This window comes from Notechis scutatus, chromosome 15, assembly GCF_049901735.1.
Source record: "Notechis scutatus isolate UNSWTSFEM ecotype Mainland chromosome 15, rNotScu1.2, whole genome shotgun sequence".
Classification (NCBI taxonomy): domain Eukaryota; kingdom Metazoa; phylum Chordata; class Lepidosauria; order Squamata; family Elapidae; genus Notechis; species Notechis scutatus.
In genome coordinates, this window is record NC_142023.1 from 272,891 (window position 1) to 324,662 (window position 51,772).

General features: G+C 46.3%; 1 protein-coding gene across 3 annotated transcripts; it reads right to left on the reverse strand.

Moving 5' to 3' along the window:
• Nucleotides 1-1,936: 1,936 nt before the first annotated feature.
• FAM163B (family with sequence similarity 163 member B) lies at nucleotides 1,937-46,997 on the reverse strand. Of its 3 annotated transcripts, XR_015745383.1 has the most exons (4): nucleotides 46,620-46,997; nucleotides 10,812-10,926; nucleotides 2,392-4,168; nucleotides 1,937-2,354 (listed from the first exon to the last, which is right to left on the reverse strand). XR_015745383.1 is itself a non-coding variant. In XM_026688661.2 (3 exons), the coding sequence occupies exons 2-3, from the start codon at nucleotides 10,902-10,904 to the stop codon at nucleotides 3,782-3,784; spliced, it is 480 nt and encodes a 159-aa protein (XP_026544446.1). In that variant the 5' UTR covers nucleotides 10,905-10,926; nucleotides 46,620-46,997; the 3' UTR covers nucleotides 1,937-3,781. The 3 variants fall into 3 exon arrangements, 2 of the variants coding, with proteins under 2 accessions (XP_026544446.1, XP_026544447.1); XM_026688661.2 differs by having other exon boundaries at nucleotides 1,937-4,168; XM_026688662.2 differs by lacking the exons at nucleotides 1,937-2,354; nucleotides 46,620-46,997 and adding an exon at nucleotides 45,474-45,563 and having other exon boundaries at nucleotides 3,695-4,168.
• Between the last annotated feature and the right edge of the window lie 4,775 nt (nucleotides 46,998-51,772).

Here is a 51,772-nt window from a genome sequence, read left to right on the forward strand (position 1 = left end):
GAATTAACTTCAGCAATTTGAGATGAAAGTGAATACTGTGCCCGACCTAGGGTTTCCCTGAGGTCGGGCCTACCCCGTTTCCCGACGGATCAGCAATGGGTTTTGATACAGGTCCACGAGTCCCCTTCCGAGTGCAGGAATTTGCAAAATGTCCCGAACCCCCGCAATAAAGGCACAAACCTTCCTGAAATCTTCTCGATCGTTCCTGAACTGTTAAACGAGGGCGGAGTGCGCCTATCTCCATCGGCTCCTCTGCTGGAATTCTGGATTGGAAAACCCTCATAGATGGGGTGCGTGAACGAGGAAACACAGGTGGCTCTGCAACGGTCCGTTTACACCCACGATGTTGTAGGCGAGCTTCAATACGTAAGCATTGAGTAATCAATGTGTCCAAAGTTGAAGCACGCTCTGCATGAATTAGTTCATCCTTGATAATGTCGGACAAACCCTCTTGGAATGCTGCCATGTGAGCTGGTTCATTCCAGGTGGAGTCCATACACAACAAGCGAAATTCTGCAACGTATTCTTGCAATGAGTGTTTACCTTGAATAATATCCCTCAATTTTCTGTCCACAGTTTGAGATTTAATTGGATTCTCAAACATAACGTTCATCTGTTGAATAAACCCCTGGAAATCGTCCAGTAATGGACTATCTTGTAAGGGAGTAGCCCATTTGGCAGCCTGCCCGGTTAACAAACTAATAATAAAGCCAATTTTAACTCGATCGGTTGGAAAATCCTCCGGCCTCACAGAAAAATACAATTGGCACTGACCCAAAAATGTTGAAAACATGTCCGTTTGCCCAGAAAATTTATCTGGCATAGCTATCGGAATTTTTCTCACAGGGGTGCAGGGGAACTCCAGCTGCAGCTGAAACAGTTTGAGAATTGGCAACGAACGATAATAATTGTGTTACCTGATTTTGAAGGGATACGTTGCTCTGAAGTAATTGATTTATTTGCATCTGTTGCTGCTCCACCAATTGTTGCATTTGAGTTGAATCCATCGTTGCAAAGATGGTCTGTTGGGTCCGGAACAAAAATGTTATGTCCCACCTTCTAAAATAAACAGTTAAGGCTGAAAGCAGCAGTCCTTGTAAAGAAAGGCAGCAAACAGGAAAATGTTATGTCCCACCTTTTAAAGTAAACAGATAAGGCTGAAAGCCTTGTCAGGAGACGTCTTGTCCTGACATCTACCCAGCAATCATCCAAATTATCATCTTCTTCACCTGAAGATATCATTGGTTCCTCATTATCACCCGTTCCCAGCTGACCACCTAATTGAAGGGTGGAGGAGTTTGAAGGTTCAAGCCGATCTTGCAAATCAAATGCATTCATCTCCTCCTCATCGTTAGAACTTGCTGATTCATATAAGTCCTCCTCGCTGGAGCTGTCATTCAAAAAACCTGTAGCAGATGCCGGAATCACAACAGGTGGCACTTACTGTCTGTATCTGTCTTCAATTCTGTCTCCTCCTCCTCCTCCTCCTCCTCCTCCTCCTCCTCCTCATTATTATTATATTATTATTATTATTATTATTATTATTATTATTATTATTATTATTATTATTATTATTATTATTATTATTAATTGTATTGTGTTTCTAATCAAACTTGGCCAAATAGACTATTCAATTCAATTCAAAAGAAGAGAAGGAATCTGTCTAGAGGAGATGCCAAAGGAAGGGGCTCCATGCTCAGCAGGTGTGGCATCTCAATGCTAAATTCCAGAGGGTGGGAGGGCCAGGTTTGGGGGGGAAAGGTGGGAATTTTAAAAAGAGAAATTGGTGCCCCCATTTCTTAAATCCCCAGTTTTAAAAGAGTCCCCCCCTTTTTCCCCCCTCCCTGCTGGTGTATTCCCCTCCCCCCTTTTCTTAAAGATGTGAAAGAATTTTCTTAAATACCATGAAAGAAACACTTCATTTGGTGACAAGTCAAGATAAGTTTTTTATTATTATTATTATTTTCGGAATCCAGAAGTCCTGTACATGTTTATCACAAGTAAAGGTAAATGAAAATTCATGAAATTGTTTGAATTTATTTCAAATATATATAAAGGGGAAAAATAAATAGGCATACTTATAAGCAACAAATTGTAGCATTTTTAAGAGTGCCACTGAAACCAATACAAATTTTTAAGAATTATACAAAATAGTTTTGTGGAAGCAGCAACTAGTACAGATCACTGAAGACCAACATGAATGCATTTTATTGGATGCAGCCAAAGCAAGACGTGAACATTAATTTCAAATTAGATGGAAAAAAATCCACCTGGGTCAGTGACGCTATTGACTCGTCTCTGAACCCATTTCTGCTGCTTGTAAGATGGCCCTTGGCCTCTTGGGCTCTCATGCCCTGTGCCCGCTTCCAGAGGAGTTTGAAAAGGCTGGACTCAAAGGGCCCAACTCAAACTGTTCTTCCTACAGGTCGCATTTCCATCGTCCCCAGCACGTAACTCGTGAGTGCCAGTTTTACAAGCTTCCTGGATGCAGTCAGATCCCGCAGGGAGGGGAACCATTTTCCTCCGGGCCCTATGGGTCAGTCTCCATCCCACTGCTGCCTCCAGACCCAAAGGCCTGGGGGAGCAGTGGGGTGGACTAGCCGTCTTTATCTCAGGTCTCTAGCCGTCTTTATCTCTGAAGGCTGCCTGTCCTGCTGTCTTTTAAGTCTTATCTCCCTGCTGACACCCCAGACAGACAGACAGACCCCGCTTGCCTGGAAGCAGGTTGAGGGAAACTGCCTTCTCTAACAGGCTGCCACTGTGAATGTCGCTGCACTAAATTTTACTGCTGGGAGCTCCAAGCTGCAGCCTTTTTTGTCCAAAGAAAAGGAATGCCCTGTCCTTGCAGAACTGCCTTGTGCTCTGCATCCCTCTGCGTCTGCCTCCTGGACACTCCAGAGGGGAAGCTGGGATGGGGGACAAAGCCCAAGAGGCCCAGCTCACAGCAGAGTCGCCTCTGGCTTGGCTGGCAAAACCCTCTGGTGAGATAGAGGAAGTCCTGCAGCGGGCAACACCACTGTTCAAAATGGGGAAGTCCTGCCCCCCCTCCCCCCAATGCCAACCGAACACCTTCATGGTCCTCGGCAGCCCTCCTCCCTCACCGAGCAACAAAAAAGAGACTAAAGCTGAGCTCATCTCAGTTGGACATAGTGGACTGACCAGTGCTGACCAGGTGCCTGCTATGTTTCTTCTGTCATTAAAAATACCTCTTTGGCAGCAACCAGGGGAAGGAAGGGCCTCCCTCGAGGTGGGGGGGACACCGGTTGTGAGGCTTTTGTAGAGTGGACCGAATGTACAGTGGGGACACTGCAGAGAAGAGGGAGCTAATTTGGATTTGCATTAAACAATTTGCAAAAACACCTGGCTCTGGCTTAGTTCCAGCCTTCTTCCCCACCCCCACCCATCAGGGAAAGCAGAGGCCACAGCTTGCAGCAGGCTGAAGAGTGGCAAACCAGGTTGCATATTTATACAAAAGGATGTCCTGTATCAAAAACCTCATCTACAGGAAGGAAGGAAGGAAGGAAGGAAGGAAGGAAGGAAGGAAGGAAGGAAGGAAGGAAGGAGGGAGGGAGGGAGGGAGGGAGGGAGGGAGGGAGGGAGGGAAGGAAGGAAGGAAGGAAGGAAGGAAGGAAGGAAGGAAGGAAGGAAGGAAGGAAGGAAGGAAGAGCGGCTTTTACTGGGGTTTAGAAAACAAGACGAGAGAGGAAGAGGTTGGGAAGCAGAAGTGGTCTTCAGCCTTTGGCGAGCCGAGGGGGAGACAGGGCCTCTTCAACCAGGCCAGTCAGACATCCGTGCTGATGCTGCGGCTGCGGGAGAAGGCTTCGCGCATGGCAGAGAGCCGGTTGGGGTTGAGGGCCTGGAGGCCACCACTCAGGCCAATGGGCAGCTCCAAGTCTTCTTGGCTAATGGCCTTGTAGTTGACCAGGTCGCCCCCATTGCGGACCTCCTCTTCGGGCTCCTGCAGGAAGAACGTTGGAGGCTCATACTGGGAGCAGCTGGGGCAGCCAGTCCGGGACTGGGAGGGCTTCTTGTAGGGGGAGCGGTACAAGGAGGGGCCGTTGGTCAGAGCCACGTTACGGTTGCAGTGCAGGGGCGGGATGTGCGAATCCGCAGGGAAGTCGGGCTCATCGCCGTCCTCTTCCGACTCATCCTTCTTGCAACAATAATACTGGAAGAGAGAAACCATTTCCGTGGGCCACCACTCCTTCCCCAGGCCAAGAGATGCTTCTCTGCGGCCCTCCCAGAAACCCTTCCAGGGCAGCTGGTTCACACATGGGGAAGGCAGCCGGTTTGGACTGGCCTTGCCGCAACGGGCAACTCGGCCGCTGGTATTTGCAAACCGCAGTTTCTACCACGTGTGAACTTGGTGCACTCAACTTGGATAAGCAGACTCTGGCTTGGTTTGTAAGAATCCACAATCACACAACGCTGACACTGTGACAGACATTTTAAAGAAGCGCAGCCTATTATAAAACAGAAAGCAAGTTCCATGGGTTGATGGTTCTCCCTATCAGGAAATTCCTCCTTATTTCTAGGTTGAATCTCTCCTGGATCAGTTTCCATCCATTAGTGCTTGTCTGGCCTTCAGGTGCCTTGGAGAATAGCTTGACTCCCTCCTCCTCTCTGTGGCAGCCCCTCAAATATTGGAAGATGCTCTCCTGTCTCCCCTGGTCCTTCTCTTCCCTGGACTAGCCAAGCCCAGTTCCTGCAACTGTTCATCGTATGTTTTAGCCTCCAGTCCCCTCAACATCCTGGTTGCTCTTCTCTCCCTCTTTCCAGAGTTTCAGCATTTTTGTTATAGTGTGGTGACCAAAACTGGATGAGCAGTCAATGAATGAGCAAATGAGGAATATAAGAAAATACACCCCAAGAATCCTCCTTGGGAATGTTCCAACTTGGAACATTTGGGATTTTTTTTTGTGTTTTGCCTTCCTGTTGGGTACCCAGTTCTTCAGTCCTTGGATATTTGGACTTCCCTGCAGTTGATCCTTTGCTCCCCTTCCCACCCAAAAAAACTTTGGTAAACTTCTGCATTATGCGCAGCACATCAGTGGGTTTCCTGTAGTGCTAAACATTTGCTTTGGTTTTTTTTTTCTTAACATTTTTCAAGTCTTTTGTCTCCTGCAGCTTCATTCCTAATTTTCCCCCTTTGGAATTTGCCCATGCTCAGAGACTAAAACATACAATGAACAGTTACAGGAACTGGGCATGACTAGTCTATTGAAGGACCAGGGGAGGCAGGATAGCCGCCTTCCAATATTTGAGGGGTTGCCACAAAGAGGGGGCGGGGGGTCAAGTTATTTTCCAAGGCATCCGAAGGCCAGACAAGGAATAATGGATGGAAACTGATCAAGGAGATTCAGCCTGGAAATAAGGAGGAATTTTCTGACAGTGAGAGCAATCAACCCATGGAAGAGAAGTTGCCTTCAGAAGTTGTGGCAGCTTCATCACTTTTATTTATTTTATTTGTTTATTTATTTTTATTTGTCAATTGCTTACAAAATAATAAGTATAAGTATATAAGAAAAATAAAAAAATATAAAAGAAACAATAGGACAGGGAGGGTAGGCATGTTGGTGCGCTTATGCACGCCCCTACAGGCCTCTTAGGAAAGGGGTGAGGTCAATAGAAGACAGTCTAAGATTAAAGTTTTTGGGGTTTGGGGAAGAAACCATAGTCAGGTAGAGTATTCCAGGCATTGGCTACTCTTGAGACTTGAGACTTTCAAGAAGAGATTGGACTGCCCTCTGTCAGAAACGGTGTAGGGTCTCCTTGCTTGGGCAGGGGGGGTTGGACTAGATGACCTAAAATGTCCCTTCCAACTGTTAATCTGTTATGTAATCTGACTACTTCATGAAAGGCTGTGAGACTCTGACACAGAATAAAAGGGTTGGAAGGGGCCTTGGAGGTCTTCTAGTCCAACCCCCTGCTCAGTCTGGAAGCCCTATACCATTCTGGACAAATGGGTGTAAAGTCTCTTCTTGAAAACCTCCAGTGATGGAGCACCTACAACTTCTGAAACCAATAAACTTGCCATGAAAGAACAAATGCGGTGGTAGGTTTCCAAATGGTTCCCTAGTAGTTCCATATGTGTGCTTTGTGTGCATGCAGAGGGCACAAATACGGAGCTCTGTCACGGCTGGATAGCTGCCTGAAGTGTCCTTAAGCTCAGCTGAGGTGCCGCAATCAGCTGTGCAAGGAAATATAGGATAGGTAACCATGGCTAGGCGGGGCCAGCCAGATGTGGTATTTGCCAGTTCTCTGAATCAATCAAAAATTTTGCTACCGGTAAGCCAGAACCTGTCCGAACTGGCTGAATACCACCTCTGATGCCATGGTCCAAGTGTGTGAACAGATTACCTATCAATTTATATGGGTTGATCTGGCTCCAATCTCAGATTTAAATGCATTCAGGGCAAGGTCCTTGGTGCCCGCCATGCCCCCAGCCACTCCAGTCTTGAAGGCCAAGCCTGGCAAGGCAAGACTCCCAGCAAAGCACCTGAAGAGAGGCTCTCTGGCTTCTGCAGCCAGAGGGCCTCACATTTCATATTTGGGGACCACGTCCCAGGATCCTCCCCATTCTTAAGTTCAACTCTGGGAGATCGAATCTCCTGCAGCATCTCTCTGTGGTGGAGTGAAGGTCCTCTTTACTGCTGGAGGCCTCCCCTGGCCATGGGACAGATCTTGCTGCTTTGGGCATCAACACGATTTCCACATGCTGAGCTTATTGTTCTGATTGCTGGATTCTAAGTTATCATTGCCAGAGGATGTTCCTCGCATACAGTGAATTTCAGGCTGTGTGTCTTGCAGTGGTGGGATTCAAAAATTTTTACTACCGGTTCTGTGGGTGTGACTTGGTGGGCGTGGCAGGGGAAGGATACTGTAAAATCTCCAGTCAGAAATGGGATTTGCCGGTTCTCCGAACTACTCAAAATTTCCGCTACCGGTTCTCCAGAACTGCTCAGAACCTGCTGAATATGCCACCTCTGGTGTCTTGCCTCAGGGCCAAAAAGGCACCGTGGAAGAGAAGGCCCAAGGGGCATCGAATGCTGAGGAGCTGAGGGAGCACTGCAGGCCACGCAGAGGCCTCTCCCAGATTTAAAACAGCCGATTCATTCCAGAGGATAAGGATCCTCTGTTGGAGCAGGACACAGCAAGGCTGCCACAGACCTAGAGCCCCCCCCCTTCCATTCCCCCCAGATGCTTGACAAGAACAGCTGCCTTCCCAGAGCGACTTGGCCCTTCTGTCCTGGTGAATTCTCCTCTCTTCGTCTGGGAGTCGAATATTCTCCACCAACACATTGTTCTTGCTGCCCTCAGATTCAGATTAACAGAGTTGGAAGGGACCCTGTAGGTCATCTAGTCCAACCCCCTGCCCAAGCAGGACACCCCTACACCATTTCTGACAGATGGCAGCCCAGTGTCTTCTTTAAAGCTTCCAGTGGTGAAGCTCCCACAACTTCCGAAGGCAACTTCTATCCCATTGGTTGATCGCTCTCCCTGTCAGAAAAATTCTCCTTATTTCCAAGTTGAAGCTCTCCTTTTTCAATTTCCATCCATTATTCCTTGTCTGGTCTTCGGGTGCCTTGGAAAACAGGTTGACACCCTCCTGTCTCTGTGGCAGCCCCTCAAATATTGGAAGGCTGCTATCATGTCGGATCCTTCTCTTCACTAGACTAGCCATACCCAGTTCCTACAAACTGTTCATCATATGTTTTAGCCCCCAGCTCCCTCATCATCCTGGTTGCTCTTCTCTGCCCTCTTTCTCTGCCCTCTTTTTTTATACTGTGGTGATCAAAACTGCATGCAGTATTCTAGGTGTGGCCTTACTAAGGCTTTGTATTAGTATCTCCCTTGATCTTGATTATATCTCTGTTAATGCAATTTAGGATTGCATTGGCGTTTTTGACTGCTGTTGTACACTGCTGGCTTATATTTAACTGGTTATCCACTAAGACTCCAAGATCCCTCTCACAGTTACTGCTATTGAACCTGGTTTCACCCAATCTATATGTGTACTTTTGGTTTTTCTTGCCTAAGTGTAGGACTTCACTTTTCTCTACGTTGAATTTCATTTTGTTAGATAGGGCCCCGTGTTCAAGTCTGTCAAGATCCATCTGGATCTTGAGCCTATCTTCTTCGGTGTTAGCTGTTCCTGCCTGTTTAGTATCATCTGCAAATTTGGTAAGTTCCCCTTCTATTCCCTCATCTAAGTCGTTAATGAAGATATTGAAGAGTCCTGGGCCTAAGACGGAACCTTGTGGCACCCCAGTGCTTACTTCCCTCCATCTAGACTTAGACCCATTAAGGGCTACTCGTTGAGTACGATTTATTCCACATCCTTCTCCGGGATTTGCTATTAACTGCTGACCGCATTCTGTGGTCTTCCCAGGGATCACACTGGGCCTTCTGTTGTCTTGGCTAAGGTGAGAGCCACTTAAATAGAGCTGGCTTGGGAACCGTCTCTTTTTGATCCCTCGCCTAAGCCGAGCCATCCGGATTGCTCAGCAGGCACAAGCCGCACCTTTGGCCATATGTGATGTTGCCTTCAGCTTCATCCTAAGCTCTGCCTCAGATGTGAGTTGCAAAGGCCACAAAGAAGAGCAAGGATCTGATCTTCCCAACTCATTTGTCCTTCTCTCCGAAAATATCTGGCTCTATGATTCCAGCAGAAGAAACTTAATGCAACAAGTCTGTAGAGATCCTCAGTCCTCCAGGTCATGGTTGTCCCAAGGGTGCTTTTTTCAGGAGGCACCTGGACTTCCTTGGTTTTTTCTTTTGAAGACATTTCACTTCTCATCCAAGAAGCTTCTTCAGCTCTGACTGGATGGTGGGGAAGGGAAGGATTTATATTCTTTTTATATGCTGTCTGCAAGGAATCTAAATCCTTCCCTTCCCCACCATCCTGTCAGAGCTGAAGAAGCTTCTTGGATGAGAAGCTGAACAGAAAAAACCAAGCAAGTCCAGTTGCCTCTTGAAAAAAGTACCTTTGAGTCAATGCAACAAACACATTGAGTGGGCCTTCTTAGCTCCAGATTATATTGGAAAACTCTTCTGCCCAGCTGCAATCTGTTAAGTACAAATGCCCTTTGAACCAAGGTTGACCATTTGGTCTTCTGCTTCCAAGTCTGCCCTCCAGGATTAAGGATTTGGCAATTGTCCTTCCCCCTTCACATCCATCGCCTGAGGAACTTCCCTTTTATTTATTTTATTTTTTATTTATTTTGATTTGTCAATCACGTACAAGATAATAGGTGTAAGTATATACATAGTTATGAATACATGAAATGGGTACGTATAAGAAAAATAAAAGAAACAATAGGACAGGGACGGTAGGCACGTTGGTGCACTTATGCATGCCCCCTACAGACCTCTTAGGAAAGGGGTGAGGTCAACAGTAGACAGTCTAAGGTTTTTGGGGTTTGGAGAAGAAACCATAGAGTCAGGTAGAGTATTCCAGACATTGACCACTCTCTTGCTGAAGTCGTATTTCCTGCAATCAAGTTTGGTGCGGTTAACCTTGAGTTTGTATCTATTGTGTGCTCTTGTGTTGTTATGGTGGAAGCTGAAGTATTCATTGACAGGTAGGACATTGCAATGTATGATTTTATATACCATACTTAGATCAGACCAAAGACGGCGTAATTCAAGGTTTTCTAGGTCTAGAATTTCAAGTCTGGTGGCACAAGGTATTCTACGAGTAGAGGAGTGGAGAACTCTTCTTGTGAAATATTTCTGGACTTTCTCAACTGTGCTAATATCAGATACGTAATGTGGGTTCCAGACTGATGAGCTGTATTCAAGCATAGGTCTAGCAAATGTTTTGTATGCTCTAGTTAGTAGTGTGATATTACCAGAGAAAAAGCTACATAGGATTAGGTTAACAACTCTTAATGCCTTTTTGGCTATGTAGTTACAGTGGGCTCTAGCACTTAGATCATTAGAGATGAGTATTCCAAGGTCCTTGACAGAGTTTGGATCATCAACAAGGTCTTGACTATTCAGCTTGTATTTTATTTTCTGATTATTATTTTTTGCCAATATGTAAGACAGAGCATTTATTTGTTGAAATTTGAAGTTGCCATTTCTTTTGAGTTTTCTGAGCAGCAGGTGAGGGGTCTGGGGCTGCCCCAGCAAAGCTGGCTGTGAAATTCTGGGAATTGAAGTTCACTAGGCTTAAAATCACCAAGGTTGGAGACCCCTGTTCTAAAGGGAGCCCTGCCTTGCACAAGCTCTTCAGCAGCTCCCCCACCTGATTGTGCAAATGGAAGAGGGAGTAGGGAGATGACTTGGGTTGCTCTGCGCAGAAAGGGTTTGATTTTTTTCTGATGTGGTCATTTGGCTGTGAGGGGCAGCAGCCAATGCCAATTTTTCACATTCCTTAGACGGCCAGAAACACTCTAAAGCAACTCTCACCATCAAAATCTTGGCTTTTGGCAATTGCGCAAGACATTTTTGGCAGCTGGCAAGGGAAACCTTCGCTCCTCTGGAAGAGCACACGTGCAGATGGTGAATCAAATCTTATGATGTAATAAATATGTATGAAATCACATTCCTCAGCTCACTCTCTCATGCACACACACACTTCTCTGTGAAGTCCTACACAAACCTGGTCTGGCTTCTGACCATGCAAAATCCTGGCCAAATAAAAACAGGTCTCCCCCAAATCCCAAGAAAAACAATAGAGCACACTTGTAAAACAACAGTCCCTCCCCATCCCAGGCATAGAAGTGTAACAATAACAACAATAAACATAATAAACATAAACATAATAAACATAATAAACATAATACCCTCAAGGAACCCAGTACCTGGAGCCTGCAGTAGCAGAGAACAGCTATAATGCACAGTAATATAACAGTTGCTAATATTCCGCCGGTGATAACCACGGTCCCCGCTGTCATCCGACCTCTTCCCCATCAACACCTGGAAAGGAAAGCAGAAGGGACCTTCAGGGCAGGGAGGTCGAGGGGGGGCACAGGGGATGCAAGAAGGAGGCCTGTGGCTGTCAGCTCACTCCGTCAGACCCAGGCTGCTCCTCCAATCACTGAAATCACATTTCAGCAACCGCCTAAGATGGGGGGGTCATACTCAAGGCCTGGGGATGGATGCAGCCTGCAGGGTGCTTAGATCTGGCCCACGGGGCTGCCCTGGAAACATCAAAGGACACACCTATGGTGCCTCTGCCAGCGAAAATGGAGCTCCGTTTTGGCTGGTAGAGAGTTGCAGGAGGCCATCACAGCCGAAAACGGAGCTTGGGAGCCTGTTTTGCTGGCAAAGTGCTCGGGCCACCACAGGCGCCCCAACACGAGTGACATTGACCCTGGCCCTTCCCACCCCAGCCACCCAAGGTCAAACACAAACCTGATGCAATGAAATCCTCAATGAAATCGAATTTGACATCCCTGGCCCAAGAAAGCTTGCATCCAGTCAGCAAGAGCTCACTTACAATAATGTTTCAGCCATCTTGTGAAAGGTCTCGCAAACCTGCAGGCACTTTGTGTGAAAACTCACTTCTGGGATTGCTTGCAAGAATCTGGGCCAATTCCACAACAGGTCTAGGAACCAGAAACAGTTGGCAGTCCCACATCCCCACGACAGATTCAAACCGTTATCCGTTTCCCTTTCAAACCCAAGCCTGGGAAGTGGCCCTCCTGCATGAAGCCCTTCAGTTCCAACAAAGACAAAGCTGGCAACAAACCAGGTTGCCTTAAAATTGCCAAAGAGGATTCCTTTAGGGCTGAAGTTAAATGAACACCCTTTCAACAGTTATTTTAAAAATTGCTCTTTTGTTATTGCTCTTTTTCAAAATCTATCACACCACTAGATTTTTTTCACTGTGTGAACAAGCACAAAAAGATATTAAGAGTTTGCCAGGATCTGAGTTGAACCTTGCAATGCAGTTACCACGATATAGCTGTCGACACTGAAGCAAACGTGGCTGAAGCCATCATGTGCTGCCTCATAGTTGCCACAAAGCCAGAGAAGGGGAAGGGAGGGAGGAAGTAGATAGCCAGGCTCCAGTCAAAACAAAACACTTTCTTGTGGGAACCAAGGTCACTGAAACAGGTGGCCACTGAAAGTGGAGAAGAGCCTGGCTTCTTGGGAGGGAGTAGTTTGATTCTTTTAATCAGGTGAAAACCACGGGAACTGTTAAGGGTTTTCACCAGCTGTGCCGATATGATGTATCCAATAAACATATCCTTTGAGGAATCTACCTGCCTCGGGTGCATTACTCGGAACACTGACAATAACTATATATTGTGATGGGACTGAAGGGCACCTAGGAAATCTACACAAGATGTGTATTAAAACACAACTGAGACTGAAATTATGTGTTTGCCAAAAAAGGGGGAGGTGTAAAGAGGATGTGCTTGATTTCCCCATTTGATTTAATATATTCTAGCTTTGATTTAATATATTCTAGATTTGATTTTTAAATAAAGCTGCTCTTGAGATGGGCAGCCTTAAAAAAAAATCTTATAAATAAATGATCTATTTCTGAACAGCCTTCTGTTAGATCAAATTATGCCAACTTGATGACGAGCCAGAGCCAATTAACAGCTAAAATCATGACTTTAAACTTTCCAAGAATTATTTGCCATCACTGAGAAACTGGATAGGGCTTTCCATTCTTCCATGGGTCTCTTGGCCAAGCTGACTAGGGGGAAGAGGAAACCTCCCCAATTATTTATTTATTTATTTATTTATTTATTTATTTATTTTTATTTGATTTGCCAATTGTTTACAAGATAATAAGTATAAGTGTATACATAGTTGTGAATACATGAAATGGGTACATATAAGAAAAATAAAAGAATAAGAGAAACAATAGGACAGGGACGGTAGACACGTTGGTGCGCTTATGCACGCCCCCTACAGACCTCTTAGGAAAGGGGTGAGGTCAATAGTCTAAGGTTAAAGTTTTTGGGGTTTGGGGAAGAAACTACAGAGTCGGGTAGAGTATTCCAGACATTGACCACTCTATTGCTGAAGTCGTATTTCCTGCAATCAAGTTTGGTGCGGTTAACTTTGAGTTTGTATCTATTGTGTGCTCTTGTGTTGTTATGGTTGAAGCTGAAGTATTCATTGACAGGTAGGACATTGCAATGTATGATTTTATATACCATGCTTAAATCAGACCGAAGACGGCGTACTTCAAGGTTTTCTAGTTCTAGAATTTCAAGTCTGGTGGCATAAGGTATTCTACAACGAGTAGAGGAGTGGAGAACTCTTCTTGTGAAATATTTCTGGACTTTCTCAATTGTGCTAATATCAGATACGTAATGTGGGTTCCAGACTGATGAACTGTATTCGAGTATTGGTCTAGCAAATGTTTTGTATGCTCTGGTTAGTAGTGTGATATTACCAGAGAAAAAGCTACGTAGGATTGGGTGGGTTCCCAGATCAACTCTGAGGCTCAAAGCTGCAGGAAGAGCCAGATTTGGTGACCTACTTAATAAAGCTGTTTGTTAAACCTTCACATGAATAAAGGCTTTTGGGCATCACAGGAACCTTGTAGATCTTTGCAGCATAAATATCTTAGCAGGGAAAGGGTCAGGCACTGGATTCTGCTCAATTTGACTATGTAAAGATCCTTCTCGTTAAAATGAAGGCCTCTTGGCCTCTTGGCCTCTTTTGAACTCTCCTCAAGCCATTTGCTCAAGACTTGAGGTCCAGCCACTCATTACTGCCTGACCATACCAGAAAGCAAACGAAAGCGGAGCTCCCGCCTCACAATCAGGAGGCTGTGAGTTCAATCTTAGGTAGAGGCAGATATTTCTCTCTCGGAGCACAATGAGAACGTATCTGCTAAACAAAGCTCTGTATTGGCGACAGGAAAGGCCATTAAACATTCTGCTTGCTCCATTCAGTTGCCCAGACTCCACCCCACAAGAGATTATGGGGTCGTTAAATGATGGTGATGACTCCAGAAAGCAAACAGTTTGACTTTCAGCAGACCAACTGATAGAGCAAACCCTGAAGAACAAAAAGGGGAGGAAGTATTCATGAACTCAAAACAGGCATCTAATTAATACTTCACAGCGAGAAGGTCAACCAAAGGACTCCTTCAAAATGCTGCCAATTGAAGCAACATCTGAGACCCAGTTGGCAAGAGTGGTGGTCTGTGTCTCCCTCGCAGATGATCTGACTGAGGCAACTATTTTTCATCCTGTTGTCTAAGCTGAGAAGCTGGAAGCGGGGAGGAGCATCAACCCTGCCAGACTCACTTCCATCCAAGATGCAGCCCAGGGATCTAGTTTCACAATGACTTGGCCTCAAATCCCCTTAGTGACCAGCCAGTGTGTGTGGAATGGAGCTGCACAATGCTCTTCTCTCTTTTGCTACTAATGAATGCCAACAAGCAGACACAATGACAGCCCTAATCTCCTGGCCCACAATCAAGAGTCCAGATCAAGATCGACCCAGAATCACAGGGAGAGTCTGCCAAGGGTTTAAAGCAATGTCTGTAAGACAAACATCTGGATGTGATGCTCAGCTTTTTGAAGTGCTGCTGAAAAGTTGGGGAGAAAGATTTTTTCTGCTCCCACCAATAACAATAGCCCTTACACTTATATACCGCTTTATAGCACTCTACAGGCCTCTCTAAGCAGTTTACAGAGTCAGCCTCTTGCCCCCAACAATCTGGGTCCTCATTTGACCCACCTCGGAAGAATGGAAGGCTGAGTCAGCCTTGAACTGGTCAGAAGTGAACTGCTGACAGTGGGCAGAATTAGCCTGCAATACCTCATTCTAACCACCGAGCCACCACAGCTCTTAGATAGATATACAAATTAGATAGATAGATAGATAGATAGATAGAGCAATAGCAAGACTTCACAGTGCTTTATAGGCCTCTCTAAGTGGTTTACAGAGTCAGCCTATTTTCCCTAACAATCTGGGTCCTCGTTTTACCAAATTAAGAAAGATAGAAGGCTGAGTCAACCTTGAGCCTAGTGAGAATCGAACTGCTGGCAATCAGCAGAGTTAGCCTGCAATATTGCATTCCACTGCACCATCACAGCTGATAGATAGATAGATAGATAGATAGATAGATAGATAGATAGATAGATAGATAGATAGATAAATGGATGGATAGCAATAGCACTTAGACTTCACAGTGCTTTACAGCCCCCTCTAAGCGGTTTACAGAGCATAGTTTCTCTCTAATCCACCACATCTCCAACCAACTCCCCCCCCCCCCAGTCAGAGATTATTCTCATCACAGAAACACATTTCACACATGCACAGAATTCATCTGAAAATATCTATCTATTTTCTTTCTAACAGTCCACCTTTTCCAAATTAACCAACAGGAATTGACTGCCAGCTCATGGGCCGAGCGAGACTGGCCCAAAATCACCAGCCACCTAAGGGAGGACTAGAACTCACCTTCTCCTGGTTTCTAGCCAGGAGCTGTAATCGCTAGGGCAAATTGGCTCTCTATTGGGAACATTCCTCCTTGGTCAATGACACAAGAATAGCAGATGACCTAACGTGGGTCTCATACGCCACCACCCAGAACCTTTGAAGGATACAATAATACCCCGGACAGCAAAATAAGTTGAAATAGAAGGGATACAGACCTCCAACTGCATGAGGCATCTGAAGAAGTGAGTTCTGTCCAATCAAAGCAAAATTTATTCAGTTATATCTCAGCTTCACTACCTCACAAAGTATCTGAGGTCTTGCCAACTTCTGTAAGAGTATTGGGCTCTTTATAGAAGAGCTGATGGTCCCAATTCAGGGAGTTCTTCCAATCTTCCAAAGCTCTCCAGAACAGTGGAACAGAAGTTGCCTTCGGAAATTGTGGGAGCTTCATCAAGAAGAGACTGGACTGCCATCTCTCAGAAATGGTGTAAGAGCCATGAGGGCGAATGTATGGCACGCACGCCAGAGGTGGCACACAGAGCCCTCTCTCTTGGGCACACAAACCGTCACCCCAGCTCAGCTCTGCCGCGCATGTGTGTGCACCTCCCAACAGCCAGCTGGTCTTTGGGTCTCTGCTGCGCATGCACGGGGACACACACATTTTGACGATGCATGTGCATACGCTTTGGGCACTTTGTGCTGAAAAGGTTATCCCTCATTGGTGTAGGGTCTCCTGCTTGGGCGGTGGGATTGGATTAGATGACCTACAAAGTCCCTTCTTACCCTGTTAATCTGTATCTGTATCTTACACAAGGACTGTGCGCAGCCCTTGCCCTCCAGGGGCTGCAGGGGCTTGTTTAGCCTGAAGCACCAAAGGACCCCCAAATGAGGTTCAAGGCCTGAGCTCTGCTAAGGGGCAGCTCTTCTCTTGACCCGGAAGGATCCCTTCAAAAGACGAAGACTGGAGAGGAGAGCAGCTTCTCCTCCTCAGCCATCCCCCAGGCCATCCTCTCCTCCTCACAAGACTCGCCAGCCAAAGTAATAAGGGGAGGGAAATAATGTCTTTTTCCAGGCAAATACAGCAAAAGGGGAAGGGAATTCACAGTAACATTTCCTGCATTAACTCTGTAGACTGGAAGCTTGAAACTCTCGAAAGCCCAAGGGGGGTGGGGGGGATTCAGAACAGGAGACGTTCCACATGGAGAAATTCAAAAACAGAACTTCCTGTCTAGACTTTCGGAGAGAAAAAACACACATACAGGCTCTTAATTGGGGGCTCTGCAGGCTTCCGTAGCGATTGTGCAACCCCATTGGACATTTGCTGGCTGGATTTTCTTTTGGCTCTGAAAGCTAAATGTGCACCCATGTTTTCTCCCACCATGTCATCCTTAATTGCAGGGGTGTCAAATTGTGTGTGTGTGTGTGTGTGCGTGCACAGCACACCAAATTGGGACATTCTTCTCCCAATCCGAGACATCACTGGCGTTTTACTGTCCGATGCCTCTTCCCAACAAAGCAGGAAGATGACGCTTCTGCGTGTGGAAGCATAGAGGCGAAAGTTTGCAGGAAGCAGTTTCCTCCAAGTCCAACTTCTGCCTTGGCAGATCTGAGAGCAAGAGGGGCAGGCAGGGAAGCAGTGCTCCCGGTCCTGCACGAGGCAGGCTAGCCCTTTTAGAAAGGGGATCCCTGTTTCCAATTGTGTGTGGAAAGGATGCTTGTTGTCAACGGGGGATATGCCATCATCTATCTCCAGCCTACAGCACAGTCCTTTCAGGAGTTCCAAGAAGGCTCCACACCCATTTCATCCTGAGGACACAGATAAACCTCCAGGTGGCCTCCATGACCCTCTAAAAGGATGCAAATGACCAGCTGTCTGCAAGGAGTATAAATCCTTCCATTCCCCGCTATCCAGGCAGAGCTGAAGAAGCTTCTGGGATGAGAAGTGAAACATTTTCAAAGAAAACCCAGAAAGCCCAGTTGCCTCCTGAAAAAGCATTTTTGGGACCACATGCATAGGGGTTTCAGCTGGGTGATGACTGGGGGAGGGGGGTGGAATTCAAATTTCTTAACAACTGGTTCTGTGGGTGTGGCCTAATTTGTGGGTGTGGCTTGGTGGCCATGTGACTGGCTGGGCGTGGCTTGTATGTAAATATAATAAATATTTATGTAAATATTGATTTTTTTTATTAAAAAAGAGCAACTTTTACCCAAAATCAGGCAAAGAAGGCAGGCAGATTGAGTTGGTCACAGAATCACAGATTCATTTAGAGATCTATGATTATGCACCTGCTACCTGAGTCTGTCACATAAAATTTGCTAGCAAGCAAACTCACAAAATTAACTTACACCATGTATATTGAAGTTTTTATAAAAAAAGAGCAACTTTTACCCAAAAGGCAGATTGAGTTGCCCACAGAATCACAGATTCATTTAGAGATCTATAATTCTGCAATCTGCTGAGTCTGCACTGAAAAATAGAAGCGTCAGTCCTAAGAAAGGTTCAGCTCTGCTTTTAGATTAGCTAGAAAGCAAGAAATCCAACAATTTCCTACTTTCTAGCTAATCTAAGTCTCCCAGCATAGCAGAACAGCTGATGGTCGGGGGGGAGGGGAAAGGAAAAATAGCAATTTACCAAATGCAGGTTTGATGGCGCACATGCCAGGTAAGGAGTGAGTGGGCAGGGTGGGGTCAGCCAGTGATTTGCCGGTTCTCCGAACTGGGCAAAATCATAACAACCAGTTCTATAGAACCGGATCGGCCAGGTAGAATCCCACCCCTGACTGGGAGGCTTCCTGCACACACAGTCCCTTTCCCCACAAGCATCTTGATGAGATTGAGATCTGGGCCCTTCTCGAGTTCTTTTCCGGCCATTCCTGGGAGGATTTACTGGCACATTTAAAAGATCTTCAACGTATGTTAAGGTCCACTCTCAGCTGTGCTTGGAACAAATGGCCAGCTCAGGTGACCCTATAGCTTGGGCAATGAGATCTTTGAAACTGATGCCCAGAGGGCGAACTGCCACGTGTGTTTGTTTGGTGTGGGGTGGGATTTTGATGCAGCAGGGCAGCCTGGACAGAGGGCATCAGCTTCTTCCAGTGAAACACTGCCTTTGCTTAAAAGGTTTGCCTCCTCATCCATCTTAACACAAATTCTGGGCAGCCTCCAATGAAGAATGAAACCACTTTTGCACAGTAAAAACCAAAACTAAAAAAAAAAACAGCAAAAATAAGCAAAAACTAAGAAAACTGACACCGCAGCCAATCCCCTAAAATGCAACCCCCTCTTTCTCCCAGCTCTCACCACTTCATCCCAGCACGTGGGGAAAGAGCCAGGGCAGGTTAAAGGGGGGAGAAGCTACCAGGAAAAGACCTTTGGCCTTAGCCAAACAGGACCCCTAATGCCACCTCCACCTGGTCTGCCAGATGCCCTCTGTGGGCAGCTGAGACTTCCTCCCTGAAACTCTCATTTGAGCAACTCCTTTCATAATGGCAGACTTTGGCGCTTAGACGACAGTAGTGGCTGCCAGTCATCACAGGATGGCATTTGGGGGCTTTTAGAGGCTTGGTCAGCATCTACCTCGACTCCTCAGGCCGAACTGGCTGCCAAGGCTTGTCCTGGACAAAGTGGTCCTTGTTTCAACCCTTGTCCTCCTTAGAAGATTTTCTGGACAATGGAATGGGCCCATGAAGAACAGTTGCAGGATCTGGATTTGGCCAATCAAGAGAAAAGAAGGACTAAAGGGGACATGATAGCAGTCTTCAAATATTGGAGGGGGCTGCCATAAGGAAGAAGGCATTAATTTATTCCCCAAAGCACCAGAAGGCAGGACAAGAAACAATGGATGGAAACTAATCAAGGAGAGAAGCAATGGAGAACGAAGGAGAAAGTCAAGACAATTAACCACTGGAACAGTTTGCCTTCAGACGTTGTTGGGTGCTTCATCACTGGAGGTTTTTAAGAAGAGGCTGGACAGCCTCTTGTCTGAAATGGCATAGGATCTCCTGCTTGAGTAGGGGGCTGGACGAGAAGACCTCCAAGGTCCCTTCCAGCTCTATTTGAATGGCTGATGCCTGAAAGTTTGGCAACCTCCTTAAATCCCTCTCTGGGCTCACAGTCCTCTATAACCTCTTCTCAGAGGCTTCAGCATTTCTGATCCAGGCATGGTAATACCACCCATTTCAACCACAAAGAGTAGAGATCTAGTCTAGAACTAAGGAACCATCAGACCAAATGCCTGACATTTCCATAAAACAGCTTCCTCCCGGATTCTCCCTGACTGTGTGGGTTTTTTTTTTTTTTGTACAAAATTTATTTGGGTTTCCACAAAACATAATACAAATAAAATATCTTTTTTTGAGAATAGCATGATCCCGGGTTATCACTTCTCCATATAGACACAAACTCAATTTCATATTCATCTTTGTGTTCTATTTCATATTTTATTACTATTTTAACATTTTCTCCGTAATTTTTCCCCTCCCTTAGTTTTCTCAACCGTTTTTAATTATCTCATACCTATCTAAATTCAATTATATATCTTTTTCTACGTTTCAATGTCTTTCTAATCATTATATTTATACTTTTGTCTGTCCTGTTTCAATTTTATATTTGCTTTTCTCGTTCAAACAAATTTTCCCCTGTAATTACTGATTGGAGTATGACACCTTTGTATCTTTTAATTTTGTCCATTCAACTCTTATTTAAACTTAAATTTATGCCTTTACAATTATAACATTCAATAACATAACTTCCAATTGAATTCTGCTTGGTACATTCTTAAAATACACACTATGTTCTTAAAGAGAAAATATATAGTAACAATAGTAAATAAAATATTTATTCTATTCCAATTCAGCTCTATCATTAATGTTAGTTACAATCTTTAATATCTTTAACATTTCTTTTCAATTGAATATCATACTTCCTTAGGAACACTTATAATATTTCCATAATCTTTTTTCATATTTCTTTCACGTTTCTCTTCACTTAAATTTTTATAAATCATTAATAATAATTAAAATGTTCCCATCCTTTCCTAATTTCATTCTCTCATTCTCTTTATTTCATTTATTTATTAACAAACATTACATTACAATAAGTATTTTATCTATCATTTTGATCACACTTGTTTCATATTTTCTAAGTTTATTTCTATTTCTAATATAACAATACTATCTTATGTTCCCTTGCAGAATCGTTCTTTCAATTAAATTTTCACCCATTATCTCTATGTCTTCCAAATAGGCTTATACCTTTAATCCTTGTACATTTTCCCTGTTTCTCTATATCTTGTTTCTGTCCTTTATAACTTCTTTTCCTTTCCTTCTTCCCCCTCTTCTTCTCCCTCCCCCTTTTGACCCCTTGTCTCTCTAATTCTAATTCTCTCTTCTGTAATCCTCTCTTCTGTTTCTTCCTAATAATGTAATTACTTTTCAAGCTATTCTTTTTTTTGGTTGTTTTTTCAAATCTTAAACTTTTCACTCTCTTTCCCCCCTTTCCTTTTTTCCCCCACATAAAATTACTTGGTCATTAAAGATGCCTTCTTCTTTGTCTCGCCCTTCTTGTTCTACAAGCATTTCTTGTTGTTTCTCATAGTTCAAGATCTCCATTTCTAAAAATTGAAATACGAAGCCAAAAAAACGTCTTCCTTCTTGTGCATCTTCTTTCTGTTTTTTAAGTTCCGTTTTCAGTTCTTCCAAGAGTGATGCCATTTTAAACACTTTTAAACAACTACCCGATTGATTTTAGTCATTTAAATCTAATAACCAAAAATCACCAAGTAATCCAAATAATCCAAAGCTGTTTCTTCTTGCTCCTTTTTTCCACTTTCTCTTCCTGGGGTTCTATTATCCTGTTACAAAGTTTCAGTTAGAATGTATCTTTTAGGAATCTTGTTGAAGTTTCACTGTAAATTCCTTTTATTTCCAGGCAGTCTCCTCCATTTTTCCAGATCCCGCCCTTTTATTTTTTCCTTTTCTCTCCTTTCCTTCTTTTAAAAGTTTTTGAATATCCAAAAGTCTTTGTTATCCTTTTGACATTTTATTTTCAGCTTGAATGCCTATTAATGTCAAAGTGGATTTTTGTCAGCTTCTTACTTAAATCTCTTAGCTGTCAATGTGAAGAAGGAAAGAAAAAAAAGCCAAATCCTTTCCCTTCCCTCTCTCCTTCGCCGCTTCAAAATCTTCTTTGGGAACAATGTTATTCTTTATAGTTCAAATTCCAGGGTACCTCATATTATTGCTTTTTCAGTTCAACCCGGCCAGCCAAAACTTTCTCTTCTTATCTTCCTCCTGCACATTTTTTTTCCGGTCGAGTTCTTCTTTGAGATGTCCATTTCTGACCACCGCTGCAACCGCCTTTGGGAAAGGGAGTAGGGAAGGCTGTCCAGCATCTCTGGAGAAGGAGAGCCCCCCTATCTGAGCAGCTGGCTCCATCCTGGTGGGAAGATTCTCCCCAAAAAACCCTCTGCAAGGCTCATTTCCATCCTGCTTTGGCTTCAGACTTTTAATCATTTTTTAAAACCCACAGAATAATTTTTCTTTGTATAGAATTTCATTTGCTAGGAGCCTGTGCATGCAAGCAGCTCGAATGTTTGTCCCAAACTTTTCATCGGAAGCTGAGGAGTTGGGGAAGTTTTGTTCTGAAAGGCAACATAGGATGCAAAAAATTGCTGATTTGCCAGCCTGTCTTGATGCGTTCAGAGCACCTCTTCAGTGACCTTCCATCTGCTCCGGGAGATAACCCAGGTATCGCACTGCTGCCAAGGAGCCCATTTGCACTCAACAGAAGCCGCTTACCAATGTTTTATTAATGCCTCCAACTCTGTCTTCTCAGCCAATTCCCACCCTTTCTGGAAGTGACTGAAGGTCACTATATTTTATCAGTCAAGCATCAGCTGCCAACTGATTTGGTGAACCATTTAATCTAACCAGACCCTTAAGAGGGACTCCTATAATGTCGTTTCATAACTGGTGCCATCACCGTATTGTGAGAGCCAGCATCCGGCAGCACCTTCTCCCACATCAGGGCTGGTTTTGACCTCCTCCCTCCATCCCTACAGCCTGGGCAGAATCATGCTTTGTGTCCAAAAAATAAATGTAGCATTTTCACTTTGTGGAGTTGATTTGTCTTTCTAGAGTCGATTCTTCTTCTTCTTCTTCTTCTTCTTCCTTTTCTTCTTCTTCTTTTCTTCTTCTTCTTTTCTTCTTCTTCTTCCTTTTCTTCTTCTTCTTTTCTTCTTCTTCTTTTCTTCTTCTTCTTCTTCTTCTTCTTCTTCTTCTTCTTCTTCCTCCTCCTCCTCCTCCTCCTTCCTCCTCCTCTTCCTCCTAAGCTGCCCATCTTTCTAGAAGGTCTACAAGAAGACAGCCAATCTCAGAGAGAATCATGGACCCCGTTCTTCTTCTTCTTCTTCTTCTTCTTCTCCTCCTCCTCCTCCTTCCTCCTCCTCCTTCTTCCTCCTCCTCCTTCCCCTTCCTCCTCCTCCTCCTCCTCCTTCCCCTTCCTCCTCCTCCTCCTTCTTCTTCTTCTTCTTCTTCTTCTTCTTCTTCTTCTTCTTCTTCTTCTTCTTCTTCTTCTTCTTCTTCTTCTTCTTCTTCTTCTTCTTCTTCTTCTTCTTCTTCTTCTTCTTCTTCTTCTTCTTCTTCTTCTTCTTCTTCTTCTTCTTTTCTTCTTCTTCTTCTTCATCATCCTAGCCTTTCCAAGGTGAAAGCCTCTTCCGCATGTTTCCAATCAATAGGGTCCTGAACATTCAGCCTGTTTGCACCAGTTCAAGCGAACCAGAAGCAAGGATTTGGCGTGGGTCGCCGAACCGGTAGTAACTTCTGGCTGGCCATGCCCCCAACCTGGTCACCCAGTCACTGGTTGCTCGCTTGCCCTGCCCGCCTGATGCCCGATGCTCGCTCACCCGATCCGGCTGATGCTTGTTCGCCTAGTCACTCCTTAAGGTATTTCTTTTTTTCTTTAACCTCCTGACAATCAGCTGTTCGTATGAACAGCTGTGCCAGGATTCCCCTGCTTCTTACTGCTTCACCCAGGAGGCTTCCCTGAGGCCCAGGAAGGCAAAAAATGGAAGGAGGGGGCAGAGGTCCCAAGGCCAGGAAGGCCCAAAAAACAGGGTGGGGGTGGTGCTGCAAAAAAAAAGCCATGTCCACCCAATCACATGACCACCTAGCCACACCCACCTAGCCACGTGCACAGAACCAGTAGTAAAAAATTTTGAATCCCACCACTGGTCCTGAGCTTTCTTTTTTGCCAATTGGGCCCACCATACTTGCTGATATAATTTTAAGAGACTTAAAAGTGGTCATTTCTAAGATAAGGCACTGACCTTTGCAGGAGTTCAACCCATCATGGCATGGGATTCCCCCTCTGCCACAGGGCACCAATGCCCAGAAGTCTCAGCTGCCGCAGGACCAATGCCGCATTTTGTAAGTTCGGAATGATTAGTTTTTTTAAATTTTGCTACTAATAAAATAAGGAAGAATTACACCAGTTATGAATATTTGACCTTTTATGAATATTTGATAACAAACACCTCTTTTTTAACAACAAAAAAGAGCTGGTTTGATTTGTCCAACCATATCCGAAATACAGCTGCTGCTGCTTAGTGCAAGATCAGTCTGCAATAAGGCCCACCAGGTCCATGATTTAATTGTGGTTGCGAGTCTGACCTGGGAGGTGGGCACGGCACAAGAGAGCCATGAAGGGACTCTCTTGGAAACGTTACCACCAGGGCTTCAGGGGGCATCAGCTGCAACTCCAGGCAGGAGCAGTGGAGTAGCTATGTTGTCCAGGGGACTCCACAGTTAACTGGATATGACACTCTGTGAAACTGGCTCCTAGCAACCAAATGGGACCACGGCCATCAGGCCAGCCTCCCTGCCTCAACACTTGGCACTGGAGCCTTACTGACTGTGGAGTTCCCCAGGCTACCAAGGAATTTTTCACTTATTGTTGAACTGGATCAATCCCAGGTCTCAACTCATCAACCTTTTCATGAATTATTTGATTGAAGAGGCAGAGGGAATGCTTACCAAGCTAATAACCCTAGATGATAGAAATAAAATTTGAAATGATTTTGATAGTTTGGGAAAAAAATAGAAAAATTAGCCTGAAAGTAACAGACTGAAATTTAACAAAGACAATAGATTCTTTTAAAGGAAACAAAAATCAATACACAGGATACAAATAGGCAACCTGTGCCCCATTAGGTCATCGCTTCAGAGATACTTGCTTACCTAAACAGAGAAACAGAAGGACCGTGCCAAGCAAAAAAGTGGGCGAAGGAGTGACTTCCAACTTCCTGCCAGCTTCCACACTGAGTTTCCTTGTGGGAATCTGACAAGAATTGTCTGAAATTGTCTTTTTCCCTTCCTCCCTTCCCTTTCCAGGCAGATAAATGGGAGATAACTGAAAATGGGCAGGAGAGTGGGAGATGGATTGTAAGACTGCCTGGGAAACTGTCACAGAACTCTGAAAATGAAGATCACGTGACCACAACAGTAACACAGCAGCATCCAGCAGCACTGAAGCAGCCACAGCTGAGAGGATATAGGTAAGTACTGCGCAGGGGTTCGCCTGAACCAGTCCAAACCGGTAGAATCCCACCCCTGGCCAAACCCAACTCATAGGGGGGTGGTTGTGGGGAGAATAGGAGGAAGGAGCAGTAGGTATGTGCGATAGGCAAAATTATCCCTGTGACAATATGAAACAATGGTAACACCATCTTTAACCTCTGTGTTAACCTAAGATAATTTACTGGAAAATTATGTAATAACATATTTTTACATATTTTTTACATATTTGGCAGGTTACACTGACCAGTGTCATGTTAATAATGGAGATTACTGGAAATGGAAACGAGTAAACAGGACAAGGAAACAGATGCTATGCTACAAGGAAACAGATGCTATGTAACAGGGGTGTTACATAGCATCTGTAACAGATGCTATGTAATCAAGGAAACAGATGCTATGTAACAGGGGTGTTACATAGGGAGATATGTAGCTTGGATAGATTGTGAACCCAGGAAAGGGGCAGAGACTGTATATTTGAACCTGTATATAAACCCCAGCCCTCCTGGGGAAAATGTTTTCTGCCCACAGGCAGAATTCCCTTTTGCAAAAGTTTCATAATAAAGCTTTTATATATTGTTCACGTGTCTCCAGTCTGAATACCTGAATGGTTGTTTTTTATCACAGTATGTTTGCCACCCTGAGTTACCTATAAAGTAACAAAGACTGGATAAAAACCTAATGGATAAACAAATAATGGAAAAGATGCACAGAAGTTGAATGAAGGTGACCAGGGACCAGAAGCCAAGTCCTATTCAGAAAACCAAAGAAAGTGACAATGCGGAGACTTGAGGAAAGACCGCTGAGGAGGGATCCCTTCCCTCTTGACTGGGCTTCATGTAAAGTCACCCAGAACTCAAGATCTCTTCGGTCTCGTTTGGTTAGCTTCTCATTGTAGGCTTTAGCCTCCAGTCCCCTGACCACCTTTGCTATTCTTCTCTCTGCACTCTTTCCAGATTTCAAGGGGGTAGGCCTGTCAGCTTTGAAATTCAGCTGCCACATATATTTTTTTAGAGAGTTAGAGGAGGTTTTTTTTTAGAGAGTTCAAGGTTATTCTGTGTGTGGTATTAAGAATTTGCAGTTGCAGTTAATTGGTTCTCGTGATTTATGAAGTGTAGAAGTGGGAGGAGAGAAGGGAGGAGAGAAGGTGGATTCTGTGTAACACATGAAAAAGCTTTCACTTGGGAAACTGCTTTTGAACGTGCCAGATCTGTTCCTAATAAATCAATTGGAAAGATAACGTCTTGGAGTGATTGATATCATGGATACTATCTGGATGCTTGACACTAGAATCTCGGCATATTTTTTTGGTATAGCAGCACTATCACCTCTCCTGGTCTTTTATTTTGTCTTATTTGTTTTATTTTCCTAAATCCCAGATCAGATTTCCAGTTTGTTTTGCTGCTTTGCTGTCTATGCTAAGGAAGCCGAGCATGACCGGAATTTCAGACTTTGCAATGCTGAGTCACAGAATCTCTGATTGAAAAGCATCTCCTCCAGCCGCCTGGTTTCTCTTCCCCATCTATGCCCTCTGCGACCAGGATCAGGTCAGGAATGGTTTCAAGGCTGATGTGGTTACGTATAAGAACATTAATGTAGTTAATCTTAAGAGGGGCCGTATTAAAATATTAGAACCTCTAAGCATAATCTTCAAAAAATCTTTCAGGACCAGCTCCTTGCCTAACCTCTGGTCACAAGCCACGGTCATCCCCATCTTCAAAAAGGGAGACCCCAGCCTAGTTGAAAATTACAGACCAATCTCTTTATGCTGTGTCACCTGTAAAGTCATGGAATCAATTATTAACCAATCCATTATCCTCCACTTAGAGACAAACAACCTACTCTAATAAACAATTTGGTTTCAGAAAAAAAATATTCTGCAATCTGCAACTCTTACACTGCAAAAACATATGGACTACACAACTCGATCAGGGCAAAGCAATAGACGCAACCTACATAGACTTTCTGTAAAGCCTTTGATTCAGTGGTACACGACAAACTACTCCTAAAACTAAAATCTTATGGTATCTCTGGACAACTGCATAACTGCATTCCTGTCAAACAGACAACAAATGGTCAAAATTGGGAGCATCCTATCAAATTCTGTACCTTTCACAAGAAGAGTTCTCCACTCCTCTACTCGTTGCAAATACCTTATGCCACCAGACTTGAAATTCTAGACCTAGAAAACCTAGAACTACGCCACCTTCAGTCCGATCTAAGTATAGTATATAAAATCATACATTGCAATGTCCTACCTGTCAATGAATACTTCAGTTTCAACCATAACAAGAACAAACAATAGATACAAACTCAAGGTTAATCGCACCAAACTTGATTGCAGGAAATACGACTTCAGCAAGAGAGTGGTCAATGTCTGGAATACTCTACCTGACTCTGTGGTTTCTTCTCCAAACCCAAAAAACTTTAACCTTAGACTGTCTACTATTGACCTCACCCCTTTCCTAAGAGATCTGTAGGGGGTGTGCATAAGTGCACCCTGTCCTATTGTTTCTTTTATTTTTCTTATATGTATCCATGTATTCATAACTATGTTTTTACTTATACCTATTATCTTGTAAGCAATTGACAAACCAAATAAAATAAAAATAAAACAAAAAGTTTAGAAATGGGGGGATATTGTTATACATACCTTTACTTAATACATTTAAAGTGGATATTAGAGGTCAAGGTCAGAATTTGAAAAAGGATGTTATTAGGTATGCTCAAAAATAATGCTATTACTATTAGAAGGATGTAGCCAATGTTTATAATTGAAAAATGAAGTGTTGATATAGTTATGTATAACAATATTAGATTGCATAAATCAGATTGATTTAGTAATGCTCATTGTATTATCATTGCTTTTGTATCAAAGTGATTGACATTCAGACACCACACTGTCCACGAAATGATATTGTTGTATGTTTCAAAAAAAAAACTTTACAAAAAAAAAGGGGGGGAATGGTTTCAGGGCTCTTTGGAGGCCCCTCCAAGCATCCTGTGGAGGTGGCACCCATCCAAAGCCTTCAATTGCTCCAAACAGAATCGACCACAACTGTCTCGCCATGGTGAACAAATGGATGAGATTTTGAAAGTTACATTCCGAACAGAAAGGCTCCGCTTTCAGCACAGGAAGAAAAACTCCTGCCACTTAGTAGTTGAGGCAATTGCTAAACAAATGGGCAGGAGGGGAGGAAGGAACCTGTGTTCTGACCCAAACCCTTGTCCAATAAAACAAATAATAACCAAAGGGAACGGAAACCTTTTAATGAGTCTACGAATCCCCGGTTAAAACGCTACTGCAAACTAATTAACTTTGATAAGCACAAAGCTTGCCAAAACTGTACGAGACTACCAAGAATCACAGATAAGAAATATTTCACAACACAAGAGTCTTCAAATACTAACTTAAAATACTGTAATGTCCACAAGGCTGAGTTTCAAAACGTCTTTGCTTCCTGCAAAGAATGTTCGCTTCACAGCTGGTTTTTATCTTCTTGAAGGAGGGGCCATTACCTTGCAGCCTTACTCCTGAGTCACCCATGCTGTTGCAACTGCTCTTTCCTGCGAGCAATCCTGTGCGCACACACACTTGGCACAGGCTCCTCGGGAACCCCCTCATCACTGCTGCCAGCCCCCACAATCTCTGAAGGCAGCAGTCCACTGCCTAATGGTCCTGGCCCCTCATCTCAGTCCTCACTCTCCTCAACCGTCTGCACCTGCTGCCAGCTAACCACAACACCCAGAGAAGAAGGGAAAGGGGGGGAAATACAATTGCTTTGGAGAGGAAGGGGGTTCTCAGTGGTGGGGTGGGGGGGCAGGTTTGAAGGAAATTCCTGCCAGGCGCCACCCGAGGGGTAGCAATAGCAATAGCACTTACACTTATATATTGCTTTACAGTGTTTTACGGTTCTAAGTGGTTTACAGACTCGGCCTCTTGCCCCCAACAATATGGGTCCTCCTTTTACCAACCTCAGATGGAGAGAAAGGTGAATCAACCTTAAGCTGGTGAGAATCGAACTGCTGGCAGTGGGCAGAATTAGCCTGCAATGCTGCATTCTAGCCACCAAAGCTCTTCGATATAGAGATTAGACAGATAGATAGATACCGTGTTTCTCCAACAATACGGCCTCCACTAATAGGAAGGCCCAGCACGATTTCTAGGCATGAGGTGAAATTAAGCCCCGCCCCCAAAATTTACGCCTATTCAAACCATGCTTTTCCCCGCCATTTCTCACATCGTTCGTTAGAACTACACAAGGTGAAGAGAAATGGGCGGGGGAAGGGCGGGGGGGATGGGGAGAAAACGTGCCTTTAGGAGTGCCCCACAGGTAGCCTAGGCTAGAATACCCCAATAGCCGATAGAAGCTCCCTGAAGGCAGAGTCCCCAGCCGCTTCAGGGCGTGGCATGGCTACCCGTATCCCCTCACCTTTAGGGCAGTCTCTTTCGCTCCCCAAATGCAGTCACCAGCCACTTCAATCAGCCGGTAGAAGCGGCCTCGGGGTGAGCACACACACACATTCCCCTCGCCGCGAGGCCGCTTCAATCGGCAGATGAAAGTTCCCTTGAAGGCAGAGTCCCCAGCCGCTTCGGGGTGTGGCGTGGCTGCCCATGTCCCCTCACCTTTAGACAGTCTTTTTCAGGCGATGGAAGCTCCTCAAATGTAGTCACCAGCCACTTCGATCGGCCGGTAGAAGCGGCCTCGGGGCTAGCGCACACACACACACACACTCGCTGCGAGGCCGCTTCTACCAGCCGATCGAAGTGGCTGGTGACTGCATTTGGGGAGCTTCCATCGCCCGAAAGAGACTGCCTTCAAGGTGTGGCGAGCAGCCACGCCACACCCTGAAGCGGCTGGGGACTCTGCCTTCAGGGAGCTTTCGTTGGCCGATAGAAGCGGCCTCGCGGCGAGGTACGTGCGTATGGGCCACTCTAGGTGGGGGAGGAAATTAAGTCACCCCCGAAAAGATGGCCTAGCTGTTTTTTCAGGGGTCAAAAAAAAAAATAAGGCCCGGCCTTATTTTGTGAGAAACACGGTAGATTAGATAGATAGATAGATAGATAGATAGATAGATAGATAGATAGATAGATAGATAGATAGATAGATAGATAGATAGATAGATAGCAATAGCAGACTTATATACTGCTTTACAGTGTTTTATGGCCCTCTCTAAGTCAGCCTTTTGCCCCCCAAACAGGAAAGTCCAGTTACCTCCTGAAAAAGCAGCTTTGGGAAGTCCAGAGAAGGTGGCACAACTGCCTTGACCTGAACCCTAAGCGAGAACAATCTACGACTCCATTTTATGAGAGAGACTTTACAAAAGGTCAAGTGCATACAGTAAGGCAAAGCCAGATCTAAAATCCACATGCCAAATTCCCACGCATAAATCCCTCTTCCCAGAATCGTCTCCCCCCGGTTCGTCCTCGATTGTCCAATCATATTCGAACTAGATGTTGTTGGAACCGTCATCCTTGGTATGTGGCTCCATTCCTTCGGAGCAGTGAGTCTCCAGGCTGGTACATGGGGTCCTCCTCCCTCCCGTTTGGCTTCCCTCCCCTCTGTAGCTCTTGGCAGTGAAGGCAAGGTGTAAGGTGAATGTGAGGTGGCAGTTCTGGCAGGTCTGGAGGGAAGCCCTCCCGAAAAGGTCTCTGGCCAAGAAAGATGGCCAGGGAATCAGAGAGTGGGTCCTCTGAAGACAGATCAAAACGGAGGGGTATCCTGAGCCTGGAGAAGAGACAGCCTCAGGGAGACGGGCTGATCTCAGACCCCTGCTGGAAAACTCAATGGACCAGGACGACAAGTCCCAACATTTGCTTAGATGCCTACCTTGTTTTGCAGAAGACTTGAGGAAGAAACCGGGGATCAGCCCTCTCAGACCTGAGAAAGGCTGCCTGTAAAGATCAACACGGTGGCCATGTCACCTTCTGGTCCGGGTGGTTAAACAAATGAACATTCAGGAACAGTGGATTTCAGGAGAGACAATTTCAGTGAGGGCTACTCAGGATCCGACAGGCAGGATAGAGGCAGTGCAGGGTGGCTTCTTCTCCAAAGACCACCCACCCACCAGTAAGAAAAACTGGTGGGGGGGGGCACTTAGGAAACAGCTGGGATGTAGAGAGTGCTATTCCCTGATCGAAGGGACATAATGGGAATGCAAAAGGGATGCTACCTGCAGAAAAATACCTGCAGGGGGGAAAATAACCTAAAGGCAAAAAAGCACGACTTTCCAGTAGAAAATCAAAGGAAAGGAAGGGAATAGGCAGTCTGCTTTGATCTTGTCCTCAAAGGGAAGTTTGTTCAAAAGGGTCTCAGCAGGACAACCGATAAAAGGGAGGGGGCCAAAATAGCTAATTGGGAAATGGTTATGTTCCCCAGGTTTCTTAAGTCACCAGTTATATTGCAAAATCTCAGAGGAGCTGTCACCTCAGAAGCTCTAACGATATGTGGGAATGGCCAGCAAGGCTGCCTAGGGAACAGCCAGAGCCTGCAGCTGCCCAGTCAGAGGAGAGAGGAGGGGACGGAAGAGAATGGGGAATAGAATAAAATAGAAGAGAAGAGAATATGGAACAGAGGAGGGGAGGGGGGGGAGGGGAGGGGAGGGGAGAAGGGAAGGGGAGGGAAGGGAAGGGAAGGGAAGGGAAGGGAAGGGAAGAGAAGAGAAGAGAAGAGAAGAGAAGAGAAGAGAAGAGAAGAGAAGAGAAGAGAAGAGAAGAGAAGAGAAGAGAAGAGAAGAGAAGAGAAGAGAAAGGAACAGAACAGGTTTATTGGCCAAGAATGGTTGGGCACACAAGGAATTGGTCTCTGGTGCATAAACTCTCCGTGTACATATAAACAACAAAGTAATATAATCACAGATACCAATAGGAGAAGGTAAGTAAAAAATATGAGAAGGATAATAGTAATGCAGCCATACTTAGACATAAGGATATAAGATATCTGTTAATTGGTGTACCCTCAAGGTGTACCCTCAAGGCTTAAGGCTAGAATCTACCACTATTTTTAATACTGGCAGGGATGTTTCATACAGGCCACCTGGTGGAAGGATTCACACAACATGCTGTTTGGTTGCTGGAAGAATCTGCTTTCTGTCCTTCCCAAATACACAGCCTCTGTTTACACGATATGCTAAACCCGGATTACCAACGTGTAACAAACTATGTGTAATATTGGTGTGTGTATAGACAAAAGATGAGATTGAGAGGAAGGATGTGGGGGGGAAAGAAGGAGGAGGAAGCTGCAGCAGGAAAGAAACAGTGGGGAGGACGGGGTCTTTGGGCAGGCTGGAAGCTGATTTGTGTGTCCCTATGCAAGAGAGGGGCGGGAACCAAAACCGTAAGTCCGTGAGGAGTGGAACAGAGACCTTGGGGACGATGCTGAAGGAGGAGGACGGACGGACGGCTTCCAGGGCTGAGATGCCACACTCCTCCCTTCTGTTCAAGGTCTCTGAAATGCTCCTCTAATATGTGCTGGTTTCCTAAAATGATTTTCAAAAGTGGCACCTTCCAGATGCTGGATCAGCAAAGCCTCTTCCCCCAGTTTTGCAACCTGGCAAAGTAGAGCAGCTCTGGGAGTTGGGGGATGGGGGATCAGCGTGGTGCCAATGACCTCACAGTCTTCGGGTTCCCAGTGTGGCTGCCCCTCTGTGACAGGCCAGCGTCCCCCAGGGCCCTTCTCAACAGCCCAGAGGGCCTGCTTTTGCCACTGGCGGAAAGGAAAGTCAAGTTTCTGCTGCAACCCACCTCCTCAGCTGTCCTCTTGGCCGTCTGGTTGGGCTTCCCCAGGAGGGAGGGAGGCAAGAATAAGTGCAGGTAGCTGACTGAATCTTACAAAAAGAGCAGAAACCAGCCAGCCAAATATCAGTACTTGAACTGAAACAAATTTAAAAGAAAAGCTAACATAAAAACAAAAAGCAACTTTGAGGATGTAAATAATAGAATTAGAACTCAGACTGAATCATTATTGGGATCATTTTTGGTCTGGGATGCCCTGTTGCTGTTAGATACCAATGTTAATGGCCACATTTCTCTTGGTCCCTTGTGCAGAGAGAGACCTATTTCCAAATTAAGGTGTGCAAACATATGCATTCATCAGAATGTTAATCCACAACCCAATTTCCCAGGCAAAACCATTGCAAACAAAATTGGAGGTGGAAAAATTCCTCTGTAATGCAGCAGCAGCAGCTTCTGCAACTACCTCTTACCTTCCATGCGATCATGATTTGGAAGGCAAATCAAGTCAAAGGGTTCCAAAAACCCAACAGACCCTAACCTCTGCTGGCCAGGAAGGGGAGGGCAGAGGGGGGCTCCTTTTTGGTGCCCTTCCCCTGTTCCACTCTTCAATGTGAAGACAGTCCAGACATTCTGATTGCCCCACTCCATTTCTTCTCTGCCTCGCCTGGGCTGCCACATCTGGGCTGCAAAAAGCCTTATTCTCTGGCTATCCAGGTCCTCTTCCGCACCAAGAAAGCCAGCTCAGTGTAGTGCTTAAGGCCTTATGCTCGGGAGGGAGGAGGGGGGGGAGGAGGAGGAAGAAAATTTCAGACCAGCCTCCTGATCTGCCTGAAGGCTCCTATCCTTTGAAGGCAGGTTCCCAAAAGTCAGACTGGCACCAGCTGCATTCAGAGCTGAATAAAGAAAATTCACAAAGCCTCAAAAAGCAACCCAACCTCTCAAAAAAGGAGGCTAAGGTAGGCGGCAGCCCCCCACCGCCAAGGCAGCACCTGGAGAGCCCCCTCCACCCATCTCACCCCTAACCATGTGGTGGTGGGTGGGCTTGGGGCAGCTGTGAGCAGACAGAGGCTTTAGCCGGCTTTCCAGCTGCCCTAAGTGACCAATCACCAACCAGCACAGAGCGGGGGGAGGCGGGATCACTTGTGCTTTTTCTGAACCCTCCCCTTCTGTTCTTCGTAAGAGCGCTAAAGTAGCCTCAATGGCAGGCCCAAGGAGCAGGGGCACCAGATGAGGGAAGGGCAGGGTCCTCTCCTCCTTTCGCATCAGTCAGGCTTCCCATGGGGTGCTTTTCAAAAGCATGGAAGAAGACTCCTGTGGGAAAGTGCCCCACGCCCACCCCAGGCTGGAATAGCTCAGAGGTTAAGCTGCCTGTTCTGTATTCTGTACAGTGGTATATTTTGTCTTCTGTACAGATTCAGATAGATAAACTCAACAAAACATTCATACAAAGTCTTTATTATTGGTTCATCAGGTATCCTCATAACTCACATTTGTGACGAAGTTCTTCTTAATGTCCAATCCTTTGCATATCTGTCTTGTAGGTAAAAAGATGGTTATCTCCTTATCCCTTTCCTCCCATCTTGTAGCAATAAGATGAGTTCAAGCAAGAATGAAGAAACCTCCCCTAACCCATCGAGGGACTGTAAAAGGTATGATGGGATCACTCACCATTGGGTCGTCTTCGCAGGTCAGGCTCTCGGGGACGTGGTGGCGGTCTGGTGGTCCATTGCTTCCATCTGCGCAGAGGGGGCTTTCCCAGCTGTGTTTGGCAAACCCGCCCCTGGCCGGAGGTCTTTCTTGATTCTTCCGACCTCTAACAGCTGGATTAGACTTCAACTGTGGAGCTTGTGGTACAGGAGCAGGGGCCAGTGTGCTGCTCTATGGCCAGCTTGGCCACATTGGTAACATTTCAGCACCCACCTGGTAGGTTGGGTACAGGCAGGTTCGGCTGATCCGGTCAGCGGTCTCCTAGCCACAATTCTCTTAGGCAGGGCTGCTGGAAGGGGTTTCCTGTGTGGGTTGATGCTGTGATCTAGGCTGAGGGATGCGACATACCACGATTGTAAGGTGTCTGGGATTTCACAGGCCTTCTTTACTTCTGGATCAATGGCATTTTTAAAATAGTGTAAAGTCATTCTTTCAGGCCAATCGATGAGGTGGCTTCCGACCCTTCTAAAGTCCCAAATAAATTCTGACAAGGTTCACTTGCCTTGCCTCATTTCCATTAACTTCTCTTCATTCTCTGCTACTGTCAGCCTTCAAGATTTTCTTCCTTTGCTTTGCATCTTTCGGCTGTCATAAGTAACGGGGGGGAGGAGGGGGGACATGGTTATGGGAAGCGAGCTGGAGGTGTTACAAAACAAAACTGTACAAGTTGGGGGGGAAGGTTCTTGCTTAGGCTTCTATCCTATGCTATGCGCAGCCGCAACTCTTTATCAAAATATGTCAAGGTCAACGGACAGAGGCCTCATCACCACCTGGAGATGCCCACATGATGCTATACACAACTTTTAATTGAATGAGCCAATTGAACTATTGGGGGTGGGAACGTTGCCATCACTTTGTATATGTGATTTATGCGCTCATTCGAGTAAGTAATTGAAATGTTCATGGTGGCCATCAAATACGGCCTTAAAGGGTATTTGGTCCTGCCTGGGTCGTGGTTGTGGAGGTGGCACAGGCCAGGCTCCTGCAGGTTGTACTGGAATGAAAGAAACCGTACATAGACTGGGTAGGCCCCCTGTATCCTGGCTGGGTGGTGCCTCTCTGGAATAGGGGTCCCTGTGGCCTCGCTGCCGGTTGGGGCTGCATTTGTGGTGGCCAGGAGGAAGACGGGTGTGGCCTGGTTCCCTGGTCGGGTGGAGGGGAAGTGGCTGCTGTCTGTTGTCTGGGCAACCCCCCTTCAGACCAGGGCTGGATTAGTGCTGGCTGCCATTGGCATTGAATCCACCCCTGGCCTGGATAAAACCCCCACCCTGGAGGGATACTCTCTGCAGGGGGCAAAATTTCCTCTGGAAAATGACAGGATTGCCTCGAAGGCTGCAACATACCTCCGTCAGTTGATGCGTCTTTCTGGCTTCCTCCAACTGGCCTCTGTATAGTCTCCTCCCTCCAATCAGAATAGCAATCTGCCTGGGGCTCGAGAAAGATTTCTCTTCAACCACTGGGTTACCTCTGGGTTATAACAACTTCTTGAGTTGAAACGCTTCGGTATAGCTCCCAAACCTCTTTCCTCTACTGTCATTCTGGAAGCATCCATCATCTCCTCCAAACAAAGTCTTGCAGATTCAATTAATGTTCCAGAGGGAGGGCCCCCATACTCTCCCCTCTGCATACCTCCAACTTCGGCTGATTGTTGATAATTCTCCATCTCAGGAAAAAGAACTCCGGGTATCAGCCAAGCCCTTTTTTAAAAAAAAAAAAAATTGACTTGGGAAATAAAATGTAAGGCATCCAGAAAGTATCCATGATATCAATCACTCCGAGACATCTCTCGCCAAGGTTGAATTTATTAGAAACAGAACTGGCATGTCAAAGGCAATTTCCCAAGCGAAATTATTTTCGTGCCTTACACAGAATCCACCTTCTCTCCTCCCACTTTTACACTTTATAAATCACGAGCACCAATTAACTGCCACTGGAATTACTTAATACGACATACAGAATAACCTTGAACTTTTCAACTCCTCCAACTCTCTAAAAGGAAAAAAAAAATGTGGCAGCTGAATTTTAAAGCCGACAGTAAGCAGATCTGACAACACGAGCGAGGGGCTGGTGTGCCATTGCACACCGCTATGTAATTGACACTGACCACTGGCTCTGGGTGTGCTTCTGTAGCACGTTGAGGCTCCTTGTTCAAAGGAGGGCGATGAGATGTCTGCAGTGGTGGATCAGCGTCTGGATGCAGCACGGTCGGGTGCGTGTCACTTTTGCAGATATCACATTGCACTTTGGCTGTGCAGTATTTGGGTTAGTGTTTGGATTCGCAACACTTGTTGCAGAATTGGAGATCTTTTATCAACTCTTTCCTTTTGGACAGGGATTTTGCTGTAAACCCCTGGCACCTGTTCAGTGAATGTTGAGTGTGGTGCAAGGGACAAAACTGGCTTGTCTTTGGAGTTGGAGACCTAAATTGGGTTGTATCTGATGAGTCCTCTCCTGAACTGTTTATGGAGGAGGTCACAACCCCTGTGTTATGTGTTGTCGCTTGGTGATGATCTGTAGAGATGTGCAGTAGAGTCTGGAGAGGTGCAGAGTTTCGGTAGCGGTCTCTGTTAGGTGGATAAAATCTGCGTCTGAAGTGAAGGTTTCTGAAGCTGTTGCAGGACTCTGCTGGATGACAAATTCTTGGAGAAAGGGAAAGGGTGGATCTCGTTTGCGGTTTGTGGCCAGAAAAGCATCAGACAAAACGATCCATCGTTTAATATTTCTTTTGGGAGTTTGGCAATAATTGCTTCTTGCGTTATGGAGAGATCAAGGCAAACCAGTCCTGGTAAGTCAGAACATTCTTTGGCTGTTCGCAGCTCCATAAGGATGTTGGAAAAGTCCTCTAGTTTTTGGGTTTCATGGATGGCGATACACAGGAAACTGTAAAGTTGTTCTAGGAGCAAGTTATTCCATCAATGTGTCATTGACATATTTCTGGTCCAAAGCATCCCACGCTCGTTTTAAAGCAGTGTCTGGGTTGTTAAGTATGCCCGTGTAAATGTGTTTCACCATGTAGCTAGACCGTGGTCCTAGCCATGCCAACAGAAATTTAAGTTCTTCACCGGGAAGCAGCTGTTCACGTTAAGCGGTACTTGTGAAAATGGTCTTCCATAGTAGGTATTCTCTGCCTGGCTTGTTGTTGAATTTGTACACACCGCTGCTGCTAAGTCTAACTTTCCACACCTTAGTGACGGTTCTCTGTTACTTCTCTGTGAGGGCAAGTCATCTCTTCGTATGACGGCATCGTAGGTGTGGCGTTCTGGCTCAAGGGCATGTGATGTGGACGGTACATGGTTCGCCACAGAGTACTTTATGAGGTCAGTATCTGCCCTCACATATGTAGGTAGTACCTTTTAAGGTTGGGTGTAGGTTCCATGCTGTGCATCAGAGTTGTTTAGCGGTTGTGGTGAGAACTTTTTTGCCTGAGGATTGAGTGTGGCAATTGTGATTGGTTGTATGTCAACTTGTTGAGAAGTTGTGAGCACTGGTGGACTAATTTGCTTGCCCGGCAGGCCATGAGACGTTGGGTTAGGGTTGCTGATTCTGGGAAGAGAATCTCGAACTTTAGGTCATACAATATCAGTTGGGGAAGGTTTGCTGTTGGTGGGAAGTGAATCTCATATTTTAGGCTGTACAACGTCAGTTGCGTAACTGACGTTTAGAGTCTGTGGTTGAGATTCACTCCTATGCTTCCCTGGATATGGGAGACTTGTAAGTAACTGAGGCAGTTCCACCTGCTCGTTTCGAAGCGAGTGCTGCTCATCCACGTAGGCCTTGACCCGTGTATCTGGACTCTCTTCTCCCAACTCTTTGAGGTCGAAGTTGAAGGAGGCGTTGTCGGCCATCTTCTGCCATGCTGCGGCCCGTGCCGTTTTTGTTGTGAATTCTCGTTGCCGTTCGGCCAACTCTAATTTGGCCTGGGCTTTGGCCATTTTTGCCTCTTGAGCTGCTATTTCTGTCTGGTAGGTAAAAAGATGGTTATCTCCTTATCCCTTTCCTCCCATCTCGTAGCGGTAGTTACGAGTCAGGCAAAAATGAAGAAACCTCCCCCAACCCATCGAGGATCAATTTAGTGACCAATCAGGATTACAGATGTGGTCATGTGACATGGACTACATTTCCCAGGATACCTTAACTACATTTACCATGATGCATTCCCTTAAGGGGACAGCTCACAATTGCTAACTAACTATCCAATTCCCATACACTGGCTGGACAGCACACTGCCTCCAGGGTAAATAGTCCTGTGAGACTGCCTCACTGTGCCAGGAGGTCACTGATGGGTGGGTGTGGGTGGGTGTGTGTGTGTGTGAAGGAAGAACCCAGCAGCAATAGGCACCAAGAGCAACAGCCTCTTAGCAGGGCCCCCCAAGGGATGAAGGTCATCCCAGCTGCCTAGCAAACCTGGCAGGCACCTGGGGGAGGAGGGGGAGGAGGCTGCTGGAGGCAGAAGCTTTCTTTAGGGACAGGGGCAAAGGGGTCCATGTGCATACTGACCCTCTCCAAGAGAGCAACATGGAGAGAAGATAATATTAATCAGTTGACTATAGATTGTCAGATGTTAGCCAAGGATCCCTCAGAATAAATATCTATGGATATTTCTCAGTCCTCCAGGTGGTCATTGGTTGTCCCAAAGGGGCTTTTTCCAAGGGGAAGCTGGACTTTTTGGGTTTTCTTTGAAGACATTTCGCTTCTTACCCAAGGAGCTTCTTCAGCTCTGACTGGATGGTGGGGAAGGGAAGGATTTATTCTCCTTGCAGTAAGTCCTTCCATAGATATTTCCATAGACAGTTAGCAAAGCATCAGAGCTGAAGAAGCTTCTTGGATGAGAAGCAAAACATCTTCAAAGAAAAAAACAGAAAGTCCAGCTGCCTTCTGAAAAAAAAATCACCTTTGGGATCCCTCAGAACAGTAATGGCGTTTATGACATGAGTTTATGGCTACACGAAAGCCTGCTGGAGATCTGGGTGCCGATGCCCAATTGACGTGGGACTTTCCGTCAGAAGAGCACACGGTTTATTGTTCAGGGCGAGCAAACACGCCCATCAAAGGAGCAACGTTGCTTTCAGAGGAGAAACAGCACAATGCAATCCTTGACCAGATAATAGCAATTAGGCTTCACCAACAGCCCTTTAATAGGAAAATGATCCAAATTTATGTTCCAGACGAGGAAGCAGAACAGGAGGAGGTTGAGTGTTTTGTCATCGGGATCAATCTGAAATCAGCCGACTAGTTGCTTGAGAAGGCCAAAGTTAGAAACAGGAAGGAAGAAAACCTCACCTGTGGGGGGTGAGTCAGAGCCAGGTGGGAGCCCAACAGGTGCTCGTGAGGGGGGAGGGGGCTTGCTTTGGGGCCATTGCAAGTTTGATTGTCAGCACTAGTGCTTGTTTTAGTTTTAGGGTTGTTTTTTTTATGCCGTGAGCTGCCCAGGGTTCCTCTTATAGAAATTTTAAAAAAACAAAATTAATTCAAATTGGACTGCACAATACAGAAAACTGAGATGGAGCAGGACAATGATTTTTCATTTTGACACACCCTTGATTCCTTCCATGGCTAACTGTCCCAAAGTCTTTCCTGGCCACCTTGTGACTTGACTACTGCAATGAGTAGTCTCCATGGAGTTACCTAGTCCTAGAAGGCTCAGCTGGCCCAGAATGCAATGGGGCCGACAGTGATGAAGACGTTCATCTCTGCTCCATGAGCTGCACTGGCTGCCAACTTTCTTCCAACATGCCAGTCATTGCTTCGTACTTCATGGCATGAGGTCTGGGTGCTCAAGGTATACTTGTGCCCTGTAGCATCTTCCTGGCCAAGTCAATCTGGCAGGATTGGTGCACTCTGGGTCCTGAAGTGGGGTCCTTCTCTCCGGCAGTGTTACCTGTCCTCTAGAATGAGGCCCACCCCGCCCACCCCACCCCCGTGTGTCAAAGGGACCTAAAGACCCAGCACTTCTGAGCAGTGCAATTTTCTTGTTGCTGTTTCCTGGTTTTCGCCATCTTTTGCCTTTTGCTTTTATCATTTAATCATTTTATTGTTCTCTGTAAATTGCAAATTGCCCAGAGTCATTTGGAATCATGCAGTGTAAACATTAATTATATAAAAAAAAATAAAAACAAAAACAAACCCCCTACGTTATAAATGCTACTGGCCAGTAGGAGGCACTACGTGACCAGTTTTTGTCTTTATTGAGATTTATCAAGGCATAGGTTTAAACTTCTTTTCCTCGATTTGCCATGGTGGCACAGTGGTTAGAATGCAGTATTGCTGGCAAACTCTTCCCACAGCCACAAGTTCAATCCTGATGGGCTCAGGGTTGACTCAGACTTCCTTCCTTCCTTCCTTCCTTCCGTGGTTGGAAAAATGAGGACCCAGATTGTTGGAGGAAATATGTAAATAATGTTGACACTGTAAACCGTCCCAGGGAGTGCTGTAAAGCATTGTGCAGCAATATAAAAATCTAAGTGCTATTTGAACTTTAGGCCCTCAGTGGCTCTACAGGACATGAAGTTTTTATCTTGCCTTTGCTGTGAACCGCTGGGGAGTTGGGACTGGGACATACACAAGATGCCAAAACCCCTGAGTCTCAATACGGACCAAACTAGTCCTACTAATCAGGAGCAATTATAACACCTGCAAAATCTAAACAAATCCCTCTTAAGGGGAAAGATCTTAGAGCTTCCAGCACAGTCTAAGAGTGCGTAAAAAAGAGGCCGTAAGAAGCCTGCAGACGTAGTCTTCACCAGATGGAGCACACACAAATCACATTAACTGTATTATTGGGAGAAGGAGATGGAAAAGCTCAGTTATATTAGCCAAGACATGCCCAGAGGCTACCCATGGACCAGATCATCCACTGCGGATGTGCAGTTCCAAGTGAAGCTAACCAACGTCTACAATTTGATCTTGAACAAATGTTACTAGTGAGGAATCGCTTTTGAAGTCCTGAACCTCCCCATTAAGGAACCAGGAAAACTGTGGAATAAAATCAAGAAGTGGACAAGGAAGGAAGCTTCACAAAGAATTTAAGAGACTGTTAGAAGCCTGAAGAAGCAACCTTAGAACAAAGCTTGCAAAGACATCTGAGGTGGAAACTGACTCATACAAACCAAGGTAATTTTCCAAAGCTCTCCAAACTCAGGAGGAGGCTCCACCCTCAAACTGGTGTGCTAAAAGACACCAACCTACAGGTGGAAACCGCTTCAAAGAAAGTCAAGCAAACATGAAAGATGAATTTCTGCACAGTGGAGATATCAACATCCAAAATTCCTCAGAGGATCTTCCCTGTTTAAAAGAAAGTTTAGACGATGAAGTTAGAGCAACACCCTGGTCATTACAGAGCCAGAAGCCCACAGGAATTGAGGGAACAGGGACAGAAATTCAAGGAGCAACAGAAGAATCAAGGAAAGTGCTAACCAAACTCTGAGGGGTCCTTGCTGCTCTCTGAGTTTGGTTGTTTCATTACCCAAACTAGTGAACATTATTAGTGACTGGCATTGATGAGGTTGTCTAGTTTGGTAATGAAATGTCTGTAAGAAAACAACCAAACTCAGAAAGCACCAAAAACCCGTCCTTTCAACCCTGAGCTACAAATATTCTCCTTTATTGATAATTAAACTATGCCAGCAAATCTATAGAACAACTCACTGGCCAACAGTTGAGTGCAGATACACATCAGCAAAAGAAGCAGCAGTCAAAAAATATGCCACAGACCAGGACTTGGTAGGGTAACTTTGGAAAAGATATTCAACAATTTTTTTAATTTATTCCATAAGCACCGCCTACTTCCAAACGGGCTCAAATGCATTGCACAATAAAACCAAATAGACAAGCTCTATGGAAAGTAAAATTGGACTTTGAAGAAGCAAGATAGAATGCAAATACTTTAAAACTTTGCTGATAAAGAAAATTCCCGAGAATATCATGAATAGCCAAGAAAACCAATGAATGGATCATAGAACTAATCAGTCCAGAGAACTTATTTGAAGCACAAATTACAAGGCTCAAAGTTTCATATTTCGTAGTCAATATGCAAAGATCCAGGAAAAGAGTGGGGGGAGGGAATTTGATATGATGGCTAAGGCATAAGGCTAGAAACCAAAAGGGTAAGAATTCTTCTTCCTCCTTAGGCACAAAGCCAATTGTGTGCTTGGTCCTAGGAAGAAAGCAAGGGAAGCCACTTCCCAAAAAGGTTGCCAAGGAAACTGCTGTGACTTGTCCAGGCAGTCCCCAGGAACCAACACAGACTTGAGGGGTCCAAAAAAATGCAAAGACCCAGCTCCCTTGAGGGCCACTCCATAATGCTGGCCTCAACTACAAGAACGATGGGTCCACATTGGAAGAGCCCAAGGGCCAGTTGGAAACAGATGATGCTAAAGAAAGTTTATCAACATGTTTAAGGGTTGGCACTTGACACAATGAACACACAATATAGTCCATCATAGACAAGACCAAGGCAGAGTCTGGACTAGGAGTGTTCCCCCAGAAGCCTCATGGGTGAAGTTGGCAATTCTGGAGGTCTCCTTACTGCACTGGGGCTTCTCCAAGGCCAGGGAGCCAGTAGCAATGGGTTGAAAGACACGGCCTCTGTGACCGCTTTGAAGGTAGCAGCCAAAGGATATACCTGTTGTGCAATGACTAAAGAGCTGAATTGGGGGGTGGGGTGTAATGCTCATCTAAGGTTCAATAGACTTGAGAGATTATTGCAGCACAACCAGCATAAAGTGGTGGTGAAGCAGCATGATGTGCAAGTTAGCGGAATGACGGAATCTGCTTTCTTTGTGTGGCAAAGCAGCCACGCAAAGACCACCCAAAATGGAAGGGGGCGTTTCTCATGGGAATTCATTTTCAGGACTCGCCCCCAAACCCAACCTCTTCTGTAGGCATCCAAGTCCCCAGGTGCCCAGGGAACATGTCCCTCCCCCCTCATCTCAGTCCCAGCAGAGGGTGCCTCTCTTTTGCCAGATTTCAAACTGACTCTCTGTTTTCTGGTTGTTTTTCTCATTTCGTATTTAACTGACGGTGGGCTCCTCTGAGTGCTCAAACTGAGTAGCCCCGAGGGCTGCAAAAAGAGAACCAGATAAGTTGAGGGAGTGGCCTCGTCCCGGTTTTTTTTCCCCATTTTCCTCTCCAACATGAGATCTGATTTAGCCAATATTGCTCAGAGAAAGAGGCAGACTAAACAGGGGAAAACACTGAGAAAACATTTTGATTTGAAACCCAGAGCAACTTTAAAAAAAAATTTGAATGTGACATTTGGATTATATTAAACATGTTTGCTTTATTTCCCTCCCCCCCCAACACAAATCAATATTAAAGCAATTTTCATTACTGAAACATAAACAACTGAAATATGACAAGGACAGTAATGAAGTAGGGAATACAAGGACCCGTAATATGAACGTTACATTCAAACACAATCAAAATGTTGTCAGAAGAAGATCGATTGGTACAAGCCTGTCAATATTTAATTCTGAAATACATCACACTCGGATTTGATAGTGTATTCTGTGCTATGAGGAGGAGTTTGTGGGATTTTATTTTGGGGATCAAAACCAAACTATCGAAGAGGCCAAAATATCCGAAGCTGCTGCAAAGAATGATGGTTGGTCTCCTTTCCTTCGACTGCCAGCTAACCAAAGAAATCTTGGCACCTAGATAAGCCTTGCAAACAAATTTCTGCTTTTTAACCGGCACTAAATGTGACAGAACCTGACTCTTGGCAGAATGCCCCTCCCCCAAGGAGCCACTTCAACCACCCAAAAATGGCCCCTCCGCCAGAAGGACAGGTGAGAAGGAGCCTGCTTTGGTCTCTACCCTCCCCCGCCCCCAGATACCCACACATTTAGGAAATCTATTCTGGCCTGAGGGATCCTTGGGCCTCTTTGTGTCTATTGGGCTTTAGGAACACAGTAACCTACTTCTCTTTCACCAGGCTCTAATTGTTTTAACAAGGATTCTAACTTGGAGATTAATGTGTATTGCTTTAATTTTGTATTGTTTCATGCTTTTCATTGTTGTTAGCAAACTTGGAAGATAGAAAAAAGCAGAAAATCAGCCATAGGTTAGCAATAACTATTTATATTTTAGCCTGAAATTTTGCTCGTTTGCCTCCAATTACATAGTGGAAATGCCCTGGACTGACCACTATCTTGCCACAGCTGTGCTGGCATGGCTCTGGCTGCAGCATGGCTATGGACCCTAAAACCGGAGATGATCGGTGCCAGGAGACAGTTCTGGGATAGAAGGAGTGGGTGCCAGAGAAGCATGACTTCAAAACATGCTTCACTCAGCCTTCTAAATGATAACGCTGAGTTCACCTTGGCTGCCACTTCTAGGACTTACTTTCTGGGTGAATTGGAGGAAAATCCCCTGGGTTATGATCTAAAAGGTCTCCCTGAGTTATAAGGGCTAAAGGGATTTTATGCTTATGTGATAGGAATGCTTTTTTCCAACTTCCCTGATGCTTAGTTCAATCACTGCAATATATACATGTTCTTTATTGTGCTGTCACCGATCTGTTTCTTTGATTTGAAAAGTGCATAGTAGGATGTGTTTGTGGGGCCAAACAACGGACTAACAACCAAACTACATGCCTGTGACAGTCCAGCCACCCTCTGCTCATCCCCACTTCGCAGGGTCCACGAAAGCAGAAGTAAAAGCTCAAGTATTCCCCCACCCACAACAGACAAGCACACAAGGTGCAGCAAGCAGGACCCTCTTGGAGACCTCAAAATCCCCAGGATGAAGGGAGAGAGGAGGAGCTGCAGCTGAAACAAGCACAGCAACACAAAACCTAACCTCACAGCCACACTCCTCCTCCCCACACTTTGCATGGAGAGAGCAGGCACTAAACACACAGCCCACAATATGTGGGCGGCCATCAAAATGCAGATGCGGAATCAAAAATAAGTGAATTCTCAGACCGTGGTGCTTAGTGACACCCCACTCCCCCATCCCTAAAAGGATCCGTTTGGGAGACTCTTCCCCACACCCCCATGCAAAGCAAGGCTATTGCTTTCCCCGAGCTGGGCTATTTCCTTCAATCGAAACATTTTCTGCCCTCCAACCCCACCAATGAAGTTGCTCACCTTTCCATCCACACAAACCGGCTGTGAGCTCTGGTCAATTCCTAGTCCTGTTCTGTCCTGAAAGGCTGCCTGATCAGTCTCTGGATGCCCTGTGGAGAATCTGCCCTCCTTTCCTGGAGCTGGAAAGGCAAACCTTGCAAGGAACGATGCAAGCAGACGGTGCTCTTCCCCACAGAAAGCCCACAAGTGACCCTCTTGCCCGGGGGTGTCTGTAAGCCCTTCTCTCTCAAGGATTGGGGCACAAGCCCTACTGGCCACAAACAGGGCTTGCCTCTTCCTTCACACCCCAGGGCCACTGCTCCAGGGCTTCAGGTTTGGGGCTTCCAACTCACAGAGCGTTTCTGCCTTCCTTGCAGAAGCAAGGAAGCAGCACCAGCCGAGAGCAAGAGGAGTCCGACTAAGGAGCAGAGCCTCCTGGGGCAAGCCAAGGTCAACCGGACCCCTCTTGCAACTGGACCCTCCTTACTTAGCCTCTTGCAGCCCAGCAAATGTCCTCCACACACCTGTCCTCCAGGTACCAGTCGGATACCCCTTTAAAGCCCCCCCCCCACCTGTGGCCGCAGATCTTGGGCCTTTCCTGCTTCCAGCCGGCTCCCTCCTTGGCCCGGGGGAGGATTTCGGCAGGGAGCCGGGCTCTTTGTCCTGCCTGGCAGTGATTTGAGAGGCCTCCAGCAACCTTCCTTTCGGCGGCCTTTCTCTTGAGGAATGAAGACCCGGCAAGCGCCGCGGGGAAGTAACTTTCCCCGCTCCTCCCAGCCAGGCGCCGTCTCGGCGGCGGCTGGTTCAATGGCTCACAGGCAGAGAAAGGCCAGGCCAGGCCCGGTCTGGGCACCGGTTCTCCGGCCGCCTCCGCCCCCCAGCGCCCTCCGGGAAGCGGCTCTCGCGGGCTGCGGCGGCTGCTCCGGCTTGCCGCGCACGAGCGGCTTCCTCCCTCCGTCTCTCCGCGGCTGGTTTCGGGCAGCGGCGCGGGCCCGCCTGGCGGCAGGGAGCCCCGCATCCTGGGCGACAGGCAGCGTTGCCGCGGCTCCTCCGGGAAAAAGCCCGCCGCCCCCTCTGTCACGCGCGGCCGCAGCGGCGCCTCCACTCCGGAGCCCGGCGATGGGGGGATGAGGGTCAGCGGAGGCGGCGCCGCCGTCCAACTCTTACCTTCGACGCCTGGGAGGGAGCGGGACTCGCCGGCGCAGCTGCCCGTGTGCTTCAGGCGCGCACCGCCGCTGGCCGGGGCTTCCGCCGGAGGCGCATTGGGGAGCGCGGGAGGCGGCCGGCCTGGAGCTGCTTTCCCCACTCGCTCCGCCGCCGCCGGGACCCTCCCGGGAGAGCCGCCCGCCAATCGCGGCCCAGCCTGGAGCCGCGCCAACCCCCGCCCTGCACCTGCCGCCCCGGGAGAGCTGGGCTCGGCCGGCAAGAGCGGCTCGCGCGGCGACGCCTCCGGCCGCAGCTAAAGGGCAGAGCGACGCGGCGGGCTCGGACGCTGCCGACCGGCGGGAGCGGAAGGTGCGCGCCGCCGTTCCCCGCGAGAGAAGGATGGAAAGGAGGAGGGATGGGGAGAAGGCGCGCACGCGCGTGGCGGCCCCGCGGGGACGCCTTCGCTCCTCTGATCCCCCCGCCGGACCCGCCCCCTCAGTTGCGCGCGGCCAGACGGCGGGCCGCCTCCGCAGGTGCCTCTCCTGGCGCGCTGGGCGGTGGGGAGGCCGGTCCTGCGCTCGGCCCGCCGGTCCCGGAGAGCCCTGCGCCGAAGCAGCAGTAGCCGTAGCCCTGCCCCGCTTGCCCTTGGCCGGCGCCAAGGCCGCCCCGCTTCGCAGCCCCGCGCCGCCTGCCAACGGAGGCTCCGGGACGAGGGGCTGCGGGGAGCGGGGCCGCTTCGGCGGGCCTCTTCTCTGGCTGAGGGAGAGGCTGCGCTCCGTCTGCGGGGCCACCCCGGAAAAGGTGGAAGGCCGGCTCTGGTCCGGGACGGTCAGCCGCCAGTCCGCCAAGAGGGCCCCGACCCCGCTCTGCGTCTCCGTCCCCACCCGAGCAGCTGGTTGTGGGTCGCTGCCTTGGGCTGCCCCGGATGCCTCCCCGCCCCCGGACTCCGGCGGCGCCTGCTTGGGCGCGTCTTCCCGCCATGCTGGGGGACGTCCGAAGGGCGCTTCCGTGCCCCGCTGTCCCCTGGCCAGCAGCGGCGTCGGTGGCGCCCGTGGATCGGGACTCTGAGCGAATGCGACGATTGATTCTCTTGCTGGCCTTAAGCTGCTTACAAGCGCTGGCAACCTCCGAGTATCGTTGGTTGTCTTACCCAACTTCTCTCCGGTGCTTTGGAAAGAGACTTCTGGTAACCTGAGCCGTACGTTAAGCCTCCCGGCATCGTTGACAACGTTTAATCAATGATGGCTTGTCCCACAGTGAGCTGGGTGGTTAGACTGGGCTTGGCATTTTTATGCTCCCTGTCAAGTCCTTCCCAAGGACCTGGTGTTCCCTAGTGTTAAAGACAGCGTTGCAAGAAGTAAGCTGACTCTGCACTTGCAGGAAAAGGCTAGGAATAGGAAGAAAAAAAATAGAAGTATTGTTACACCTAAGGGCAAGTTGAGACAGACATTTGTGTGTGCATCCACCAAAGAGTTGGAGCCCACTGTTTAACATTAAACTATTACTGGTGAATTATTTGTTACATTGCTTACACTTCAGTTTTTTTCAGGCATCTGCAAATGCCTAAAGGTGAATCTATAAGTAAGCCACAGATCTAACTGCTCTTCTGGATGGACTACCATATGAAGAATGGCTGCAGGTTTTGGGTCTGGCCTGTATAAAAAAAAAAGGACTAGGGGTGACATGATAGCAGTATTCTAGTATTTGAGGGGCTGCCACAAGGAAGAGTTGGGGTAAAAATTATTTTCCAAAGCACCGGAGGGCAGGGTAAGAAACTATGATTTGAAACTGATCAAGGAGAGAAGCAACCTGGAATTGAGGAGAAACTTCCAAACAGGGAGGACAATTAACCAGTGGAACAATTTGCCTTCAGAAATCGTGGGTGCTCCATCCCTGGAGGTTTTTAAGAAGAGACTGGACAGTATGGTCTGAAATAGTATAGGGTCTCCTGCTTGAGCAGGGGGCTGAACTAGAAGACCTCCAAGGTCCCTTCCAGCTCTTCTTCTGTCGTCCTTTCTTGCATTAAAATGTTTGGAAAGCAGAAGAGGCAGTGCAAGAAGCTCAGGGATAACGCCAAGAGGGATTTGTGTGGATGGACAAGAACAAAAAGGTCTTACAAGTTGGGACCATCCTGTAGTAACATTGCAGAAAGAGACTAAGAGCTAGGTATGTCTAGCCTATCAGGAAGAAGGATTGGGGGAGTCATGGTTGTTAGGGATAACATTGTTTTACCCTAACTGTTTTGGGTAAAGATAATAAAATGATGAATCATGGTTTGTCAGATAAAGTGTATGTGACTTTAAGCTAAAGGAATGTAATTAAGGGTGCAGCTGTAAAAGTACTATATAAGCAGCAAGGCACTCTCTGGCTCTTACTGGCTGGCTTATTGAAGACTGCGTTCTTGCTGAAACGAGGAGTGAAGAAGTGTGTTGATATTTCTCAACGGAGAGAAGATTGGACTGATTTATTGTAAGTGTACTGACATTGGCTATTCAACACGGACTTTGCAAATAGAGTATCCCTGACAAGACTTGACTGAAATTGATATATGACTACTGGACTGTTTACATGACTATGCTATAATTCTTAAATGGAATAAATTATAATTTTGATAGCACAAGCGTATCTGTATTTTTACTGCGTGTTAACGAGAAGGCTTATCTCACACATTTACCTGTCTTCCTATCTGACTTCGCTGCACGTTCTGTTTAGTTTGTTTTCCTTAACACCCGTTGGGGAATCCAGGCTTAACAATGGTAACTGTCTCCCAGTATTTGAGGGCCTGGCACAGAGAGGAGAGGGTTGACTTGTTCTCCAAAGTAGTAGAGGGCAGAACAAGAAACAATGGGTGGAAGTGTCAACTGTCCAATTAGTGAACCCAAAATAAGGAGACACTCTTGGGAGATCTGAACCCCCAAAGTAAAACTTCATTGGATACACCATGTTGGTACTAAAGGAACAAAACCAGCTCTAGTTTTCCCGTGCAAATACTTGGCCAGTTAAGCAATACCTTCCCCTTCTCCCCACCTCTGGGTGATCACGCTGTCCAATTATGAGACATCCTCTTGTTATGGGAACAGTCCCTCTCTTTCTCAAGCACCTGCAGTGGTGACCTGGATGGTTTCCACGCTCTCACAATCTCCGCATTCCATTTCCGCCTTCCCTGCCCCAGTTCACTGGCAAATTGAAAAGCATTAAGGCTTGAAAGAAGCAAAGCAGTTCCATCTTGACAGAAAGTAAGAAGAAATTTCCTGACAATTTCAATGGAATTTCAATGGAAGAGCTTGCTTCCTTGGAGTTGTGGCTGCTCCATCGCTGGAGGTTTTCAAAAATAGACTGAACAACCTTTCACCAGGATGGTATTGAGTAAGGGTTGGTAAGGTCTCTTCCAGTCCTATGATTCTATGATTACTTGAAGGAAGAGGTGGAAGGGACAGTTGTCGCCTCTAGAGCGTTGAGAGCAAAGATCTAAAAATAATGGAACGCAATTTAATAGAGATGGATTTTGCTCTTTGTTTATGCAACAGAAATCAAATGATAAAGCAATCCTGGCTTGCCACTAATACTTTCCCAAAAGACCTTGAAATGCTGGTTGATTGCATGTAGAGCTGCAGAATGGCAGGTGCCCATCAGCTGCATGATGAATCCTATTGTAGGTCAGCTGCAAAGAGGCAAAGAAAGGAGCAAAGAGGAAGTAATTCAGCACCACAGGTACATTTCTATAGGCAAACTTATCCATCCAAGCCACATCATAGAACAACTAAAAAATAGTGCAAGATTGCAAGATATGGAGAGATCTGGCCCATAGAATTGCCAAAAGTCAGACATAACTGAATGGATGATACCATCATCATTATGCAAAGCTTTGGTTTGGGATGAAAACAAAAGCATGATGAACAAGGTAAGAGTTGAGGTGGCTCCCATGCCAGGGGTCCCAGGCAGGATAGCCACTCCAGATTTGGCATTATTATGAGGTGCGGTGGTGCAGTGGTGAGAGTGCAGGACTGCAGGCTACTTCTGCTACTGCCTACAAGCAGTTTGGCAGTTCGAATCTCACTTGGCTCAAGGTTGACTCAGCCTCCCATCCTTCCAAGGTGGGTGAAATGAGGACCCAGATTGTTGGGGGCAACAGGCTGACTCTATAAACTGCTTAGAGAGGGCTGTAAAAGCATTGTGAAGCAGGATATAAGTCTTAAGTGCTATTGCTATTATCATCACAGAGCAAGGATGCCCTGCATACCATAGTCTTGGCACAATCTCTGTGCCAGGGTTGGGTGGCCCCTGTAGAAAGTAACTGCAGACTGACATAAAATAATGGGGGGGAAATTGTTGTTTTGCTGTCTGAGCTGGGTTTCCTCTCACCCAAACTTTCCCTTGATTCTGTATCCCGGTAAGTTCCTGAGCATTGCTCCAAATATATCCAGGAAAATCAAATTGTCTCAGAAGGATATTTTTTCCTGTTAATGGGGATCTGCTCCTGTGGAAGTCAAGTGTCAGAATGGCTGCAAATAAACATTGCTTTAATCATTTACCAAAAATGGCAGGCTTTATACTCAGTTTTCAAGATGTCCAAAGTGCCTTGTGGATCTCCAGTTCTTCACTGTTGATGCCCCTGAATCTCTAGGAGAGATTTCATAAGGAAAATGATATGGAAAGATTTTTTTTGATCTTAAAGAATCCTTCAATTAGTTCTGCTATGATGTCATTCAGCCTCCAACTCCATCTTGAACATCTCCTGGAGGAAAAATTGAAATGTCTCCTTCAGCATGGTTTCATCCGGCTGCCTAGAAAATTCCAAGCAGGGCTTCCTTGTACATCACACAGCTACATGGGTGGTGATTGCAAGATTCCTTCCTCCCTGCCATGAGACGTCATTGCCTTAGCAAAAGTTTATTTCCAAGACAAAGCAAGGGGCATTTTTATTTGGTCTTCGTAGTATACTTGGCTTATGGAGATACTGCAATAAGAACAATCATGAAGTAATGCCATTTTATAACTATAATTCTAACTCTCTGTTACATATTTTGCCCTCTTACATTTCCAATCATCTCTAACTCTTGCCATCTTTACCTTTTTCTACCTTTCCAACTGTCCTGTGGCAGAACATCTCCCCATCCCACCCCCCAAGCAGGTCAACCCCAATTCTGCCTGCCCTTTTTAAGGCCTTGGAGACA

Excerpts from the sequence above, each read along its gene's own strand:
- FAM163B (XM_026688661.2), bottom strand. The coding sequence starts at position 10,904 with ATGACAGCGGGGACCGTGGTTATCACCGGCGGAATATTAGCAACTGTT. Across the intron at positions 4,169-10,811 it reads TCTGCTACTGCAGGCTCCAG|TATTATTGTTGCAAGAAGGA; the intron begins GTACTGGGTTCC and ends TCTCTCTTCCAG.